This window comes from Coregonus lavaretus (assembly GCF_964263955.1).
Source record: "Coregonus lavaretus genome assembly, chromosome: 39".
NCBI classification, from domain to species: Eukaryota; Metazoa; Chordata; class Actinopteri; order Salmoniformes; family Salmonidae; genus Coregonus; species Coregonus lavaretus.
Window position 1 is genome coordinate 14,293,372 of NC_140026.1, and position 71,032 is coordinate 14,364,403.

At 45.1% G+C, this 71,032-nt stretch overlaps 4 protein-coding genes and 1 pseudogene across 8 annotated transcripts; 3 read left to right on the forward strand and 2 right to left on the reverse strand.

The window, feature by feature from the left end:
* Positions 1-9,605: 9,605 nt before the first annotated feature.
* Positions 9,606-15,955, forward strand: LOC311113184 (RNA-binding protein 4.1-like). Of its 3 annotated transcripts, XR_014610973.1 has the most exons (8): positions 9,606-9,632; positions 10,176-10,603; positions 10,725-11,377; positions 12,877-12,945; positions 13,201-13,233; positions 13,428-13,569; positions 15,050-15,278; positions 15,492-15,955. XR_014610973.1 is itself a non-coding variant. In XM_084156374.1 (4 exons), exons 2-3 carry the CDS (start codon positions 10,195-10,197, stop codon positions 11,351-11,353), a joined length of 1,038 nt encoding a protein of 345 aa, XP_084012500.1. In that variant the 5' UTR covers positions 9,606-9,632; positions 10,176-10,194; the 3' UTR covers positions 11,354-11,377; positions 12,877-12,964. The 3 variants fall into 3 exon arrangements, 2 of the variants coding, with proteins under 2 accessions (XP_084012500.1, XP_084012499.1); XM_084156374.1 differs by lacking the exons at positions 13,201-13,233; positions 13,428-13,569; positions 15,050-15,278; positions 15,492-15,955 and having other exon boundaries at positions 12,877-12,964; XM_084156373.1 differs by lacking the exons at positions 12,877-12,945; positions 13,201-13,233; positions 13,428-13,569; positions 15,050-15,278; positions 15,492-15,955 and adding an exon at positions 11,667-12,473.
* Positions 15,956-16,227: 272 nt separating this feature from the next.
* LOC311112621 (TRAF-interacting protein with FHA domain-containing protein A-like) lies at positions 16,228-19,368 on the reverse strand. Its single transcript, XM_084155769.1, has 3 exons — positions 19,302-19,368; positions 18,446-18,792; positions 16,228-16,844 (listed from the first exon to the last, which is right to left on the reverse strand). The coding sequence occupies exons 2-3, from the start codon at positions 18,725-18,727 to the stop codon at positions 16,500-16,502; spliced, it is 627 nt and encodes a 208-aa protein (XP_084011895.1). The 5' UTR covers positions 18,728-18,792; positions 19,302-19,368; the 3' UTR covers positions 16,228-16,499.
* A 944-nt stretch (positions 19,369-20,312) lies between these two features.
* On the forward strand, positions 20,313-23,209 carry LOC311113182 (RNA-binding protein 4B-like). 2 transcript variants are annotated; one of them, XM_084156370.1, is made up of 4 exons: positions 20,313-20,356; positions 20,873-21,305; positions 21,404-22,071; positions 22,519-23,209. In XM_084156370.1, the coding sequence occupies exons 2-3, from the start codon at positions 20,897-20,899 to the stop codon at positions 22,042-22,044; spliced, it is 1,050 nt and encodes a 349-aa protein (XP_084012496.1). In that variant the 5' UTR covers positions 20,313-20,356; positions 20,873-20,896; the 3' UTR covers positions 22,045-22,071; positions 22,519-23,209. The 2 variants fall into 2 exon arrangements, with proteins under 2 accessions (XP_084012496.1, XP_084012497.1); XM_084156371.1 differs by having other exon boundaries at positions 21,404-21,443.
* A 23,950-nt stretch (positions 23,210-47,159) lies between these two features.
* Positions 47,160-48,956, reverse strand: LOC311112797 (TRAF-interacting protein with FHA domain-containing protein A-like). Its single transcript, XM_084155936.1, has 2 exons — positions 48,845-48,956; positions 47,160-48,127 (listed from the first exon to the last, which is right to left on the reverse strand). The coding sequence occupies exon 2, from the start codon at positions 48,060-48,062 to the stop codon at positions 47,463-47,465; it is 600 nt and encodes a 199-aa protein (XP_084012062.1). The 5' UTR covers positions 48,063-48,127; positions 48,845-48,956; the 3' UTR covers positions 47,160-47,462.
* Positions 48,957-56,473: 7,517 nt separating this feature from the next.
* Positions 56,474-57,758, forward strand: LOC311112886 (RNA-binding protein 4B-like; annotated as a pseudogene). Its single transcript has 2 exons — positions 56,474-56,882; positions 56,981-57,758. The product of its transcript is annotated as an RNA-binding protein 4B-like (transcript).
* Positions 57,759-71,032: the final 13,274 nt, after the last annotated feature.

Sequence of the window (71,032 nt, forward strand, 5' to 3'; positions counted from 1 at the left end):
GGAGGGGGCTGAGCATGCACCCTTGTGGGGCCCCAGTGTTGAGGATCAGTGAAGTAGAGATGTTGTTTCCTACCTTCACCACCTGGGGGTGGCCCGTCAGGAAGTCCAGGACCCAGTTGCACAGAGCGGGGTTCAGACCCAGGGCTTAGAGCTTAATGATGAGCTTGGAGGGTACTATGGTGTTGAATGATGAGCTATAGTCAATGAACAGCATTCTTGCATAGGTATTCCACTGGTCCAGATGGGATAGGGCAGTGTGCAGTGTGATGGCGATTGCATCATCTGTGGATCTATTGGGGCGGTAAGCAAATTGAAGTGGGTCTAGGGTGTCAGGTAAGGTAGAGGTGATATGATCCTTGACTAGTCTCTCAAACCACTTCATGATGACAGAGGTGAGTGCTACGGGGCGATAGTCATTTAGTTCAGTTACCTTTGCTTTCTTGGGTACAGGAACAATGGTGGCTCACTTGATGCATGTGGGAACAGCAGACTGGGAAAGGGAGAGATTGAATATGTCCGTAAACACACCAGCCAGCTGGTCTGCACATGCTCTGCATGCGTGTGTGTGAGTGCATGCATGTGTGTAACTTTGTCTGTCTGTCTGTCTGTCTTCCTGTCTGTCTGTCTCTCCTGTCAGATTGCATTGGGTTCTGGTGCCCCTGCTGTCTCTTGTGTCAGCTCAGTACAGACTTAGGAGAGTGTCTCTGTCTCCCCCTGCTGGACATTTTCTCTGGCTGCATCCCATCTACTTCTCTGGCCCTCAGGAGCAACATGAGTGAGAGGTACCGCATCCAGGTAGAGTGAAACTACCCTGATGTTACTCGTCTGATAACGTAACATCTCCAATAATGAAATTAACCAGTGTATCATACACACAGAGCTGTCAAGTGATGCTAGACAAGATCAATAAACACACAATCATAATGAGGGCCATAATAGGTCCACTGACATTTATCACTGAATAGGACCAAAATAATAAATGTGATGTGATCGTGGGAGTAAAAGCCACTTTATTCAAGTGATCTGACACCCATCTATTTCATATCTTCCCCACCATCACTGCCTGTAGGGAACCATATGCACCGACTGCCTCATGGTCACCTGCTGCCCCATCTGTGCCTGGTGCCAGATGGCAAGCGAGTTGAAGTTACGTCAGCGCCCTCTCCTCCGTGTCAATGTCGCGTCCTCTGTCCAGGTCAACATACATCCCCCTCACCCCTTGTCTCATCCCTCTTACCCCTCTACGCCTCTACAGCCTATGCCTGTTGGACTCTACCCCTTTGCGCCACAGTATAGCCAGCATAAGCAAGATACAAATTTGGGGGGGTTTGGATGTTGAGTGCTATCCTAGAATGTGAGAGTGGCAGCACAGCCAGCCAACAGTGCATTACAAAGATCTCTGTTTTAAATCACCATTGGAAAGCAGCCACTTTTAGAGAAATCATAACATTTTCAGGAAATCATAACAATATCTGAATGACATTGATTGCAATGAATGAATCAAAATAAACAAATCTTCAGTGTTTTGTATAGGCTTGTTAGATACACACGATTAACACAATCATGCACCTACAGTATCTGATTCATGTACAAATGTTGTACTTTAGATCAATGGCAGGGGGACAAACAGTAGACGGGCTGTCCTCCCCCGGATTTGTATTGTTGTTGACATTTTAAAACGCATTTCCTTCAATTCTACAGTTTGATGAGAGAAAAAAAAACTAAATAAAAACACCTCCAACTTCTATCTCAAAGACAACATTTCAATGCTTGCTATTTCCTCATAGAGGATGATGTCATCCTCCTGAGGAGGATGAGCTGGCCAATCAGCTGTCTACTTGCATTAATATTTTGAATGACCGGTATACATCCACACCATTCTGGGTGCGTTCGTAAATTCACTCTGGCTATCTACTCCGATTTCAGAGCACTCTCGCAGAATAACTGATGAATTTACAAACGCTCAACACCCGTTGAATATGGCCGGTGTCAGTAAACGTTGGCAAAAAAAGCGTAATTAAATTGTTGACAGCAGCACAGTTACAGTCACCAACACTCTGGATAACATGAAAACAGCCTAACCAGCTCTGCCAGGGCGAGTAAAATGGTCAGAGTGAGGTTGTTCTCTCATTTGTGTCTGGAAGTAGCTAGCCAACGTTAGCGGGTTAGCTTGGGTGCTTGACTGCCGTTGTGAGGTCAGAACGCTCGGATTAACCCAACTCCTCGGCCAGAGCGTCCAGTGTGCGCTCTGAGAGTGAAACGCTCTGAATTTACGAACAGAAAATCTGACAAAGCTCTGAATTTATGAACGCCCAGAGTGCACTTTGGCACTCCAGATTTAATTTACAAACACACCCGTAGTAAAGAGGTCAATGGAACTCGACCCCAGTGTGCGCACATGCCTTTTGCTCCCCAGCAAAATTAGCCTACATTTAGGCTACTGTTTATATGTGTAGGCCTATTTCACACTATGTTGAGGTAAAAATCGGAGTTTAACGCTTGTATGGATGTCAGCCCCAATACATGTTCATGTCATCATCACCAATCAACTGCATTACATGCTTTCTCTATGCTAGCTATGCTACCAGCTTGTACGAACGGGAGTTAGCATTTAACAGTCACTTCTTCTAAACCTAAAAAAAGGGACTACTTCTAAATGTTATGCAGCGAAAACAACCAAAAATATTTAAATCAGACTTTAGTAACCACATTGTGGGCCTGTTACAATACATAAAATATGACGGATTATACCAAATATCCACTTTGTTAGATCAGATTTGTTGAATGTGTGCCAATCCGGCGTCTTTCTATCCCACACGGTCTGCGTTCCATTAACGTTAACTAGTGGCTGCCTGCAATGTGAAAATCTTTACCAGTGTGTGTGCGCTGTCGTGGAAATTCTAATCAATAATGAGGAGAGACAAGGTCAATCACCAATCAGGATATTACTTTATTCAAAACATATTAATAAGGTAGTAAGTGAGGCTGGTTGACCCAACACTCTTGAGTGTTGGGCCGAGAGCTCTGATATACAGAAAATGTAGAGTTCTTTATATAGTAGATATAAAAATGCTGGTTCCACCCCTCCCATTCAGATCGGGGGCATCATAAGCCACCTTGGGTTCATCTGGTGGTTATCTGCACGGGGTGTTATTTTACTCCTCCAGGCTACATTTCCCAGATGCAAGGATGAGAACAAACAATAATGTTTGTTCTCCTCCTCCAGGCTATCTCTATCTCGAGTCACACATACCACATCTTATCTATGGCATGCAGGCTCAGTCAGACTGGAGACATCTCCCTCACATGCACCACTAATCATACAATGGAATGTGGCTGTTGGTTTTATTACCTAACTTTATCAGTTGCCAGCCCAAGCTATCTCTAATGACCATACGCCGATTAGCTGCAGGGAGTTAGAGTGGAGACCATCCCTTTCAAAAACACAGCATTAGTAGAACAGAAATGTCTTACTATTTGTTAAGTATATAATTTAACTATTAATATCAAACAAATCAGGAAAATATGTTTAGGCTACCTGCCCCACCCCCCATCCAAAGTATAGGCTACGGTACTGATGTTAGAAGCGTGAGAAGATAGGGAGAGAGATTTTTAATTAGCTAGAGAAGAATGGATTAACTTTTTCAATGCTAGTTAAGGATAATATAGGCCTAGTTATCATGTTTCACGTTGGATTTATTAACTACAAAAAGGTAAGACGTGTTTTTAATTCTGGTGATGCTCTGCACACACAAGCTTGTTAGCTTCTTAGTTCAAGCTTGTTAGCTAGCTAAATCAAATCACATTTTATTGGTCACATACACATATTTAGCAGATGTTACTGCGGGTGTAGCGAAATGCTTGTGTTCCTAGCTCCAACAGTGCAGTAGTATCGAACAATTCACAACAATACACAAAAATCTAAAAGTAAAAGAATGGAATTAAGAAATAAATAAATATTAGGACGAGCAATGTCAGAGTGGCATTGACTAAAATACAGTAGAATAGAATACAGTATATACATATGAAATTAGTAAAGCAGTATGTAAACATTATTAAACTGACCAGTGATTCCATGTCTATCTATATAGGGCAGCAGCCTCTAGGTGCAGGGTTGAGTAACCGGGTGGTTGCCAGCTAGTGATGGCTATTTAACAGTCTGATGGTCTCAGCTTTGATGCACCTGTACTGACCTCGCCTTCTGGATGGTAGCAGGTTTAACAGGCAGTGGCTCGGGTGGTTGTTGTCCTTGATGATCTTTTTGGCCTTCCTCTGACATCGGGTGCTTTAGGTGTCCTGGAGGGCAGGCAGTGTGCCGCCGGTGATGCGTTGGGCAGACCGCACCACCCTCTGGAGAGCCCAGCGGTTGTGGGCGGTGCAGTTGCCGTACCAGGCGGTGATTATTATTATTATTATTATTTTTAAATAGTATTTTACCCCCTTTTTCTCGATATCCAATTGCGATCCAATTACGATCTTGTCTCATCGCTACAACTCCCCAACAGGCTTGGGAGAGGCGAAGGTCGAGTCATGCGTCCTCCAAAACATGACCCGCCAAACCGCGCTCCTTAACACCTGCCTTCTTAACCCAGAAGCCAGTATGGTAATATTTTATGTATCATTAAGGGAAATGTTGGGAAATGTCAAAAGTAAAATATAGTAAACATGATTGACATTCTATAATCCAGATGTATGTTTAAATAAGGAATATAGCCAATACAGTGTGTAACCATGCCTTAATGTATGTATGTGTATTATTTTTGAGAAAGGGTCTGCCACCAATATAATGCGATAAGGGGAAGAGGCTTCATATGGAAAAGCGCCCATGGACTTTTGGAGTAAGCCACATGTGACATCTGGACGTTGAAAGATGGGTAGAGTGGCACTAAAATAAGTTAATCATTTGCCCTAAGGGGAGTAATTGTATGCTATGTAAACATGAATGTATGCTATATGCATTTGTGTGTATAAAAGGGAGCTCTAAGCCAAAGAAAGACAGTTGTTCCATGGAGCAAGCTCGGCTTTGCTATGCAAATAATAAAGTCTAATTTTTGGATTCACAAGCTCCAGTCTCTTGAGAGATATTTTTGAGTTGACTACTTTTGAGTCAAATATTTCTACGACACCAGCCCCACCAATGTGTTGGAGGAAACACCATTCAACTGACGACCGAAGTCAGCCTGTAGGCGCCTGGCCCGCAACAAGGTGTCACGCCCTGGCTCTGGAGACTCTAGTATGTTGAGCCAGGGTGTGAGTTTTCATTTGTTTTTCGTTCTAGTTCTGTAGTTCTATGTTGGCCAGTGTGGTTCTCAATCAGAGCCAACGTGTATCAGCTGTTGCTTGTTGTCTCTGATTGGGAACCATACTTAAGCAGTCAGTTTTCCCACAGTGTTTGGGATCTTGTTCCGTGTTGGTTTGTACCTGTGGACGTCACGTATCGATTTGTTGTTTTGTTAGTGTAATCATTATTTAATAAATATGTTCACCTTCCACGCTGCGCCTTGGTCCTCTGTATCCGACGATCGTGACAGAAGATCCCACCAACACTGGACCAAGCAGCGTGTCCAGGAGCCAGCACCAGAGGTATCGCTAAAGGACATCAACCTCGACTGGGCCTGGCCCACGGGGAGGAGAGACCCCCAGAATTTTTTTAGGGGGGGGCTCACGCCGTGGACGACGGGGCAGCAGGAGGCCGCGATAGAGCGGTCCAGCGGGTTTGCAGAGGAGGCCGCCAGGTTAAGGGGGCCACTGGTCACAGAGGAGAGGGAAAGTGTAGAGGCACGGCGAGAGGTACTGGGGTGTGTTACCAGTCCGGTCCGGCCCGTTCCTGATCCCTGCGTAGGGCCAGTGGTGTGTGTCCCCAGTACGGTCCGGCCTGTTCCTGTTCTTCGCATCGAGCCTGTGGTGCGCGTCGTCAGCCCGGCCCGGCCTGTTCCTGCTCCACGCACCAAGCCTATGGTGTGCATCGTCAGCCCGGCCCGGCCTGTTCCTGCTCCACGCACCAAGCCTATGGTGTGCATCGTAAGCCCGGTTCGGCCTGTTCCTGCTCCCCACACCAAGCCAGTGGTGTGCGTCGTCAGTCCGGCACAGCCCGTGCCTGTTCCACCGGTGCCTGGTCTGGCACCGGTCAGCTGCTCCACGCCGGAGCTAGAGCAATCCGCTCCACCGGTGTTCAGTCCAGCTCCGGCCAGCAGGGTCAGACCGGACCAGGGGTACTTTGGGGGGTTGGAGAGGGAGTGTGAATAATGCCCGGAGCCGGATCCGCCGCCAAGGCGGAGTGCCCACCCGGTCCCTCCCCTGTGGTGTTTGGTTGGCGCGGCCGGAGTCCGCGCCTTTGGGGGGGGTACTGTCACGCCCTGGCTCTGGGGACTCTAGTATGTTGAGCCAGGGTGTGAGTTTTCATTAGTTTTTCGTTCTAGTTTTGTAGTTCTATGTTGGCCAGTGTGGTTCTCAATCAGAGGCAACGTGTATCAGCTGTTGCTTGTTGTCTCTGATTGGGAACCATACTTAAGCAGCCAGTTTTCCCACAGTGTTTGTGGGATCTTGTTCCGTGTTGGTTTGTGGTTTGCACCTGTGGACGTCACGTATCGATTTGTTGTTTTGTTCGTGTAATCATTATTTAATAAATATGTTCACCTTCCACGCTGCGCCTTGGTCCTCTGTATCTGACGATCGTGACACAAGGAGTCTCTAGAGCGTGAAGAGCCAAGTAAAGCCCCCCCACAGCAAAACCCTCCCCTAATCCAGACGACGCTGGGCCAATTATGCGCCGCCCTATGAGACTACCCAAACTATTTGCATTGAACCCCCGCTACTCGCTGTTTATTATCTATGCATAGTCAGTTTACCCCTACCTACATGTACATATTACCTCAATTTTCTAAACTCTTATTTTTCTTAACTGCGTTGTTGGTTAAGGGCTTGTAAGTAAGCATTTCACGGTAAGGTCTACACCTGCCCATTTAAGGTTAACACGCTTAAATGTCTTACTCACGTCAGCCACGGAGAAGGAGAGGCCACAGTCCTTGGTGGTGAGCCGTTGAATTGCGACTCCACTTTGTCTCTATACTGATGTTTTGCCAGTTTAATTGCTTTGCGGAGTGAGTAGCTTCACTGTTTGTATTCTGCCATATTCCCAGTCACCTTGCCATGGTTGAATGCAATCGTTCGCGCTTTCAGATTAGTGCGAATGCTGCCATCTATCCACAGTTTCCGGTAAGGAAGGTTTTAATAGTCACAGTGGGCACAACATAACCTATACACTTCCTGATAAACTCACTCACAGTTTCTGTGTATTCGTAAAAATTATTTCCAGAAGCTACCCGGAACATATCCCAGTCCGCGTGATCAAAACAATCTTGAAGCGTGGATTCCGATTGGTCAGACCTGCATTGAATAGTCCTTTGCACGGGTACTTCCTGTTTGAGTTTCTGCCTATAGGAAGGGAGAAGCAAAATGGAGTCGTGGTCAGATTTGCCGAAAGGAGGGCGGGGGATGGCCTTATAACCATCCCGGAAGTTCGAATAGCAATGGTCGAGGATTTTGGCAGTGCGAGTACAACAGTCAATATGTTGATAGAACTTCGGCAGCCTAGTCCTCAAATTTGCTTTGTTAAAATCCCTGGCTACAATAAATGCAGCCTCAGGATATGTGGTTTCCAGTTTGCATAAAGTCCAGTGAAGTTCTTTGAGGGCCGTCGTGGTATCGGCTTGAGGGGGGATATACACGGCCGTGACTATAACCGAAGAAAATTCTCTTGGGAGATAATACGGTCGGCATTTGATTGTGAGAAATTCTAGGTTGGGTGAACAGAAGGACTCGAGTTCCTGTATGTTACTACAATTACACCATGAGTCGTTAATCATGAAACACACACCTCCGCCCTTCTGCTTCCCGGAGAGATATTTATTCCTGTCTGCGCAATGAACTGAGAACCCCTCTGGCTGGACCGATTCCGACAGAATATCCCAAGAGAGCCATGTTTCCGTGAAACAGAGTATGTTACAGGCCTTGATGTCTCTCTGGAAAGAAATCCTTGCTCGTAGTTCATCGACCTTGTTAACCAAAGATTGAACATTAGCGAGTAATATACTCGGAAGCGGTGGGTGGTGTGCGCACCTCCTAAGTCGGACCAGCAGGCCGCTCTGAGTGCCTCTCCGCCACCGGCAATGTTTTGGGTCAGCTGCTGGAATCAGTTCAGTTGCCCTGGGGAGAGCAAACAAAGGATCTGCTTCGGGAAAGTCGTATTCCTGGTCGTAATGCTGGTGAGTTACCGCCGCTCTGATATCCAATAGTTTTTCCCGGCTGTATGTAATGATGCAAAACACTTTCTGAGCATAAAAAAACAAAATTCTGCAAAGTTTCCTAAGAGCTAGTCACAAGGCCACCATCTTCTTCGGTGCCAGGCTATTAGCGGAGATCTTCTATGTATAAAGTGACGCAGGAGGGCAAAAAAACATTAATGACGTACTTAGCTGTTCTATAAGTGGTCTGAGGCAGGTGTTAGATTACGAGCGTTTTCAAGTGTAACATTAATAATGATGATTTTGGGAAACAGCTCAGAGATTTAATGACGCTCCTACATTTTACATTTTAGTCATTTAGCAGACGCTCTTATCCAGAGCGACTTACAGGAGCAATTAGGGTTAAGTACGAAGGCTCTAACGATGAATTTAGCCTTAAGATGCTTTTGGGAAACTGGGCCCAGGTCATTTAATGCTTAACATTTTTTGGGATGAATAAGATATTTCTTACCGATCTCTACAGCTTCCGTCCAAAAGCAAATCCTATGAAATTACGTCAACACATACTGGAGTTACTGACTAGCTACAAGTGGCTACCTAAGCTAACGAACTAGCTACGTCAGTCGCGGTGCGCATGACCAGAATTACACATAAATAAACCACCCAAAAAAGGCAAACCCCATTTCTGCATGAACATTTTCAAAGAGGAGTTGGACCATTTTTCGTGTCCAAAGATTACAGTTAAAGCTAATTTCCTGCAATTCTACACATTTTGCCATGGCTTTTGAGGTGTTCATTAGCTATCTGGGGGGCCAATAAAGAAATGATTGGGGGAGGGGGGAGAATCGTCCTGTTCTGAATGTTGGGGGAGACATGTCCCTCCATCTCCCGTGGCAATGTTGCCTATGCTTTACATAATATGAGTGTAAATAATACAATATTTTAACTTAAATTGTCTGAAAATTAATTATTTGGGTGTACGTATTCTGAGATGTGTGAGCATCTCCAAATAGCACTGAGCAGAACATGAGTTGAAAAAGATGAGCAAAATTCCGTGACTTAACACAGGTGGCACAATTCTGATCTTTTTTTACTAATAGGTCTGTTGAACAATCAGATCAGCTCTGAGAAAAAGAGCTGATGTGAAAAGATCTGATGTGACTGGTCAAAAGACCAATTAGTGTAAAAAAGAACAGAATTGGTCTGTTGTGATTTTGTTAAATTCATTTCGTTTTACCAGTTTCTCCAATCAAACTACTTGTTTACCGGTGAATAACATACGGACAAGGCCATTCACCAATCAAACCTTTCAGTGGGCGGGCCATGTCGCATTAGTTCAGAAAACTGACGTGAGTTGATATCTTGTTTCGTCATCGTTCTAGCGGTAAGGTGAGTTTGTTAGCTAATCAATGTTGCCACGGTAATGTACTCGTTATTTCGAAGTGTTTTATGCCAAAATCACTAGTTGAACTTGCTTTACGATAATTGCGATACATGAATTTGCCATTCGTATTTTTGTCGTTATTGAGCTATCATATAGGTAGCTAATGTTAGCTATCTAGCTAACGTTAGCCACCCTTTGCCAGTGGATGCTGTCATGGAGGAAGTCTTGACTACTTTCGATATTCCATAACTAGCCGGTTAACGTTAGCAAGCTAGCTAACCACTCCACTTTCGTCCGGCTTTATGACGTTGCTTGCTGGACAACAGCTTACCCGGCTTTAGAAATGTGTTGAACTTGGACATTGAACAACGTTTGTTTGCTATGTAGCATTTGGTAACGGTTGGACCAGTATGCATTACATTTCACTAGACTACGTTAGCTTGCTAACGTTAGGTAACGTCAATAATTTAATTTCCTGTCTCTGCCGCCCACTCACCATCACGCATTTGCAGCATAACTGGTATATTGACATGCCTCTCCTCTCACAGGCTCTGCGTTGAAATAAATATGGTGAAGATCTTTATTGGAAACCTCCCTAACGAGGTCGAAAAGGATGAGATCGAGGCGCTGTTTACTCAACATGGCACAGTGACAGAATGTGCAAAGTTCAAAAACTATGCCTTCGTCCACATGGATGACCGTAAGTCTGCCACCAAAGCCATCCGCAGCCTGCACCTCTTAAAGCTTCATGGCAGGCCAATCAATGTGGAGCCAAGCAGGGGAAAGAACCAGGGTCCGGTGAAACTTCACGTGGCCAACGTGGAGAAAGGCAACGATGATGAGCTCCGCACCTTGTTCGAGGAGTATGGCACAGTCACAGAATGTGCTATTGTCAAAAACTTTGCTTTCGTCCACATGTCCAACTCGGATGAGGCCAAGGATGCCATAAAGGGATTAGACAACTCTGACTTCCAAGGTAAGAAACTAAGACCCTCATTTAACATTCACTATTAAACTGCTGGGAAGTCCTGACGTTAAATATGGACTTTTGTTTTGCATGTCACTGTCTGACTGTTAATCATCGTTTTCCTCTTTAGGCAAACGTATTCACGTTCAGATGTCAAAAAGCCGTCCCAGAGGGGAGGAAGAGGATTATGGCCCCCCACCAGATAGGTGTGCATACTGGCCAGCACCTCGTGGCTACCCCGGGGACAGGGGGCAGCCTGAGCCCCCTCATTACAGAGGTCGCATGTCAGGGGGGTACCCTGGCCTCCCTCCACCACCACCTCCCCCTAGACGAGCTCCGTACCCCCCCGAGCGTGCCTATGAGCGCGAGAGGGAAAGCTACGCGGTGGTGGATTACTATGAGAAGTACAGAGCTCGCCCTGCCCCTTATGGTGGCCTCTCAGGCTATGGAGATGAGAGGCGCTTTGGCTCCATACCCCCACCACCACCCCCTTCTGTCATGGTTAGGGAGCGCCTTGCGGCCTCCTCACTCGACCCGTACGAGCGTCGCACCCTCCCACCTCTGTCCTACTACTCCCGTGACCGCAGTCCCATCAGAAGACCCTCTCCTCCCCCCATGCCCCCCGCGGGTAACGGCTACTCATATGAGCGCTCCCGGCTCTCTCCTCTGTCCAGGCCCGCAATGTACAACCTACCACGTACCAGGGACCCCTACGCTGACAGGGTCCCTCCACCGCCTCCTGCCCGCTACTCTTACTGAACACACACTGGTGTTTGACTCAAGGTGAGATATCAGAGACAGGATATTACACTACGCATGTCCACTCCATATCTAGCTCACTTTAAAACAAATTTTTGAATTGGGGGTTAATCCTCACGTTGACGATAAATGTCTCGCTTAAAATACCAGTCTAGAAAAGTTCCTAAGACATTGTTTCACCATCTCCTTAGCCTTTATAAACTCTCCAAATCTTAATATGCCTTTAAAGAATGCTGGACGTTTTTACTGAACCTGAGCGCGTTCCTCCATGAGTAAAATGCGCTTTGACTTGTGTGGTTTGCTCTCTTTCCAGGTTAAAATTATCCGCCAAGATCGTCGTTGTCTCCTGATGCACGTGGCGCTATACCCCCCCTTCGCCTGTGGCGGATTGCGTTGCGTTCACCTGCGACTTACTGGAAGACACTGTATTGCTTGCGGTCACCCCATACTTTAAAAAAAAATAATACGCTTTTATGTCTTCGGTTTCGTCCTCTTGCTTGAACTGTTTAACCTTTTTTTGTTCTGCTTGATTTGATTGTTTGAGATTCATTAACTGTTTGGGGCGTAGACCGAAGGCAGAGTTTTTTTTTTTTCCATTTCTGAGGTGTTAGTCTATTTTGATTTGACGCAGTACAGCTAAGGGCTCCATATAGGCCTAATTATTTCCGTCATAGTGTAATGTGAATGGATGAAAACCCAAAACTGTGACATTCATGAATGGAATATTTTAATATGAATTAAAGAGCAATTTATGTAATTTTGGTAAACCTGAATGTTACAAAGATACTTAGAGCTGTATCTAGCTACAGTTAGAGAAATAAACCACACAATCATTTGCATAATCAGTCCAACAACGTGTTAAGTATAACTTCGCTTTAATTGGTCAGATCTTGGCTGTGGGTGGTACTTACCGTTATTCAAGACGTTTTGCGACGCAACTGTCGGCATAGTGATTTAACTTAACTACCAATGTAAATTTGATTTAGACATTTTTTGTTAAATTATATGCTGATTTCTTTTCTTTTTTTAAAAATACCTAGATACCCCAAAGCTGCGTTTATGTATGATTTTATTTTCTTGACAGATTTTAGAGCATTTTAATAAACTGATTTGAACTATATTGTCACTTTGAACTTTCCCATCTTTCCTCGTTATTATAGACCCTTCATGACCATACTCTTTGTAGTCAGTGGAAGCCAATATACATCAGCACTGTAACTTAATCTATGCCATTTCGGTCCATTCTACTGAACACGTTTTAATGTTATATTCAAAGTAGTGGGGGAAATTACCCACTTTGAACTTTGCGATGGCAAAGTCTCTTGCGATCTCTGAAAGCGCTTAATTGCACAATGACACTCCCCATCTCTCAACCACTGGATACCCTACCATGTTCTTCACGTCACTCTTAAATATATGTAATGTTTTGGCTTTTGCTCTCACTATGCGCTCTCCCATTTTATTTATATATATATATATGATAATATTAGCCCTGGTGTTCTTAGCATCTCTGCTTTTTGTAGGTTGTTAGAACCATGATCTGTGGATAGGTGTTGTGGACACACTGTACTGTAGGAGACTGCTGTTCTGAGGTAAGTAAGCCTGGGTGTCTTAAACTGTCCAATGAGGTTATGTGGAGGTAATGTTAAATTAATTGATGTTCATTTATACAGAAGTATGATTTATCAAATAAAACAGTGGATTATGTGTTTTAAGAACATTCTGCCAATCCCCCACTCCCCCATTTGATGACATACTTTGCCCATGCTTAGTATCTTTTTTGTATCCTTTTCTGTCCAACTGATCCCCATCTTGTTTCTCCCATCTTGTGTGCTTTCCTTGCACAGGAGGTTGGTACAGAAGTGGAATTCTGCTCAAAGGTATTGGGAAATTATTTTTAAGCAGAATCGTAAAACCATGTAGGTGTCGATAATGAAATATTTGATTAAGTGTCATGTTGTTCATACTAAATGTAGAATTTATTTTGAATTGTATGGACACATATTCCCTTGCTTAGTATACCCTTTTTATTATACTTGTCTCCATCCTATTTCTGCCTTCTCTTCCCCTCTAGGCCACTGTCTTCTTTCCAGAGTTTGGTACAGAAGTGGACTTCTGCTCATCTTGATGCCCTGACACTGCTCTTCAGGGTTTTGTATGCTGTGCCTGGGTGCTTCCAGGTCTGTCCTATGCAGGCGTTGCAGTTGCTCATCATGGTCAGTTATCTCTCTCCGTGCCATTTTGTGTCTAAGTTAACTTTTTCCCACTGAAGTATTAAGTTTGTGAGTGAGGGGAAAGAAGTGTACCAACTCTTCTTTCTTCAGGAAGTCTTGGGCATGCCCCGCTCTAAGACTGACTGCTGCATAGTCATCTGCTGAGTAGATGGCTCTTGAGTTGAAGTGGCGTCAGTGACCTGTCGTCAATGCTTTTTTTAAATTATCACTATTGAAAAACATGTTATGTAATGTTAAATGTACTGTCACATCAAAGTGTTGTATGGCCTTGCATGCTCAACGGCAAAAAGATGACTACTTAAAAGCACTGATTTAAAATGTATATTTCATTTACCAGTCCAATTATCAGAAATGAAGTAATTAATTTTTATGAACACGTCTGAAGTGATTTCTTTATTGCCTTCAATGATTGAGTATGGACAAAATATCCTCTGTGTCCTTTAAGGCACTGTATCAGTTCACAGGATGATTGTGATGTCACAGCTGTTTGTGATCACAGAACAGTAAAAGGCTTCAAAATAGAACACTGGGGAACTACAGAGGCATTGAAATAGAACACTCAATGCTAAAGAACTGCTTAGGATGCCTGTGTGGGTACATAACAGACATATAAATACTTGAAGCTAGCCCTGGGGGACCATGGGTTGTGCTATTGTGACCTTATTGGTCATGCTCCTGTCTGGAGTGTGGCATAGTGTCTCTCCTGCTGAAGCCCCATTGGTTGAGTGTGTCACTGGGAAGACCTGTACTGTGGCCCTACTCAGCCTAAACCCTGCCACTCTGGTCTGCCCTGGTGCCTCCCTACACCCTTTGATCAAGTGGACCTTCCAGGGAATCTCAGACATAGGCTACAGCTCATCTCCAATAGTGATCCAGACCAGTAGAGCCCCCACCAGTATGCTGAAAGCTGACACCACCAACTGTGAAAGAGTGAATCTCCCCTCAGTGTTACCTGCTGTGGACTGAGAGCACTCAGAAACCAACAGGCAAAGGTTTGGCATGGGTCTGCAGAGCGCTCCATCAAGCAGGGAAAGAAGGAACATTAATCTATGGAGGGCTCTGGGACTTCACTCCGATGCCCACCACGGGCCATTGCCCAGGGATAACTTAACAGTGAGGCTGGGGAAGGTGCTAGGGGAGGTGTTCACAGTATGGGGTGCCTGGCAGGGTTGCAATCGCTGTGGGGAACTTGGAGAGAGGAAGAGGATTGGTGTAGTTACATTGGAGACAAATCCTTACGTCTATTTAAGCAACATTTGCACTCGGTGTCCCATTGCCATCAATGCATGATAAAGTGAAAGTTTGACCTAAGTGGAAGTTAAGATTTGCCTCAGAGGCAAGAGCAGGAGACTACTACAGGTTTACGTTTCATTACATTTCTCTACATGTAACAGTGAGAGGTGTAGTGTCCTATTATATCCACTGAGAAGTGCTGATTCCTAACTTCCTCTGTTCTACCTAGGTTGTGCTATGCACACACCCTCAATGTGAGCACAAGAGAGGGGATACCCAGTGAGGCCCTTCCCTGTGGGGTGGTTCCGAGACATCTAGAGAGATTACAAGGTTTCTCCATTGTCCGGGGCCCAGAGGTCATCATACAAACATGTCGGCAGGACTGTCCGACCTCTGCCTGTTGACATCACAGCCTCCTTGGACACTGTGCTGCTGTGTCCCTCTGTCTCTGTGTACAGGTGAGCTGATGCCCCTTTCCACTTCAGGGGCTCTTTAGTGAGGTCACAATAAGCAACTGACAACACACCACTCAATCACGACACATTTATAATTGATGATTAATGGATGTTATCAAAGTATAACTGGATATTTCAAATCCCAACTACCAGTCTAACAATGGAGTACTGGGTAAATCTGTCTTTATATTCTTTCTGTCGACTTCCTGCCCACAGCCCTGTATCTTGGGAACGAGATGCACTGCCTCTAACCCAGCTGTACCTTCTCCAGAAGTACAGCTCCCACTCCCTGGATCTCTCACATGGGGGAAAGAGCTATCTCATCCACCAGGCCTCTCTGTCTGACTCTGGAGGCTACTGCTGTTTCCAGGAGGGGCGGCTGAGTGGGGGTTACCTCCTGCAGGTAGATGAGCACGAGAGCTGTCAGGTCCAGGCCCAAGTCCCGCTGGGCCGTACCGGCCTCGGAGCTAGTGGCCATGTCTCTCTTCTCCTTCTCTGCCTTCATAGTTGTTCTGTGGCTGTTGACATTTGCCAGGCAAGAGAGGAAGAGGGGTTGGATAGTCGCCTAGGGATAGGGGACCTCACCAATATGTCTTCACCGACTATAAGTCCTTTCTTTTGAAGTTACTATGGCCTATTTAGATTCAGGTTAGTATACAATGAATAAATATGATTGTGAGAAAAGATACGAGCGACTGAATTTTTACATTGTTTGACTGGCTCACTGTAACTTCAGCTCCAAGATAATAGAGAAAATTGGGGTCATATCTCATCAAACACGTAGGTAGACAAACGTATACAGGTATAGCCGGTTTTTCAGAATGTGCCTTGGTTGAGTTAGTTGTGAAACGTTTTGGCAAGTACATGATAATCAAATAAAACAGTTTTATTATTACAATCAACATTTTACAAAACTGACAAAACAGTATCCTTCCCCACCCTAACCCCATCCTTCATTGAATTCTGATACTTGCTCTTATTTGGGTATCATGAAAAAGGGTCATATTCACAAGCTTTAGTTTCACATTTTATAAAATAACGTAACAGTCTGAATAACACTTGAGGAGTGGTATATAATGGAGAATATAAAACCAACATTTGAGGTACATATGGCTTGATTAAACTTTCAGAATGTTTAACATAAGCAGTTTTCTTGAAAAACGCTTCTAGTTAAAGAAAATAATACAATATAATCAAAACTATATGGCTGTCATTGTAGTAAAACTAATCTATGAAAGAAGCGCAGTACATGATTGTCTCATCCATCTCCATTGGCCCATGGCTCATGAGGGGTGGAATGTCATTGGTTGAAAGGTCTGAGCCTGTGTCCACGACGGGCACCATACTTGGCATGCTCATCTCTCTGGAAGGGGGCACTGCCAGCACCCCAAACTCCACCTCAAAGCTCCCCCTCGCCTCTCCATTCTCACGACGTATCAGCATCTCGTACTCCCCGAACCGGATGAGGGCCTTATCTGGCAGCTCTGCCCTCTCCAAGAACCCCAGCTCAGACCCATTGACCGTCACGCGTACCCAGTGGCGGCTCCTGAAAAAATTCTCAGGGGGGGCAATTTTTCTGATGATTTAGGTGACCTACACACATTAAAAAAAAAAAAGATATGTCCAGCAACAACATGAAGACAGGGGCAGCATATAAGTCAATACTGATATACACATTACTTGCTTCAAAAAGGCCTCATGGTTGAATTGGAAATATGTGCACCTGAGCATAATTCACAACAAGCAAGCAGGAGCTTTTGATAGAGGCTACTGAAAACATTGATGCAAGTTATTGGTAATAAGAAATTTTTATAGACTTCCATATTCTGCCCTCTTGTATAGATTTGTGAAAATGAACAGTGATAGACATTTTGCCTGAAAACAGAATTTGAAAATAATTTCTAGAAAAGGTAAACACAGCTATCTGTATGGCTTTGTAAAAATGAACAACCATATTCTGGCCAATTGTATAGATTTGTAAATATGAACAACCATATTCTGGCCAATTGTATAGATTTGTAAAAATGAACATGAACAGATTATTATTTATTTTTTTACTTTTTTTTAAATGAAAAATAACTATTTTAAACAACATCAACTGTGAACTGATTTGGGCATGTGTGTGTTAAAGAGACAGACAGGGAGGGACAAAGAGAGAGAGGGGCTACATTACTTGTACTGAAACTGTTCTAGCTTGCTGCATGATCAAATTCAGCTGATGCGCATAGCAATGCACGTAATGGACATTCTTGAAATGCTCACGCACCTTTTGCTGCACACCAGCCTTCTCTCCCCTCATCACACTGGCTCCATCGTAAGCTTGCGCAATGAGTTTGACTTTCTCGTCGTCGGCAAAAAGACCGTTCAGTCTCTCCAAAAGCACACTGGCGATTGAGACTGAGGTTGATTCCGAGATGGGAAGGAACTCAAAAAAGCGCTCCTGCACTTTGTGGTTGCTATCTATGTACCTCAGCACAAGCACCAGCTGTGTCTGTGTAGAAACGTCCGTGGTCTCGTCAGCTTGGATAGCTATGAAGTTCGCCGACTTCACCTCCTCCACAATATGTTCCCTCATGACCGCTAGCATACACTCCAGTAGCTCGTTTTGAATGGTCTTTGATGTGCCCTTGAAAACTTTAGCATTTTTAAGATGGTCATCAAACACCTCATCTAATTGTGCCACAAAGTTGACAAGTCCAAGAAAAATACCAGGGTTGGTGGAGCCCTCAGTTTCATCTTTGCCTCGCAAAGCTAGCCATCTTGACAGTTGTACGTGAATTGATTGACGCTGCTACCCGCTCTTTTCTTAGTTATGTTCATGGTTACTTATGTTACGTATGACGAAAGCGCGTAAGTGCAAGCCCTCCCGGAACCCATAGAGATTGTATTGAAAGCTCTGATATTTGAAAAAAAATTTTTTTTACATGATAGTCTATGAGAGACTCCTGGCCGATTTTCAACCTGACTGAAATCGCCCCAAAAGGGGCGGGGCCATTTGAAGCACGACTTTAGCCTGATTGGACATTTAGTGGCAGATCAGACGTCTAGATTAGAACACTGATAACTACTGTTGCCGTGATATAATTGATTAGAAAAAAAATCCCTTCCTTTTCCCGTTTGGCAGTGCGTCGCCCATATCGCCCTAATGAACACACCGCCCCTGCGCGTACCTTCTGGCTCAGGTTCTGCACAGAAAATATAATGTCTGGGCTGTTGGAGGTGCGGTAGGCCTGCAGGGACAGCTGCTTGCGGGAGACCCGGGGGTCGGCCAGAGCGAAGGTGCAGGCCTGGGCATCCCTACCCAGCCTCATTGGGTCCTCAGCCTGGTGCTTGTGTCTGGTGTCCAGAGGCAACATGCAGTACAGAGCCCTGGAGGCCTGCTGGGGGTGGTAGAGCTGGATCTGGAGGCAGGTCATCAGCTCCTCTGTTTCCACGGTTTGAGACACCTCCATGATGGGTCTTATGATGGCTGATGCAATTGAAGGAAAGTTGTCTTTCACTTTCAGGTTCACTTGGTCTAAGAGAAAAACAGAGGAATATTAAATTGATTACTTTTTGTTATTCTGGCACTAAATAAGTCTTATTACTAGACAGAATAACAGCTCAGAGAGGATGTCAGAGGGTGATGGACTTAAAAATACTTAATTATATTGCTCTATTCCATAGGGAGAATGTTCAGAGTATTTCCATTAAGCAGTACAAAATCTCAAGGTGCTTTTGATATTTTTTTTATTTTTTTATGTAGGTCTTATTTAATGAAAGACGTCTCAGAATTGCATCATTCCACACACCCTGCCTCAGTCAGCATTTCCTCTAAAACTTGCACTGGCTGAAAATCATTCCACTGTGCTTTGAATGTTGCCTTTTTCATACAAGCAGAGGAACAGAGAGGTGAACATGTTAAATATCAATCTGCAAATGTAAGGACCAATAACACTAGGCTAGTCTAAGATTATACTGATAAATATGACATTCGTTCAAACAAAACCATTCTGAATGTTCACTTTCAAACTTGCTATATCTTACCTGTAAAGTTGGTTAGGCTGTCGGTATAATTGCCCGCAGCGTCTCAAAAGATCAGGGTACAGTAATAAACTGTCCGACGATTGACTTGCTTTGTCTACTTGAACGGGTACAACTAATTGCCTACTGACACCAAGTTGTGTGCCAACTATAACCGGTGTCGGAGGACACTGGAGTGCAAAAAAAGGGTAAGGGGACGACCATAACGTCAGCCAGCACCAGCAGCACCACACATAGCACCGCTAGTGGAAGTGACTGATGCTTGCCTTGATCCTGTGGTGTGAAATTCTGGAATTTCCCAATCGCGCTAGATGCTTAGGGAACGACTGTTTTGCTTTCACCCTTTCAGGCTCCGTGCAAGTTCCTTACGCTTTTCTGTAACAGGCTGGCCCATACGGCTATTTTATGACCGTGTGAGTACTGTCTATAAATATGCAGTATCAGTTAAACCAAATACTTATCTGTGATTAAACTGCATGCCCAATTAACTGTTTTGGGAAAGGAGGGTTTACTTCAATCATCGACTGCCATCTGTAATCAGCATGCCAAATAAAAATAAAAACGGAGGCAGTGAAACTGACGGTTGTTAGCCCTACAGATAATGGTGATAATAAAGTAAAGAAAAATGTGGCTATATGTGTTCAATCAAATACGGATACCAGGCAAGCTAATTTAAGTTATACCATTCGAATTAATTGGTTCGAATAGTAGCATAATAATATTATGTACCTAGCTAGGGTAATAAATAACCCTGTATAGGCAGTTTCAAGCTATTCAGTTTATTACATCGTAGTTAACTAATTAATGTGACTGACCAGTGGTCCGTATCGCTTGCCTACTCATTGTGTTGGCTACACTGTAACAACTTCAAATCTCATTGGTGGTCTGAATTACTCTAATAAATGTTGAAATTGTTCCATTGGTCCATTCCCAGGCTAATCAATGAACAATGGTTGTCTAACCAATCAGCTGTGACAACGCAGCTCTGTAGGCGCGCTTCTTTAGAACGCCGGTGTAGCCATTTTTTTTCACGACCGTGAAGCAGCTAACTGATTGAGGTAAGCGATCCATTCAATCGTTCTTGGTCGATAAAATAAATAAATAGCTACTACTAAAACATTTTAAATTGACGTAAGGTATATACTGGAATCTCTACCCGTACTGAAGAATGTTCTGTTTTTGCAATAAAAGCTTTTTAGAGTATATTTTCTCGGACGGGTACGCGCATGTTGGGGTGGCTAGCTAGGCTCATTTGCTAAATTAGCTACTTTAGCTAGGTAACGTACCTAGACAACGAGATATACAATATTCGACGCCGTTTTCTAGGTATTGTCGTTTTTGGTTCTATAAAAGTTTTTTTGCCTTGGCATTATCATGTTGCTGAAATAATAAGCTTATCTGTGTTTTCGAAGTTTGAATACAACCGATTTCTGGCAAAAGTGGTTAGCTAGCATCCTAGATGGCTAGCCCCCAAGGCCCCATTCTTGGTGCCCAAAACAAGTGTACAATACTTTGTCATGTAAACTATGTCGCTGGTACTGTCTCATCATTGATATTTCCCCCTCTCACCTCAGGCTTTCTACAACACTGCTTCAAGGATGGTCAAGATCTTCATTGGGAACCTTCCTCGGGAGGCTGACAAGGATGAAATTCAGGCATTGTTCTCCCAGTACGGTGCCGTCACAGAATGCGCCATCGTCAAGAATTTTGCTTTCGTCCACATGGATGACCGTAAGTCTGCCACCAAAGCCATCCGCAGCCTGCACCTCTACAAGCTGCACGGCACGGCGATAAACGTTGAGGCTAGTCGCGGGAAGAACCAGGGAGCCGTCAAACTCCACGTAACAAACGTGGAGAAAGGCAATGATGATGAGCTCCGCACCTTGTTCGAGGAGTATGGCACAGTGTCTGAATGTGCTATTGTCAAAAACTTTGCATTTGTGCACATGGACAACTCCGATGAGGCTTTGGATGCCATCAAGGGATTAGACAACGTTGAATTCCAGGGTAAGATTTATGCTGTTTAAGAAGGTTACACTTTAAAACATTTGGCTACTACCTCTCTTCCACCTAATCATGTTTTTTGGCATTTCTCCCCCTAATAGGGAAACGTATCCATGTCCAGATATCAAAGAGCCGTCCCAGGTATGAGGAGGAAGAAGACTACCCCCCACCCCCACCTGAGAGGGGGGGTTACTGGCCCCCCCGTGGCTACCCCGGGGAGAGGCATGATCCCCCACCCCCTAGCTATCTAAGAGGTCGTCACCCACCCCCTCATCACGGGTACCCTGCCCCCCCTCCACCACCCCCTCCCCCTAGACGAGCCCCTTACCCAGAGCGTGCTTATGAGCGCGAGAGGCAGAGCTATGCTGTGGTGGATTATTATGAGAAATACAGGGCTCGACCTGCCCCTTACGGCATAATGTCCTATGATGAGAGGCGTGTAGGCTCCTTACCCCCTCCTCCCCCGCCCCCCTCTTCCATGGTCAGGGAGCGTTTCATGACCTCTGGCCTCGACCCATATGAGCGTCGCCCCCTCCATCCTCCCCCGTCCGCGTACTACGCCAGGGACCGCAGTCCCATTCGGAGAGCCCCTCCTCCCCCCATGCCCCATGCCGGTAACGGTTACTCCTACGAGCGTTCCCGACTGTCCCCCATCTCTCGGCCCGCGATGTACAACCTACCCCGTACCAGGGACCCCTACGCCGACAGGTTGCCACCGCCGCCAGCGACTCGCTATTACTAAGCGGCGCACACCGGCGTTTGACTCAAGGTGAGAATAGGCCGGCGCTAGAAACATTCTCATGGGAGGCGAAGTATTACCTATCCTCTATATGGAGGTTCCAAGGTCACTTGATGCACTCTTTAGACGGGCTTCGTGTCTCAGTTCTGAGTGAGGAATGGTCTGACAGTCGCTCTTCGCTAAACCTCCAGATTAACTGTGAAATGCTTGAACTGGGAGAAAAGGCATGCGTAAAAGAGTTCTGCGACAAATCGTAATTCTTAATCCTCTCGTCGGCACTGCTGGTGTATGGGCAATGATTGGGCTAAACCTAAATCATGTATTGGTAAAAATGAGGAACTGATATAGTGAAATATTTCACCAAAGCTGCTAATGATGATAATGAAACAATTAATGTAGATCGTCTATAAATGGAAACATGTTCACTGGGGGTGTAACAGGCGCTTGACTTGTGTGTGTGGTTTGCTCTCTTTCCAGGTTTAAATATTTCAACAAGATCTGCGTCCTCGTCACCGCCGTCGTCTCCTGATGCACGCAGCGATTTACCCCCCTCGTCTGTGGCTGAGCGCGTTTCCTTCTCAGGAGGAATTGTAATGCATGACCTCTCGTCATCTAAAACACTTTTATTACATTTGTATGGTTTCCCCTTTTTTGTTTTGCATTGTTTTAGTATTGTGCTTTAGGTACCTTTTTTTAGTCTCAGGCTCCCAGAAGCCTTTTAGTCGTGCGTTTTTATTTTACGTTAACAATATTTTGTCCTCTTGATATACTGTAACGTGTCATGATACAAACTTTTTGCTCTAAAATCTCATTTCTGAAATTTGATGAATGGAAGCTGCAACACGTTATTACGAAAATGATGTTATTAATGTAAAGTAATCGTGACTGTATATCGACTTGAATACGAACACTCGTGTTTCCTTTTAAATTATTGTCAGCACGTTTGTTCAATCTATCGTCTGAAATTAGGGCAAGTTATGGATTATGAAAAGGTAGCGCTCTGCGACAATGTACAAAGACATAATAAACCACTACGATGGACTAGTTGGTTAATTTGTTAGTTGGACAAATATTTGCTGATGGTAGCGAGTTACCCCAAGGTGGGTAATGTTCTTATTTGTAATCAGAGGACATGATTTTAATAAATAAACTGAATTGTATAATCATTTTTAACTTTTTTGATCTCCTTGTTAAATCAAATTATCGCAGGTTCTTATATTACTGTGATTCAATGGCGGATGATCAGTTGCTTCTTAATATACTTTAACCATTTGAAGGGGGATATATGCTTGATAATGATAAATTAAGAATCGTCCTCTACGAATGTCAAATAACGTGAACAACTCTTGTGTATCCCCTCCACTTCAAGCGCTCAATCGCAATTTAACTATACCTATCTGCCCCTTCACTGCCAAATTTATTTAGTTGTCATGGGTTGGATTGATAGGGATTTATTGCCATGTCCCCAGTTCTCACCATATTACGCTCACCCTGGAAGCATCTCCGGAGAGATGCTCTTGGCACAGCCTGCAGGAATCTAACCAGGTAAGATGGGAGTTGGGATCAGTTGTATGAACCTTGGGGTTAAAGATGTGACTAATTTAGGTACACAGGAATCAGGACAATGACACGACTGCCGTGTGCTTGATTTTAGGCCGGGCATGGACAGTTAATACAGATGTTATTCCTTTCCAAACTAAAAATATATATTGCTGTGTTCGGACAGGAAGCCACATTTCGATATTTTCCCACTAATTGGTCATTTGACTTATCAGATCTTTTTCAAAGCTGATCTGAAGACCATTTTAGTGAAGGAAAAAAATATCAGAATTGGGCTGCCTGTATAAACGCAGCCTATGTCAACCTAATGTCTTTTAAAGGGGCAGTCTGGGATTCGTTAATGTTTTGGGAAGTTTAAATTGAGATCTATAGGCGTAACCATTGATTCTTGAAAAATATAACTTGAATGCCTTATGACCTTTAACTGTCCCACCCAAAAACATAAGTTCATCAGAGCTCCAAATATAAGCTTGTGTTACTCCATTGTAAGCAATGTAATTGTAAACCAACTATAGCTTCAAAACATGGTCAAAACAATAATATTGAGCTCATAGATGGTCAATCCATGTATCAATAGCTCAGTCTGAATTTCAGAGTGGTTAGTCTACATTTCTCCAGGCCAATCCATCAGCACTTAACCAAACAAGTGGCTGGGTCTTTGTTGTTTGAATCCCAGATTGCCCTTTAAATATAAACATGATCTTGGTTGTTGAAATGTTGTCTGCTGTCATTTTTATTTTATCTTTATTTAACTAGGCAAGTCAGTTAAGAACAAATTCTTATTTACAATGACGGCCTACACCGGCCAAACCCGGACGACGCTGGGCCAATTGTGCGCTGCCCTATGGGACTCCCAATCACGGCCGGTTGTGATACAGCCTGGAATCAAACCAGGGGGTCTGTAGTGATGTCTCAAGCACTGAGATGCAGTGCCTTAGACCGCTGCGCCACTCATTGTGAGGTTCAGATTTATTTGAGGTATAATTCCATCCATAAGCAAGCAGGGACCAAGTCTTAAGGTCAGCAGGTACATATTGATTTGGGAGTGTATTCATTACTGTACACAAGAAAAACATTTAGCAATGAAAACAAGCGTTTCTTATTGGACAAGTTCAGGTTAGTGAGTCCCTCCCTGTTTCTGCCCATTTCGTTTCTAATGAATGCACCCCTATGTTTGAAGTTCTAGGCCCCTGGTAAGTTATAAAAGTAGAATAAATTACACATTTGTATGTATTGTAACCTATACTGTAAATTGTTGTATTGGTTTGTATAGCGGTATTAGTCTTCCCCTCCCCTTTTCCTAATAAAATGTTTAAAACTGTGATCTTGTTTGTTCACTCTGGGTTGATAGTGTCCTTTCCAAACAAGGGTTCTGTACATATGTTGGAAGGCTGGCCACAGGAGCAGAGCTGGCTCTAGCCTTTTGGGGGTCTAAACTGAGATTTGATTGGGGGGCCACCAAGTGGGTATATCTTTTTGAGGTGGCCCCCGTCTTGATGGTGGAGAGAAATAATGTGGTTTAAAGTTACTTTCCTGCAATGCTACACATTTTGACATGGGGCGTAAAGACAATGTTGCAGTTTTAAAGCAAGTTTTCTGCAGTTTATACATTGCCATGTTAATGATATCTGAGTGAGAGCGACTAACAAAATCAATGAGGGCCCCCTGGAGGTCAGGTCAGTATTTGGCCATGATTACTACAAATTTAGATCACTGGCTAGACGTTAAGGAGACAAACTGCTAATACACAACCACATTTTGAACTTAACTTTGTGCATTCTAGTATTCTAACGCTCAACAGTAAGTTGAGACCCCGACAGTTTCTAGCTGCCGGGGGCCCGAAGTGACCGCTTATGTCTGGAGCCGGCTGGGCACGTGAGACTACAGATGTGGTTACAGATCATGTATAATTTCCAGTATGGGGTTGCCTACAGATAATCTATCCCTTTCTATAAACCCACACATACAGTGGGGAAAAAAGTATTTAGTCAGCCACCAATTGTGCAAGTTCTCCCACTTAAAAAGATGAGAGAGGCCTGTAATTTTCATCATAGGTACACGTCAACTATGACAGACAAATTGAGAGAGAAAAAATTCCAGAAAATCACATTGTAGGATTTTTAATTTATTTATTTGCAAATTGTGGTGGAAAATAAGTATTTGGTCACCTACAAACAAGCAAGATTTCTGGCTCTCACAGACCTGTAACTTCTTCTTTAAGAGGCTCCTCTGTTCTCCACTCGTTACCTGTATTAATGGCACCTGTTTGAACTTGTTATCAGTATAAAAGACACCTGTCCACAACCTCAAACAGTCACACTCCAAACTCCACTATGGCCAAGACCAAAGAGCTGTCAAAGGACACCAGAAACAAAATTGTAGACCTGCACCAGGCTGGGAAGACTGAATCTGCAATAGGTAAGCAGCTTGGTTTGAAGAAATCAACTGTGGGAGCAATCATTAGGAAATGGAAGACATACAAGTCCACTGATAATCTCCCTCGATCTGGGGCTCCACGCAAGATCTCACCCCGTGGGGTCAAAATGATCACAAGAACGGTGAGCAAAAATCCCAGAACCACACGGGGGGACCTAGTGAATGACCTGCAGAGAGCTGGGACCAAAGTAACAAAGCCTACCATCAGTAACACACTACGCCGCCAGGGACTCAAATCCTGCAGTGGCAGACGTGTCCCCCTGCTTAAGCCAGTACATGTCCAGGCCCGTCTGAAGTTTGCTAGAGTGCATTTGGATGATCCAGAAGAGGATTGGGAGAATGTCATATGGTCAGATGAAACCAAAATAGAACTTTTTGGTAAAAACTCAACTTGTCGTGTTTGGAGGACAAAGAATGCCATACCTACTGTGAAGCATGGGGGTGGAAACATCATGCTTTGGGGCTGTTTTTCTGCAAAGGGACCAGGACGACTGATCCGTGTAAAGGAAAGAATGAATGGGGCCATGTATCATGAGATTTTGAGTGAAAACCTCCTTCCATCAGCAAGGGCATTGAAGATGAAACATGGCTGGGTCTTTCAGCATGACAATGATCCCAAACACACCGCCCGGGAAACGAAGGATTGGCTTCGTAAGAAGCATTTCAAGGTCCTGGAGTGGCCTAGCCAGTCTCCAGATCTCAACCCCATAGAAAATCTTTGGAGGGAGTTGAAAGTCCGTGTTGCCCAGTGACAGCCCCAAAACATCACTGCTCTAGAGGAGATCTGCATGGAAGAATGGGCCAAAATACCAGCAACAGTGTGTGAAAACCTTGTGAAGAGTTACAGAAAACGTTTGACCTGTGTCATTGCCAACAAAGGGTATATAACAAAGTATTGAGAAACTTTTGTTATTGACCAAATACTTATTTTCCACCATAATTTGCAAATAAATTCATAAAAAAAGGCCTGTAATTTTTTTCTCATTTTGTCTGTCATAGTTGACGTGTACCTATGATGAAAATTACAGGCCTCTCTCATCTTTTTAAGTGGGAGAACTTGCACAATTGGTGGCTGACTAAATACTTTTTTCCCCCACTGTAACCATCATATGACTGGTGATGAGTTCCTTTGGGTGTGGCTGTTCCCTTTGTGGAAGCCTACTGCCCTCTGCTGGATAGTTGGTGTACATACAGATCAAAGAAGTCTAGGCATACAGTCCCTTAAGAAAGTATTCACACCCCTTGACTTTTTCCACATTTTGATGTTACAAATTGGGATTACAATTAATTTAATTGTTTGTTTTTTGTCAACTATCTACATAAAATACTCTGTCAAATTGGAAGAAAAATTATAACATTTGTAAAAGAAAAAACACAAATATATCTTGATTAGATAAGTATTCATCCCCCTGAGTCAATACATGTTAGAATCACCTTTGGCAGCGATTACAGCTGGGAATCTTTCTGGGTAAGTCTAAGAACTTTCCACACCCATTATTCTTTTCAAAATTCTTCAAGCTCTGTCAATTTGGTTGTTGATTATTTCTAGACAACCATTTTCAGGTCTTGCCATATATTTTCAAGCAGATTTAAGTCAAAACTGTAACTCAGCCACCCTAGTGTAGATTTGGCCTTGTTTTAGGTTATTGACCTGCTGTAAAGTGAATTAATCTCCCAGTGTCTGGTTGAAAGCAGACTGAACCAGGTTTTCAGCTAGGATTTTGCCTGTGCTTAGCTTCTGTTTCTTTTTATCCTGAAAAACTCCCCAGTCCTTAACAATTACAAGCATACCCATAACATGATGCAGCCACCACTATGTTTGAAAATATGGAGAGTGGTACTCAGTAATGTGTTGTATTGGATTTGCCCCAAACATGACTGTATTTAGGAGAAAAAGTTAATTACTTTGCCACATTTTTTGCAGTATTACTTAAGTAATGCACATTTAGGAATATTCTTTATTCTGTACAGGCTTCCTTCTATTCACTCTGTCAATTAGGTTAGTATTGTGGAGTAACTTCAATGTTGTTGATCCATCAACTGTTTTAAAGTCACCATTGTCCTCATGGTGAAATCTCTGATAGGTTTCCTTCCATTCCAGCAACTGAGTTAGGAAGGATGCCTGTATCTTTGAAGTGACTGGGTGTATTGATACACCTTCCAAAGTGTAATTAATAACTTCACCTTGCTCAACGGGATATTCAACGTCTGCTTTTTTAAATGTTTTACCCATCTACCAATAGGTGCCCTTCTTTGCGAGACATATGAAAACCTTCCTGGTCTTTGTGGTTGTATCTGTGTTTGAAATTCACTGCTCGACTGAGGTACCGTACAGATAATTGTATGTGTGCGGTACTGAGATGAGGTAGTCATTCAAAACTCGTGTTAAACACTACTATTGAGTCCATGCAACTTATTGTGACTTACACATTTTATACTCCTGAATTTATTTAGGCTTGCGATAACAAAGGGGTTGAATACTTATTGACTGAAGACATTTCAGCTTTTCATTTGTAATGAATTTGTAAACATTTTGAAAAACATAATCGACTTTGACATTATGGGGTATTGTGTATAGGCCAGTGGAAAAAATATATATATATACATAACCAGTCAAAAGTTTGGACACACCTACTCATTCAAAGGTTTTTCTTTATTTTTACTATTATCTACATTGTAGAATAATAGTGAAGACATCAAAACTATGAAATAACACATATGGAATCATGTAGTAACCAGAAAAGTCAAAATATATTTTATATTTGAGAATCTTCAAATAGCCACCTTTTGCCTTGATGACAGCTTTGCACACTCTTGGCATTCTCTCAACCAGCTTCACCTGGAATGCTTTTTCAACAGTCTTGAAGGAGTTCCCACATATGCTGAGCACTTGTTGGCTGCTTTTCCTTCACTCTGCGGTCCGACTCATCCCAAACCATCTCAACTGGGTTGAGGTCGGGGGATTGTGGAGGCCAGGTCATCTGATGCAGCACTCCATCACTCTCCTTCTTGGTAAAATAGCCCTTACACAAACAAATAATAGTCCCACTAAGCCCAAACCAGTTGGCGTATCGCTGTAGAATGCTGTGGTAGCCATGCTGGTTAAGTGTGCCTTGAATTCTAAATACATCACAGACAGTGTCACCAGCAAAGCACCCCCACGCTATAACACCTCCTCCTCCATACTTTACGGTGGGAAACACACATGCGGAGATCATCCGTTCACCCACACCGCGTCTCACAAAGACACAGCGGTTGGAACCAAAAATCTCCAATTTGGACTCCAGACCAAGGGACAAATTTCCACCGGGCTAATTTCCATTGCTTGTGTTTCTTGGTCCAAGCTGGTCTCCTCTTCTTATTGGTGTCCTTTAGTAGTGGTTTCTTTGCAGCAATTCGACTATGAAGGCCTGATTCACACAGTCCCCTCTGAACAGTTGATGTTGAGATGTGTCTACTTGAACTCTGTAGCATTTATTTGGGCTGCAATTTTTTAGGCTGATAACTCTAATGAACTTATCCTCTGCATGCAGAGTTAACTCTGGGTCTTCCATTCCTGTGGCGGTCCTCATGAGAGCCAGTTTCATCATAGCGCTTGATGGTTTTTGCGACTGCACTTCAAGAAACGTTCAAAGTTCTTGACATTTTCCATATTAACTGACCTTAAAGTGTTGTAGCAAATTGTCTTTGTCCTCAATCTGACTTCTACTCAGTTTGGAAACAATGGTGGTGTGACCAATCAAGCTTTGTCATGCACAAATAACAGCCCTGTCATGTAAAAATAATCATGTTCAGTTTGAACTTTGTTCAACCCTGGCTCACCCTGGCTTAACCTGGAGATGGACTGTGGACAACATGGCAGGCCCACAATCAATCTCTCAAACATACCCAAGCCTAACCCCTCTGTCCCAGCCCATCACGCTATAATTTAATCAGGAAGACGCTCAAGGAGAGACAAAGGGTTCAGCCTGGTTTCAGTCACTGATAAGATAATACAACCGAAGACAGGTCAGATGACCAGAGAACAAACACATAAACCTATTGAGAGAAACCAATTACGTTCTTGCCTATCAACAGAGATGTATCAATGTTTAACCCTAGCTCTGTGTTTGTTGATTAACCATGTCTATCCCATAGTCCACTGAAAAATCCTCATCATATGGTTAAAATCTAACAGAGCCATTACCTGGCTCTGTTTCACAATTCCCTGAGCTATTTCCTTGCTCTGTTTCACACCTCTTCTTGTCATGTCGTGATTAACTATTTAACCATACATTGTTAGCTTGTCATGATGTAATTAACTATGCTTACTATGCTTAAATGGAAAATCCCCATCATATCCCCCCTCTGGGACTTAATAGTCCCATATCAATACATCCAAATACTTCAAATGTATATAGTGACTAATATATGAATACCATGATTCACCAAATTATATTTTGAAGGAGGAAACAAAGTACTTTAAGCATATGTTTTCGTTTCAGTCGCCTCCATCTCCTCTAACTGAAGCTAATTGTAGAGATTTTTTTTCTATTGATAATGTAAAATTAACAGCCATACAAAAAGACTCATGTGAAGGTAAAATTACAGAGGAGGAACTTCTGGATGCAATTAAAGACTTTAAGTCCGGGAAAACTCCAGGGTTGGATGGCATACCAGTCGAGGTATACCAAACCTTTTTTGATATAATAAGAGGACCGTTATTAGCATGTTTTAACCACTCCTATGTAAATGGTAGATTATCAAACACTCAAGAAGAAGGTCTGATTTCATTATTACTGAAACAGGATACAAGTGGAAAATATAAAGATCCAGTCCAGTAAAAAAATTGGAGGCCCCGTACACTTCAGTGTTGTGATGCAAAAATTCTAGCAAAATGTATAGCGCATAGAATTATAAAGGTATTGTCGGTCATTATTCATTCTAATCAGACAGGTTTTTTACATGGAAGATACATTGGAGATAATATAAGGCAAGTACTGGAAACAATAGAACACTATGGAAAATCTGGGAAACCAGGCCTGCTATTCATAGCAGACTTCAAAAAGGCATTTGATAAAGTACGACTGGGGTTTATATATAAATGCCTGGAGCATTTCAATTTTGGAGAATCTCTTATAAAATGGGTCAAAATCATGTATAGTAACCCTAGGTGTAAAATAGTAAATAATGGCTATTTCTCAGAAAGTTTTAAACTGTCAAGAGGAGTGAAACAAGGTTGTCCACTATCGGCATATCTATTTATTACGGCCATCGAGATGTTAGCTATTAAAATCAGATCCAACAATAATATCAAGGGATTAGAAATCCAGGGTTTAAAAACAAAGGTGTCATTGTACGCTGATGATTCATGTTTTCTTTTAAATCCACAACTAGAATCCCTCCACAGCCTCATTGTCACGCTCTGGCTCTGGGACTTTGTATTTTGAGCCAGGGTGTGTTCGTTTTGGTTGTGTTTTGTTTTGGTTGGGTGGTCATTGGTTTTGTGTTTCCCTTATTTGGTCAATGACTCCCAATCGGAGGTAACGAGTGTCAGCTGTCGGCTCGTTATCTCTGATTGGGAGCCATATTTAAACTGTCTGTGTTCACCTTGTGTTTGTGGGATTTTGTTCGTGTGGTTTCTTGTTGTACCATAGACGTCACGTTTTCGTTGTTTTGTTCGTGTGTACGTTTAAATAATAAATATGTTCGCTACCAACGCTGCGCTTTGGTCCTACTTCATAGACGATCGTGACAGAAAATCCCACCAAGACCAGACCAAGCAGCGTGTCCAAGGGCCATCGCCAAATGTTCTCCGTGGCAGCTTCGACTGGGTCAAGCCCATTGAGGAGTTGAGTGAGGAGGGTTGGAGACAGAGGAGCGAGAGGTGGGAGAGAATGTTGGAGGCCTGGAGAGACCCCCAGAAAATTTTTAGGGGGGGGCTCACGACATCGGGGCAGCAGGAGGCCGCTATGGAGCGGTTCAGCGGGGTTGCAGAGCAGGCCGCCAGGTTACGGGGGCCACTGGTAGAAGAGGGGATGGAAGGAGTAGAGGCACGGCGAGAGGTACTGGCGGGTGTTGCCAGTCCGGTCCGGCCCGTTCCAGATCCCGGTGTAGAGCCAGTGGTGTGTGTCCCCAGTACGGTCCGGTCTATTCCTGCTCCCCGCACCAAACCTACGGTGTGCGTCGACAGCCCAGCCCGGCCCGTTCCTGCGCTCCGCACCGAGTCTGTGGTGCGCGTCGCCAGCCCAGCCCGGCCTGTTCCTGCTCCACGCACAAAACCTACGGTGTGCGTCGCCAGCCCGGCCCGGCCTGTTCCTGCTCCACGCACGAAACCTACGGTGTGCGTCGCCGGACCGGCCCGGCATGTTCCTGCTCCACGCGCAGAGCCTACGGTGTGCGTCGCCAGCCCAGCCCGGCCTGTTCCTGCCACTCGCACTAAGCCTGCGGTGTGCGTCGTCGGCCCAGCCCGGCCCGTTCCTGCTACTCGCACTAAGCCAAGGGTGCGAGTCGTCAGCCTGGTCCAGCCCGTTCCTGCTACTCGCACCAAACCAGGGATGCGAGTCGTCGGCCTGGTCCAGCCCGTTCCTGCTACTCGCACCAAGCCAAGGGTGCGAGTCGTCAGCCTGGTCCGGCCTGTTCCTGCTACTCGCACCAAGCCAAGGGTGCGAGTCGTCAGCCCGGTCCAGCCCATTCCTGCTACTCGCACCAAGCCAGGGATGCGAGTCGTCAGCCTGGTGAGGTCCGTTCCGGCTCCACGCACCAAGCCTAGGGTGCGTATCGTCAGCCAGGTCCGGTCCGTTCCTGCCTCACGCGCTAAGCCAGGGGTGCGCGTCGTCAGTCCTGATCCAGCCAGCTGGGTCAGATCGGATCGGGGCCATTATGCGGGGATTGAAGTAGGGTGGTGGTCAAGCCCGGAGCCGGAGCCGCCTCCGAGGAGCAACACCCACCCAGCCCTCTCCTATTTGGGGTTTTGAGGCGCGGTCACAGTCCGCGCCTTTAGGGGGGGGTACTGTCACGCTCTGGCTCTGGGACTTTGTATTTTGAGCCAGGGTGTGTTCGTTTTGGTTGTGTTTTGTTTTGGTTGGGTGGTCATTGGTTTTGTGTTTCCCTTATTTGGTCAATGACTCCCAATCGGAGGTAACGAGTGTCAGCTGTCGGCTCGTTATCTCTGATTGGGAGCCATATTTAAACTGTCTGTGTTCACCTTGTGTTTGTGGGATTTTGTTCGTGTGGTTTCTTGTTGTACCATAGACGTCACGTTTTCGTTGTTTTGTTCGTGTGTACGTTTAAATAATAAATATGTTCGCTACCAACGCTGCGCTTTGGTCCTACTTCATAGACGATCGTGACACTCATAGAGGATCTAGATACATTTTCTAACCTCTCTGGATTACAACCAAATTATGACAAATGTACTATATTAAGTATTGGTCACTAAAAAATAACAATTTTACATTACCATGTAGTTTACCAATAAAATGGTCTGATGGTGATGTGGATATACTCGGAATACATATCCCAAAATAAATAAATGATCTCACTCCAATACATTTTAATAGAAAGTTAGCAAAAATAGATAAGATCTTGCTACCATGGAAAGGTAAATACCTGTCAATTTTTGGAAAAATCACCCTGATTAACTCTTTAGTATTATCCCAGTTTACCTATTTGCTTATGGTCTTGCCTACGCCTAGCAAACAGTTTTTTTGTCACGATCGTTACAGGAAGCGGACCAAGGCGCAGCGTCGAAAGCAAACATATTTATTATACGAATGATCACACGATCAAAACAACGAAACGTGACGTCCTTGGTTACATAAACAAACCAACACGGAACAAGAAACCACAACACAAAGTGAAAAGACAGACAGTTAAATATGGCTCCCAATCAGAGACAACCAGCTGACACTCGTTGCCTCTGATTGGGAGTCACTCAGGCCAACATAGATATACAAACATAGAATCACACACCCTGGCTCAACATAACATAGTCCCCAGAGCCAGGGCGTGACAGTACCCCCCCCCAAAGGCGCGGACTCCGACCGCGCCAAACAACCACCACAGGGGAGGGACCGGGTGGGCACTCCGCCTCGGCGGCGGATCCGGCTCCGGACATGACCCAGCCACGGGTTGTGCTGGACTGACGACGCGCACCCCTGGCTTGGTGCGTGGAGGAGGAACGGGCCTTACCAGGCTGACGACGCACACCGTAGGCTTGGTGCGTGGAGCAGGGACAGGCCGGACTGGGCTGACGAAGCACACCACTGACTTGGTGCGGGGAGCAGGAACGGGCCGAGCCGGGCTGATGAAGCGCACCACTGCCTTGGTGCGGGGTAAAGGAATGGGCCGGACCGGGCTGACGAAGCGCACCACTGCCTTGGCGCGGGGAGCAGGAATGGGCCGGACCGGGCTGACGAAGCGCACCCCTGACTTGGTACGGGGAGCAGGAATGAGCCGGACCGGGCTGACGACGCGCACCACTGACTTGGTGCGGGGAGCTTGGATGGGCCGGACTGGGCTGGCGACGCGCACCACAGACTTGGTGCGGAGAGCAGGAACGGGCCGGACAGGGCTGACGAAACGCACCACAGACTTGGTGCGGGGAGCAGGAATGGGCCGGACTGGGCTGGTGACGCGCACCACAGACTTGGTGCGGGGAGCTTGGATGGGCCGGACTGGGCTGGCGACGCGCACCACCGACTTGGTGGGAGTGGCAGGAACAGGCCGGACCGTACTGGGAACACACACCACTGGCCCTACGTGGGGATCAGGAACAGGCCGGACCGGACTGGCAACACACGCCAGTACCTCTCGCCGTGCCTCTACAACCTCCTTCCCCCTGGTGACCAGTGACTCCCGTAACCTGGCGGCCTCTTCTGCCAACCCGCTGGACCGCTCTATCGCGGCCTCCTGCTGCCCCGACGTCGTGAGCCCCCCCCTAAAAATTTTCTGGGGGTCTCTCCTCCCCGTGGGCCAGGCCTCCATCGTTCTCGCCAGACTCTCACCCCACTGCTCCAAAGTCCAACCTCTCTCCTCTTCTCTTGGCTTGGCCCAGTCGAGACTCCTACTCCACTGCTCCCAAGTCCATCCTCTCTCTTCTTCACGCTGCTTGGTCCCGGTTTGTGGGGCCATTTAAGGTCCTCCGGATAAATAAGGTATCATACTGGCTGCTCCTTCTTTTCATGTGTCTCTCCTCAGACCGGTGGTTCCTGGTCCTCTGGCAGATGCCGTCCCCAGGAGTACGCCTTCTCCGCCCCTGGACATTGACGGGAGTCCGGCGTATGCGGTGAGGGACCTGCTGGACTCCAGGTTCTGTGGGGGATGGCTCCATTACCTGGTGGGGGGGGGGGGGTACTGTCACGTCTCCTCCCGTTGCTCTCCTCCAGCGCTCTGGTCTACCGAGCCACCGGTCTGAGGGCACCACCTCGGCTACACCGAAATGGAAACCCAACGCACCCTAATCACCTCCAGCGCATCTGCACCTCGTCATTTCATCACCACCCCTATTTAGCCCTGGACTGTTCTGTATGACGTTGTTTGTGATTGTTAAGCTTTGTGTCGTTTACTCTATCTGTGTTATTTCTCTTTCTCATTGTTAAGTAAACCTTGACCTTGTTAATTCCTGCGTCTGCGTCCTGCCTCTTCGTATACTCTGTACGCGTCACAAGTTTAAGGAACCCATACTCTCAAAAAGAGAGCAATACAGCTGAAAAGCGCCCAAAGGAAAACATACAACACTATATACAATGCCTTCAGGAAGTATTCACACCCCTTGACTTATTCCACATTTAGTTGTGTTACAGCCTGAATTCAAAATGGATCACACATCTACACACAATGGCCCATAATGAAAAAGAGAAAACATCCTTTGATCATCCTTGAAACACACCTGTTCCCCCTAAAACCAAAGTTGTGCCCCTGTCTGTCTATATAAGGTCCCACAGTTGACAATTAAGTTCTGACCAGAAACTATACCAAGGGATCCAAGGAACTGTCCGTAGATCTCCGAGATATATCTGGGGAAAGGTAAAAAAAACACAGTGGTCTCCATCATTAGGAAATTGAAAAAATATTGAATTGCCTAGAGCTGGCCGTCCGACCAAACTGAGCAACCGGGCAAGAAGGACCTTGGTCAGGGAGGTGACCAAGAACCCAATGACCACTCTGACAGAAAAATACAGAGTTCCTTGGGTGAGATGTGAGATCCTGCCAGAAGGACAAGTCTCTACAGCACTAAACTAATCTGGCCAGACAGAAGCCACTCCTGAGAAAAAGGCACATGACGGCATGCCTGGAGTTTGCAAAAAGGCACGTGAAAGACAGCGCATAACACAAAAGATTATGGTCTGATGAGACTAAAATTGAACTCTATGGCCTGAATGTAAAGCGCTATGTCAGGAGAAGAACAGGCACAGCTCATCACCCGTCTAACACCATCCCTACTGTGAAGCATGGTGGTGGCAGCATCATGCTATGGGGATGCTTTTCAGTGGCAGGGACTGGGAGACTGGTAATGATAGAGGGAACAATTAATGGAGCTAAATACAGGCAAATCCTAAATGAGAACCTGCTTCAGAGTGCCAACGACCATAGACTGGAGGCGAAGATTTACATTTCAACAGGACAATGACCCCAAGCATACAGTAAAGCAACGCTGGAATGGCTTCAGGATAAGAATGTGAAAGTCCTTGAGTGGCCCAGCCAAAGCCCAGACTTAAATCCCATTGACAATCTGTGGAAAGACTTGAAGATTGCTGTTCACTGCTTCCAGTGGCAATTTTAGCATGTAAATGTTGGTGGGACAAACTCCCCGATTTTTTTTTTTTAGATGCATGCCAGCAAATCCACTACACAACACAACACTAATCAATACATTAATTGCACTATAACGGTGACAAACAGTGCCCACAAACTGTTAGGGCCTACGTAAAGCTCTCGCAACAGCAAAGCCCCAACAGCAGTCCCAACACCTTACCACTGCTACACCTGGCTATCAGCGGAGGCTTGTCTGGCAGCGAAACAGTTCACTCAGCCTCCTTTACTGCCTTTTAAAAACATAGCTGATATGGCTGACTTGCTTAAACACATATGGTTTCTGCTGACAATTGAGATGTACAAACTATGACATAAGGGGACGATGAGCGGATGAGAGGCAATCCGTAATTTTGCTTAAGACATTAATGAGCGAGCTAAGACGGATGTAGTTAGTATAACTATTTGTTCAGCACTTTTGAAATGTACAGCGACAGAATTCAGAACATGGGCCGTTCTTACAGTATTCTCCCTGTACACCAAGTCAGAATCGTAGGATAAATAAAGGGGGCATATAAGCAGACAATGAAAGCTCTAAAACAGGCAATTTCTCTAAATCAGGCTATAGGCTACATGTGCACCACCAAGTCAGAACAGTAGGTTAAATTATGAGGGAAAAAGGGACCAAATTATTAGGGTGAGGCACATGGGCTACTATCAGTTTACTACACAACATACACTTAGTATTACTTTTTTAGCTACAGTATACATATCTTCCTGGCATATTACATAATTTTTGCAGCAGCATACAATACATTTTTGGACTCACCTTGTTGTGCTGTGCTCACTTGAACAGGAACGTGGCGCGGCGGTCCTTCTTGTGGGCAAAATTTGTCATCAAACTTTGTCATCAAAGTCTGGCATTCTCTGGATTTATGGTGTTTTCAAGACAACAAGACAACTCTGAAAAAAACAAGGTCGAATCATGACGTCAGTGATCTTCAGGTCGGAGTTGTAGAAAGAGGCCAGAGTTCTCAACTTGGAATTCTGAGTTTGATGACCTTTCAAAACGTCAGTGAAGAGTGTACAAAGCTGTCATCAAGGCAAAGGGTGGCTATTTGAAGAATCTCAAATATAACATATATTTGGATTTGTTTATCACTTTTTTGGTTACTACATGATTCCATATGTGTTATTTCATAGTTTTGATGTCTTCACTATTATTCTACTATGTAGAAAATAGTAAAAATAAAGAAAAACCCTTGAATGAGTAGCTGTGTCCAAACTTTTGACTGGTACTGTTTATATAAATATATACATATATATATATATTTTTTATTGGCTAAACAGGTGGTGCTCAAAACAGGACTACCCCACCTGCACTGAATGACGGGTCGCCACTGGTTGTATAATTGTTTACTCTTCAGAGCGCACTGGTGCACAAGTGATACATTGTATCATTTCGCTTGACATGAGAACTACGAGTTATTTAAAGTTTCGCACTGTGTGTTCTGAAGGTTTGTATAAAAATAATGTATATAGCCTATTTCATATCACTGCAGTAGGCTAGCCTAAAGGCCTACATTTCATTTTTTTTCACGGGATCTAAACTGATGGGTTCCCCCTCACCTACAGAATGAACGCGCTACAGCGCAAAGCCCGTGACATGTTCTCCAGCGCAGACCACCCACTCCACCACTACTTTGATCTCCCATCAGGTCGGAGAAATCAGACAATTAAATGGCGCGCACTGCACGCTTCGGCAAGAGTTTCATCCCAGGGGCTATCACTATTATGAACTCCCCATATGGGAAGGGGTAGGGTGGGAGTGTATGAAAGGTATTTGTCTGACTGTTCCTATTGTTTGTTTCCTGCTGTGTGTTCTATATGTTCACACTGATGTGTGAAACGTGTTAAGATGTCCTCTTGTAGGGTAAACGTGAATCTGAATTGTTTTCTGTTTTCCATTATATGACCATCATGATTCAAATGCATTGATATAGTTTCATTCAATCAATGACTCAAAGTTTAATGCTGGTATTGTTTTTATCCTTCATGGCACGAGGAGTGCAATAGCTGGAGAGAATTTGTACGATAAAATTGATTGGCTTCTTTCTCTAGTTGATAGGTTTCACACCTTCCCAAAACCAGACCCCTAAACACATTTGAGTTCACACACATGGGGGCTCATTAACATAATGGGGAGGTGGTGGGTATATGGTCTTCTCTATTCGCTACAGAAAATTGGAAAGCAATAGGAAACAAGAATCTCAAACTACAGCGGTCAAATTATTTAGCATAACTAAAAGCAAGCACCAACAGCTTGATAAAATGTGTAAAACACACACGTGAAAGCTTAATTACAATATTAGTGGGAATATGTAAATGATAAAAACAAGAGAACGGAATTTAATTTGATAAATTAGAAAAAATATTAGTTGAGATGCAGCCACAACTCTCGTGTGGATTGCTATTTCTAAAATCAATATGGACAGCGCCCGGTGCTGAACGTTGAGTAGGCACATTTACTAACAAGAGGTCTTTGTTGGAGCATTATTTAAGAAATAAGATGTAGGCTTACCGGTTTGACAGACTGAATTATGCTATCCATATATTTGTCGGTAGACCGATAGCGATTTCCTGAAATACTGTCACAATTCACTCCTTAAATAGGCCTGCCTCATGTATGGATTGGAAAATCAACATCTAAAAATGTACAGTGAGGGAAAAAAATATTTGATCCCCTGCTGATTTTGTACGTTTGCCCACTGACAAAGAAATGATCAGTCTATAATTTTAATGGTAGGTTTATTTGAACAGTGAGAGACAGAATAACAACAACAAAAAAACAGAAAAACGCATGTCAAAAATGTTATGAATTGATTTGAATTTTAATGAGGGAAATAAGTATTTGACCCCTCTGCAAAACATGACTTAGTACTTGGTGGCAAAACCCTTGTTGGCAATCACAGAGGTCAGACGTTTCTTGTAGTTGGCCACCAGGTTTGCACACATCTCAGGAGGGATTTTGTCCCCCTCCTCTTTGCAGATCTTCTCCAAGTTATTAAGGTTTCGAGGCTGACACTGACATTTGGCAACTCGAACCTTCAGCTCCCTCCACAGATTTTCTATGGGATTAAGGTCTGGAGACTGGCTAGGCCTATTAAGGTTTCGAGGCTGACATTTGGCAACTCCAACCTTCAGCTCCCTCCACAGATTTTCTATGGGATTAAGGTCTGGAGACTGGCTAGGCCACTCCAGGACCTTAATGTGCTTCTTCTTGAGCCACTTCTTTGTTGCCTTGGCCGTGTGTTTTGGGTCATTGTCATGCTGGAATACCCATCCACGACCCATTTTCAATGCCCTGGCTGAGGGAAGGAGGTTCTCACCCAAGATTTGACGGTACATGGCCCCATCCATTGTCCCTTTGATGCGGTGAAGTTGTCCTGTCCCCTTAGCAGAAAAACACCCCCAAAGCATAATGTTTCCACCTCCATGTTTGACGGTGGGGATGGTGTTCTTGGGGTCATAGGCAGCATTCCTCCTCCTCCAAACACGGCGAGTTGTGTTGATGCCAAAGAGCTCCATTTTGGTCTCTTCTGACCACAACACTTTCACCCAGTTCTCCTCTGAATCATTCAGATGTTCATTGGCAAACTTCAGACGGGCCTGTATATGTGCTTTCTTGAGCAGGGGGACCTTGCGGGCGCTGCAGGATTTCAGTCCTTCACGGCGTAGTGTGTTACCAATTGTTTTCTTGGTGACTATGGTCCCAGCTGCCTTGAGATCATTGACAAGATCCTCCCGTGTAGTTCTGGGATGATTCCTCACCGTTCTCATGATCATTGCAACTCCACGAGGTGAGATCTTGCATGGAGCCCCAGGCCGAGGGAGATTGACAGTTCTTTTGTGTTTCTTCCATTTGCGAATAATTGCACCAACTGTTGTCACCTTCTCACCAAGCTGCTTGGCGATGGTCTTGTAGCCCATTCCAGCCTTGTGTAGGTCTACAATCTTGACCCTGACATCCTTGGAGAGCTCTTTGGTCTTGGCCATGGTGGAGAATTTGGAATATGATTGATTGATTGCTTCTGTGGACAGGTGTCTTTTATACAGTTAACAAGCTGAGATTAGGAGCACTCCCTTTAAGAGTGTGCTCCTGATCTCAGCTCGTTACCTGTATAAAAGACACCTGGGAGCCAGAAATCTTTCTGACTTGAGAGGGGGTCAAATACTTATTTCCCTCATTAAAATGCAAATCAATTCATAACATTTTTGACATGCGTTTTTCTGGATTTGTTTGTTGTTATTCTGTCTCTCACTGTTCAAATAAACCTACCATTACAATTATAGACTGATCATTTCTTTGTCAGTGGGCGAACGTACAAAATCAGCAGGGGATCAAATACTTTTTTCCCTCACTGTACCATGCTTAGATTCATAATACCATCTCAGATTGAATTGTTTGCCAACAGCGACCGTTTCGTTGCGAACAAGAGACAATGGTTTGGCATTGGAGAAATATGGTACGATCAGTGGTGGGAAAAGTACTCAATTGTCATACTTGAGTAAAAGTAAAGATACGTTAATAGAAAATGACTCAAGTCACCCAGTAAAATACTACTTGAGTAAAAGTCTAAAAGTATTTGGTTTGAAATATACTTAAGTATCAAAAGTAAAAGTAAAAGTATAAATAATTTCAAATTCCTTATATTAAGTAAACCAGACAGCAAGATTTTCTTGTTTTTTTAATTTACGGATAGCCAGGGGCACACTCCAACACTCAGACATAATTTACAAACGAAGCATTTGTGTTTAGTGAATCCGCCAGATCAGGTAGTAGGGATGACCAGGGTTGTTCTCTTGATAAGTGCGTGATTACAAACGAAGCACTTGTGTTTAGTGAATCCGCCAGATCAGGTAGTAGGGATGACCAGCGATGTTCTCTTGATAAGTGCGTGAATTGGTCAATTTTCCTGTCCTGCTAAGCATTCAAAATGTAACAAGTACTTTTGGGTCTCAGGGAAAATGTATGGAGTAAAAAGTACATAATTTCCTTAGGAATGTAGTGAAGTAAAAGTAGTCAAAAATAAAAATAGTAAAGTAAAGTACAGATACCATAAAAAATTACTTAAGTAGTACTTTAAAGTATTTTTACTTAAGTACTTTACACTACTGGGTACAATTAATATATTTTAATAGAGTAGGTAGGCCTATTAATATAGACATTGGTGATTTTACCACTGTAATCCGATCAAAATTATTATGTTATTGTCATAGAATTGATTAGCCCACTAACCACATGTGTTAAATGTGTAGTGTAGCCACTGTGTAGGCTATGAATTTGGCAGCTATAGCCTATTTGCTAATAGGCTAAACGTAATGTCTGGCAGACTAGCTACAAGCTCAGGAACAAATTGGCTGGAGGCCAAACCTTGTTGCCAACCACAGTTGTATATTGTAAATTCAATCAAGCCCTTCACCGTCATTATCATCCTCATCATCATTCAGAAAATTCAAATATGTGTGGATATAGTGCTAAACTTGAAGAACTAATTGTCTCTGTGAAGTGAAATTACACTGAACAAAAATAGAAATGCAACATGCAACAATTTAAACAATTTTAATGAGTTACAGATCATTTAAGGAAATCGGTCAATTGAAATAAATAAATTAGGCCCTAATCTATGGATTTCACATGACTGGGAATTCAGACATGCATCTGTTGGTCACAGATACTGTACCTTAAAAAAAGGTAGGGAAGTGGAGCAGAAAACCAGTCAGTATCTGGTGTGACCACCATTTGCCTCATGCAGCGCTACACATCTAATTCGGATAGAGTTGATCAGGCTGTTGATTGTGGCCTGTGGAATGTTGTCCCTCTCCTCTTCAATGGCTGTGCGAAGTTGCTGGATATTGGCGGGAACTGGAACACGCTGTCGTACACGTCGACCCAGAGCATCCCAAACATGCTCAATGGTTGACATGTCTGGTGAGTATGCAGGCCATGGAAGAACTGGGACATTTTCAGCTTCCAGGAATTTTGTACAGATCCTTGCGACATGGGGCTGTGCATTATCATGCTGAAACATGAGGTGATGGCGGCGGATGAATGGCAAGACAATGGGCCTCAGGATCTCCTCACGGTAACTCTGTGCATTCAAATTGCCATTGATAAAATGCAATTGTGTTCGTTGTCCGTAGCTTATGCCTGCCCATAACATAACCCCAGCGCCACCATGGGGCACTCTGTTCACAACGTTGACATCAGCAAACCGCTCGCCCACACACTGTCTGCCATCTGCCCGGTACAGTTGAAACCAGGATTCATCCGTGAAGAGCACACTTCTCCAGTGTGCCAATGGCCATCGAAGGTGAGCATTTGCCCACTGAAGTAGGTTAAGACACCAAACTGCTGTCAGGTCAAGACCCTGTTGAGGACGACGAGCACACAGATGAGGTTCCCTGAGACGGTTTCTGACAGTTTGTGCAGAAATTCTTTGGTTGTGCAAACCCACAGTTTCATCAGCTGTCCGGGTGGCTGATCTCAGACGATCCCGCAGGTGAAGAAGCCGGATGTGGAGGTCCTGGGCTGTGAGTCTGGTTGGATGTGCTGCCAAATTCTTTAAAATGACGTTGGTGGCGGATTATGGTAGAGAAATGAACAGTCAATTCTGGCAACAGCTCTGATGAACATTCCTGCAGTCAGCATGCCAATTGCATGCTCCCTCAACATTTGAGACATCCGTGGCATTGTGTTGTGTGACAAAACTGCACATTTTAGAGTGGTATTTTATTGTCCCCAGCACAAGGTTCACCTGTGTAATGATCAGTGTTGTAGTACTCGAGTCCGGTCTGGAGACCACATTTTGAGTGTCTCGGTCTTGTCTTGGTCTCTGATACATTTGTCCTCGGTCTCCGACAGTAAGGATTCTTAATTTCTTCCCGAGACCAGCAGAGTAAAAAACTCCGAATTATCAGCTTCCATTCAATAAGCGCATAAAACCGCTTCTCCAGGCCAAATATATACAGTCCTTTCTTGAAACATTAACACCTGAACAGTCTTTATATATCTTATAGACATGTTTGCGCAGTGGCGAACCTAGGCCTTTAGTGTGTGACAGGTTCGTGATGCTGAAAGGACAGCAAAGGTAATACCAGCGCACTCATGTAGGAGAGTTCACTTTTTGTAAAATACAAAGGGCCAGTGGTGTAGTGGAGGCTATATGCAGATATACGCCTTTTACGCATTTTCTTTCCAGTGGGCATTTCATATACTCACTTCTTAATCCCCACGGATGCGTATCAAAGTAGTGTAGTGGAGGTATACGATTTACTTAGTACAATAGTGAAATCATGCAGAAAGTAGCCTACACAATCGCAAAGCACGTGAAATATATTCACATGAGCGCCGCACACATGGCCTAGTTTAAACAGAATATCATCTGCAGGCAGCAAGAGCGCGCAGCTCTCAACTGGTTTTGGGATGGAGCAGCTCACAGAAGAATGTAATCTGTAGCTCGTAGGTTGGAAAGATGTTTAAATGTATTATGTCTACCAGTAAATGCTAACCAAGGCAACAATGGGTATGCAAGCCAGGTATTGAAAAGGTTTGGTCTGAAGTCTTTGTTAGTAGGCTATATTTGTGATGTGCAATTCAATCATCATGTGCTGTTTGCATCAGGAGCATAGGTATGAGTGGGCCTGGGTGGACACAGGTCCACCCACTGGGGAGCCAGGCCCTGCCAGGCCCACCCAATCAGATTGAGCAAAAACAAAAATATAATACATTATTATGACAAAAAAGTTCCACTCATCAGATGATGATCATTTGAAACAACCCTTTCCTGCAGTCAATGAACAAAAGCGCCCTCTTTGGCCTCATGGGTGGAATGTTAATATTTTTCATAATTTCATAATTAATAACGATTATTTAAAAAAAAACAGATGAAATTTGAATTCATTTCAACTCTATATCTGACATGGTACAGGTGTATTTTTTTAAGCCCATAACCATGTGTGTGTGGTATATACTTTTGTTTCAAATTAGATTTGTTTGAGACTATCAAGAATCACTCTGTGACCCTGATTTAGCCCACTGCAGTAAAAGGTTAACTTCTTGTTGAAAGTTATTCTTGAAAAGGGAGAAGCTAACAAATTAGCAACAACATCCTTTGGCTACATCCTTTGGCAGATGCCTTCAATCTAGTTTCTCATGGCCTAGCCAATGGCTGATTTAGCTAGCTAGATGTATATCCCCAGAGATGACCAAATAAAAATCCTGATTGGATGTTTTTTCTCTTCAGTGTTAACCCTTTCCTTTCCAACAAAAACTGATGAGATTAAATTAGTACATAATTGAAAATAATAATATAATTTATAATTATAATTATTATTGTTATTATTATTATTATTTTATAAACCCTTAGCCCTTCTCTGAAGGCGTAGAAGGCCCTCATTGTTCCCCACTGTGTTTGGGTTAGTAATAATTTGTAGAGTGGCTCTATTTGCCCTCAGCATGCAATTTGTTCACCATTCTGAATGTCTAAAGAATCCATATGTTCTCCTGACATTTTGAACTCTTATTATGGTAGTGATTTGACAAAATTATAATATTTTCTGGTCTCGGTCTTGACTTCGTCTCGGACCCCTTGTCCCCCTCCCGTTCTCGGTCTTGACATGGAATCGATTTGCTCCGCTTTGGTCTTGAAATGGTCTTGCTTTAGGTCTCGAACACAACACTGGTAATGATCATGCTGTTTAATCAGCTTCTTGATATGCCACACCTGTCAGGTGGAGGGATTATCTCGGCAAAGGAGAAATACTCACTAACAGGGATGTAAACAAATTTGTGCTCAAAATTTGATTCATGACTCTGGACTCTATACCTGTTAGGCAGGGAGTGCAAATATCCCATGCCTCCCACCACGGGCAATTGCCCAGGGAGAACTTGACAGTGAGGCTGGGGAAGGTGCTAGGGGAGGTGTTCACAGTATGGGGTGCCTGGAAGGGACGCAATCGCTCTGGGAAACTTGGAGTGAGGAAGAGGATTGGGTGAGTGTAGTTACATTGGAGACAAATCCTTATTTCTATGAAAGTACCATTTTCATTCACGTCCCATTATCATTAATGCGTTGCTAAGTGAAAGTTTTAACTAAATGGATGTTACAATTTGCCCCATAGAGACCAGAGCAGGAGACTACTACAGGTTTACGTTTCATTACATTTCTCTACATGTAACAGTGAGAGGTGTAGTGTCCTATTATATCCACTGAGAAGTGCTGATTCCTAACTTCCTCTGTTCTACCTAGGTTGTGCTATGCACACACCCTCAATGTGAGCACAAGAGACAGGACGCCCGGTGAGGCCCTTCCCTGTGGGGTGGTTCCGAGACATCTAGAGAGATTACAAGGTTTCTCCATTGTCCGGGGCCCAGAGGTCATCATACAAACATGTCGGCAGGACTGTCCGACCTCTGCCTGTTGACATCACAGCCTCCTTGGACACTGCTGCTGTGTCCCTCTGTCTCTGTGTACAGGTGAGCTGATGCCCCTTTCCACTTCAGGGGCTCTTTAGTGAGGTCACAATAAGCAACTGACAACACACCACTCAATCACGACACATTTATGCATTTATAATGGATGATATCCAAGTATAACTGGATATTTCAGATTCAAATCTCTCTCTTTATATTATTTCTGTCGACTTCCCTGCCCACAGCCCTAGGAATGAGATGCACTGCCTCTAACCCAACTGTACCTTCTCCAGAAGAACAGCTCCCACTCCCTGGATCTCTCACATGGGGGAAAGAGCTATCTCATCCACCAGGCCTCTCTGTCCGACTCTGGAGGCTACCGCTGTTTCCAGGAGGGGCGGCTGAGTGGGGGTTACCTCCTGCAGGTAGATGAGCACAAGAGAGCTGTCAGGTCCAGGCCCAAGTCCCGCTGGGCCATACCGGCCTCGGAGCTAGTGGCCATGTCTCTCTTCTCCTTCTCTGCCTTCATAGTTGTTCTGTGGCTGGTGACATTTGCCAGGCAAGAGTAGAGAGAGGAAGAGGGGTTGGATAGTCGCCTAGGGATAGGGGACCTCACCAATATGTCTTCACCGACTATAAGTCCTTTCTTTTGAAGTTACTATGGCCTATTTAGATTCAGGTTAGTATACAATGAATACATATGATTGTGAGAAAAGATACGAGCGACTGAATTCTTACATTGTTTGACTGGCTCACTGTAACTTCAGCTCCAAGATAATAGAGAAAATAGGGGTCATATCTCATCAAACACGTAGGTAGACAAACGTATACAGGTATAGCCGGTTTTTCAGAATGTGCCTTGATTGAGTAAGTTGTGAAACGTTTTGGCAAGTACACGATGTGTAACACGATAATCAAATAAAACAGTTTTATTATTATAATCAACATTTTACAAAACTGACAAAACAGTATCCTTCCCCACCCTAACCCCATCCTTCATTGAATTCTGATACTTGCTCTTATTTGGGTATCATGAAAAAGGGTCATATTCACAAGCTTTAGTTTCACATTTTATAAAATAACGTAACAGTCTGAATAACACTTGGAGTGGGATATAATGGAGAATATAAAACCAACATTTGAGGTACTAATGGCTTGGCGCCACATACAGTCAACAGTTTGATTAAACTTTCAGAATGTTTGTAGTAAAACTAATCTATGAAAGTGCAGTGCATGATTGGTACATGATTGTCTCATCCATCTCCATTGGCCCATGGCTCATGAGTGGTGGGATGCCATTTGTTGAAAGGTCTGAGCCTGTGTCCACGACTGGCATCATACTTGGCACGCCCATGCCCATCTCTCTGGAAGGGGGCACTGCCAGCACCCCAAACTCCACCTCAAAGCTCCCCTTCGCCTCTCCATTCTCACGGCGTATCAGCATCTCGTACTCCCCGAACCGGATCAGGGCCTTATCTGGCAGCTCTGCCCTCTCCAGGAACCCCAGCTCAGACCCATTGACCTTCATGCGTACCTTCTGGCTCAGGTTCTGCACAGAAAATATCATGTCCGGGCTGTTGGAGGTGCGGTAGGCCTGCAGGGACAGCTGCTTGCGGGAGACCCGGGGGTCGGCCAGAGCGAAGGTGCAGGCCTGGGCATCCCTACCCAGCCTCATTGGGTCCTCAGCCTGGTGCTTGTGTCTGGTGTCCAGAGGCAACATGCAGTACAGAGCCCTGGAGGCCTGCTGGGGGTGGTAGAGCTGGATCTGGAGGCAGGTCATCAGCTCCTCTGTTTCCACGGTTTGAGACACCTCCATGATGGGTCTTATGATGGCTGATGCAATTGAAGGGGGGTTGTCTTTCACTTTCAGGTTCACTTGGTCTAAGAGAAAAACAGAGGAATATTCAATTGATTACTTGTTGTTATTCTGGCACTAAATAAGTCTCATTACTAGACAGAGAATAACAGCTCAGATAGAGGATGTCAGAGGGTGATGGAATGAAAAACACAATTCTATTGCTCTATTCCATAGAGAGAATGTTCAGAGTATTTCCATAAAGCAGTTACATTTGTAGTTCTTAGAATTGTGTCAGAATTGCATCAACATTCCACACACCCAGCCTCAGTCACCATTTCCTCTAAAACTTCACTGGCTTAAAGTAATTCCACTGTGCTATGAAGGTAGCTTAGTGGTTAAGAGCGTTGTGCCAGTAACCGAAAGGTCGCTGGTTCTAATCCCCGAGCCGACTAGGTGAAAAATCTGTCGATGTGCCCTTGAGCAAAGCACTTAACCCTAATTGCTCCTGTAAGTCGCTCTGGATAAAAACGTCTGCTAAATGTAGACTTGTTCATACAAGTATATACAGGGAAACAGCTTTGGATAGACTGCTTTTTCGTCAAAGTCTATATTGTCATAGAGAGGTGAAGAACATGTTAGATATCATATCATCTGCTTTTGTCTTCCACACTTATGTTGTTCTTAAGCACTAATAACAATACTAGGCTAGTCTAACATTTGAATGAGAATTACATATCATGACATTCATTCAAACAACAAAACCATTCTGAATGTTCACTTCCAAACTTGCTATTTCTTACCTGTAAAGTTGGGTAGGCTGTAGGATTATTTATTTTGCTCGCAGCGTCTCGAAAGATCAGGCTACAGGATACAGTAGGCTGTCTCCGACCGTTGATTTGCTTTGTTTACTAGAACGCGTACAACTGTTGCCTACTGGCGCACCAAGTGTTGTGTCAACTATAACGGGTATTGGAGGACACTGCCGAGAGCAAAAAAAAAAAAACAGGACGGGGACGATCATTACGTCAGCCAGCAGCACCACACTTGCTTGCCATGATCCTGTTTTAGCACTAGATGGTTAGGGAACGTCTGGTTATGCTTTCACCTTGGCAGGTTCCATGCAACTTCCTTACGATTTTCAGTAACAGGCAGGATCATAAGGCTATTTTATGACGGTGTGAGTACAGTCTATAAAGAAGCAGTATCAATGAAACCAAATAGCTTCTTATTGCTTGCCAAATGAACTGTTCTGGGAAAGGGGGGCTTATTTCAATCATCGACTGCCATCTGTAATCAGCATGCCAAAACAACCCTGAAGCAGTAAAACTAATCTTGGTTGCATGCAACACAGTTCTACAGATAATGGTGATAATAAAGTGAAGAAAAATGTGGCTATATGTGTTAAAATACGGATACCAGGCAAGCTAATATCATAAGTTATACCATTCGAATTAGTTGGTTCGAATAGTAGCATAATCATAATATTATGTACTTGGCTAATAAATAACCTTAACTTGCCAAGGCAGTTTCAAGCTATTCACTGTTTGTTATATTGTAGCTAACTAATTCATGTGACTGATGGTCTGCATCACTTTCCTACTCATGGTGTTAGCTACGCTGTAACAACTTAAAATGCCATTGGTAAATTCACAGGCTAATCAAATAACAATGGTTGTCTAACCAATCAGCTGTGCTAACGCATCTCAGTAGGCGGGGGTTTTCCGTTTCTTAGAACGCGGTGTACACTTTTTTTTTACTATAGTGAATTAGCTAACTGATTGAGGTGAGTGTTTACATTTACATTTTAGTCATTTAGCAGACGCTCTTATCCAGAGCGATTTACAGTTAGTGAGTGCACACATGTTCATACTGGCCCCCCGTGGGAAACGAACCCACAACCCTGGCGTTGCAAGCGCCATGCTCTACCAACTGAGCTATTCAATCTTTCTGGTCGATAACATTTTTAAATAGCTGCTGTACTAAAACGTTTGACGCGAGGTTTATCCTTGTGGAATGTCTACCCGTACGGAAGAATATTCTCAGGTTTTTGCAGTAACAAGCTTTTGGAGTGCCTCTTCTCGGACGTATACACGCGTGTTGGGGGTGGCTAGTAACTAGCTACGCTAACTCATTTGCCAAGCTAGCTACTTTAGGTAGGTAACGTTAGCTAGACAACAAGATATACAATATTCTACGCCGTTTTCTAGGAATGTGTTGGTGAAACCATAAGGAGAGGAAGTACAAAACCAACGACGCTAGACGGAGAGGAATATGCTTAAGCAAAAGGCAGTTTATTAAACACAGAGATAGCTGGTATCTGCTCAAGCTACATGCATGGACCCATTCCGTTGCCTCTTATGGAGACAGTTGAAAAGGGATCAAAAACAGAGTTTTCAGCATTACTTTATACCATGCAACATAATGAAAGGGGTCCTTCTTCTAGTCCCTTGATTAGTTCCCGAGGCGCGTCTGCTCTGTCCAGAGCAGAAGCCCCATTTGTGCACGGCAGAGTCCTCTGCCCTAGGCACCCGACCAGTAGAAAGAAGTATAGTTTCCACAGAAAATTGTTTGTGTCAAAAGAACTCGTGGGGAGCCACATAGATTGTGGCCTGGAGGCGTGGGTGTTGTCCTTGACAAGAGATGGTCCTCTGTCCATTGTTCTCGCATAGGTAGAGCATTGATTGAAAACAAGCTCCTAACACAGAATGGGTCATGCACAACATTTTAGTCAGACCAAGCTATAACATTTTATATTTACTACGACAAATCCCCCTCTTCACGTCTACTAGACGTGATCCATTAATTATGTTGGCATTAAGCATAGTTGAATCAGTCTTAAAAGGAAAAACAATAATGTAGGAAAGAAAAACAACACATTGATAACGCATAATGCAATTTGTAAAAATTTTAACCATTCCCCCTCTAGTATACTAATTATATGGGCAGTTAATGAAAGAATGTTAGTCCCCCTCTAGTGCACGATGAAATACATCAAAACTGTTGTTCAAATTCTATTTCATCATCATTTTGGTGTCAAATTTTGGTTTTGGCTGCTCAAATCAGCCCTGACTTCTGTCAGTGATCTAGAAGGAGTGGGGGCTGGTGTGCAATGTGTTAGATGGTGCCAGGGTGCGCCTAATTTACCTCTGACCTGGACTGAGTGTGAAGTAACCTCCTTCACTTCGTACGGTCCAGTCCACCTGGGTTCCAGCCACTTTCTCTTGTGGACTTTAACCCTCACCCAGTCTCCCACGTTTACCTTCAGTGTCAGCGTACTTCCCGACAGCTCCCCCTCTTGGGCCTTCTGCACCTGAGAAGAGAGTGCTGCAGAAAATTCCGTCAATTTCTTCACATAATCAGTCATTTCTATCTGTTGTACATCAAGGGAGGGCATATGACCTCCCTCCCTTGGTGGACCTATGTTAATTTTGTTCCTGCACAAACCTTTGTTATTTTAGCTTTAAATGTTTGGTTGGGACTGTGGATGTTACTGAACCGAATCTGTGCATGATTCCGAATCTTACCTCCACCTTTTTCAGGTGTTTGTTGCTAAAAATGTGTGGTTGTCAGATCTTATCTGCCTTGGTATACCATATCTGGGTATTAACTTAGTTTGTAGCCACTTAATGACTGACCTATCATCCTCTAATTCTGTAGTTTTCTGTAGGAATTGCCTCTACCCATTTTGAAAACCTGTCTACAGTTTCTGTCATGTGAGGGTGCCACCAGATGTGTGAAACCTTTTGGAGGGTCTTAAACTTCCCCTCATGTGTGGGCCCGTGGGCCTCACTCAACAGAGTTCTGGGCAGAGTCTAGCTGGTGTATATCTTCAATCATGGCACCTCCAGAGTTTTGTCCTGTCCTCTGCCGCCCCCTCCTGGGCCCAGACTGAATGTTCATAGGGTCCTGCTGAGCTCTGTAACTGTGCTATATCGCCTTGGTTGAGTTCAGTCTGTGATGTCGGTGGTAGTAGTATTGGATGAGGATCACGCCTTCGGGCACCTGGAGTTCAGACAGGTGGGTTTTGTTGATACTTCTACCCCATTCTCTGTCAAATATATGCTACAACCCATTTTACAAAGTAAATTCCTTCCCAAAAGGTTGATGGGGCAGTTTTGGACAGTAAAGGAACTGATGTTTCAGCTTGTATTTTTCTCAGGAGAATGTTAAAGGCAATGTTAGGCTTTGTGCTTGTGGTGATCCCATAACCCCTACCACCGATATGGAATCTTTTGACAGAGGTTGAGGAGACCTGATGGCAGAGTGTGTGCAACCAGTATCAATAAGAAACTTGTGTGATACACCTTCGACTTCACACGTCATGGTAGGTTCAGTGTGTAGTTGAAAATGTTTGCCCCCTCTTTCTGTCGTGGGTGGTGGGCACCTTCATGGCCAGAACATGGGTTCCCCCGCCATACCTTGGAAACCTGCAGTTGGGTATTGGGGGGGTGACATCGAGGGGGTTTGCTGCACCTGACCTTGATGGTGAGCAGGTGGAGGGTGTGATGGGTATGGTGGTCCTCCCCTTCCTCTTCCTCTTCCCCTCCATCGGGGTTGATAGGTAAATTGTGGTGGATCCTTACAATCACGCCTGAAATGTCCAGCTCCTCCACAATTGTAGCACAGGTAGTTCCCTCCTCTTGGAGGACCTAATGGGGTGCCTTGTTGAGGCCAGGGTTGTGGTTGTGGGACGTAATGTTGTGGGGGAAATGGTGGTTGGGGTTGATATGGGGCAGGTGTTCCCTGGGGAGGGGAGGCATGTAACTGTATCATCTGAGAGACAGTCTGGGCTACGATTTGTGAGATGTCAGGCGTCACGTTTTCACCAGACGTTTCTTCTGCTAGCATTTGTTTCTTTGGTTTCTCTCCTTTCTGGGCCTCCTTGAGTTGAAGTTTTAGCAGTTGTACCTGGAGAGATTGGACCTGACTCTCAGCCCCCCCTTTATCCTTGTTGTGTTGAGTAACATGGTGGTGCACATGTGCGTTGAATTGCGTGAAGGGAAGGGTTGTTAAACCCACTGTTGCACGTAGCTTGGTCTTCACATCCCCTGGGCATCCATTGATCACCATCTCCTTCCACATATTGAGGGTTGTATCAGTGTGATCAAATGGTTCTTCATTTACTGTCCTCCATGTTGTTTTGGCTCTGTCTAGATATGCAGCTGGATGTTCACCTGTCTCCATGGTAAAAGAGGAGAGTGCTGCCTGGTTTCTTTCGGTTGGATAAGCCCTCCTTAATGTGTCCCACAGATCTGTTCTGAACTGGTCAAGAGGCAGAGTAGCGGCACATTCATCAAGTCCACCAGCCTTCATTATGGCTGTCATAGTTCCATGATTAGTTGCTCTTGCCACTAATGCTCTCATGTCTCCTAGACAGAGGTTCAGGCCTGATGTAAGGGTCTGTAGTTTGTTCAACCAAGAGGACGCTCCCCCATGCAGGCTGGGCATTTGTTCCATTAGTGTAGTCAAATCAGTCATCTTCCATGGTTCATACTCCACATAGGCCGGATTAGCTGCAGGCCTGAGAGGGCACATTCTTGACCTTTCGGTTTCCCAGTCTGTTCTTTGGGGTCCTCCTGTCCTGTTCCTCTCTGCCACTCTGGCTGACCTCCGATGTTGCTCATGTGTTGTGATATCTCTCAAGGTATCTGTCACGTTTGTCACTGTTCCTCTTATTATTCCCTCCACTAGGTAGTCTCCCCTTTCGTTCTCACCTGGAGCAAGGAGCACCTCAACTTCAGCTCGGGATCTTCCTAATTGGATTTCCAATTTTTGAATTTCACTTTCTATTTCATCTTCAGTGGGTATCCTTCTGTTTATATCCAGTTCGCTAATGTAAGCTCTTCTGTCTTCATCATCCTCCATATCTCTGCTTTGATTGCTCAAATGGCCATGCCTTCCCTCTGTAAGGTCCTGTGAAGAACGTTGTCTGAAAAATTCTGGGTTCAGTTGTTGGTGACACCCACTATTCACTCCGCTCACAGGGTTGTTAAAAGAGAGCAGGGAGCGACCTCCAGGAGAGGTCGGGTCTCCCCCTTCTTCCCGTTTCAGGGTTTCCCGTTCTTTGGGTTGATATGGAGTGCTGGTAGAGGGCATCTGTTCACACAGCAACTGCCCTCCAGTTATGCCAAAAGTCATGGTGCCTTTCAGGCTCCCTTCTCCTACTGTTAGAACAGGGGCCTGTATTGCAGGCTGAGGCATGGAGAGAAATGGATTGGTTTGATGGTGTGTCTGAATGTTGTGCTCCTGTCCTGGGGTGTATGGTGGGGGCCGCAGTGCCTCCTCTGTTAACAATGGGTATAGTGAAGTGGGAACAGGTCTGGTGCTGGTGTCTGGGGCGACTGTAGGAGACCCTTTCACACACATTGTGTCAGATTTTTTTAGGGTGCACCCTCCTACTCTCCTCTATTGCCCATGTCCCTACTCTCAACTCTCCCTGTGCTCTCTCTCTCTCTTTAGTTCCCTCTTTCTTAAACCTATGTGCCTTGTTCTTTCCTTCTTCCTCTCCCTTGGCTTTCTCAACTGCCACTTCTAGACTTTTCTCCATAATCTTGAGTTCTTCCTCCGAGGGAGGTCCCCCTCTGAGGTAACCTGCCTGTGTCCATCTCAACTTCACCTCCTCCCACACTTTCTTAACTTTCTTATACTTTTCTTTTCCCCCTGCTCTGTCTGTCATTCGTTGTTCTAGGTATTCATTAAATTTGGGTATGGTTGGGTTTGGCCCTGCCATCTTGCTTTCTCTATCTTTATACACTTATCCCGTCCCTGGTATATAAAGGGTTAATTTATATAATTTGTAATGCAATCATTATCATAAAAATCAGAATTCCAGTCACATATACCAATGCAGTAATTTCTACACACAGCACACACCACGCTTTAGTTATCTCACGCTTGTTCTAGAATCATGCACAAATTCAATACCAGTTTCCCCAGTCCCTGGTTCCTGAAACCCTAGGTCGAATTCACTCAGTTCAACAGTTTGATTTTCAATGTCATAGGTCTCACTATTACTTCCCATCCTCCATCACACGTTTAAGCTATAACACAGACACGTTAAAATATAAACACATTCCTTATTCCTTTATTCCTTATTCCTTTATTCCTTATTCCTTTATTCCTTATTCCTTTATTCCTTAGTATAAAACACAGTACCAGATATCTCATGTATGCCTTAATTCATTAGGATGGAAAATTATTTAACAAGTATTCATACTCACACTCAGTACTTCTGATCAAAATTTGGTATTGGTCTATAATACAATATGCAAGATTTCGTTTTAACAGGCTCTGCTTACCTTTTTAGATGAGCGCTCTGATCAGGTTCCTGAGTGAGAGGAATAGTTGATGTCTCCTGGATTTTCAGGTCACTCTTCCGTCTGTTTTTAGATCGATGATTTGCCTTTTCCTCTCGCACCAACTCTTTAGATCGAATTAAAAACCATCCTCTGCTACCATTTTTGTTGGTGAAACCATAAGGAGAGGAAGTACAAAACCAACGACGCTAGACGGAGAGGAATATGCTTAAGCAAAAGGCAGTTTATTAAACACAGAGATAGCTGGTATCTGCTCAAGCTACATGCATGGACCCATTCCGTTGCCTCTTATGGAGACAGTTGAAAAGGGATCAAAAACAGAGTTTTCAGCATTACTTTATACCATGCAACATAATGAAAGGGGTCCTTCTTCTAGTCCCTTGATTAGTTCCCGAGGCGTAGGAGGCGCGTCTGCTCTGTCCAGAGCAGAAGCCCCATTTGTGCACGGCAGAGTCCTCTGCCCTAGGCACCCGACCAGTAGAAAGAAGTATAGTTTCCACAGAAAATTGTTTGTGTCAAAAGAACTCGTGGGGAGCCACATAGATTGTGGCCTGGAGGCGTGGGTGTTGTCCTTGACAAGAGATGGTCCTCTGTCCATTGTTCTCGCATAGGTAGAGCATTGATTGAAAACAAGCTCCTAACACAGAATGGGTCATGCACAACATTTTAGTCAGACCAAGCTATAACATTTTATATTTACTACGACAAATGTTTGTTTGTGGTTGCATGAAAGTTGGTTTGCTGAAATAATAAGCTTATCTGCGTTTTCGAAGTTTGAAAACGACCGGTTTCTGGCGAAAGTGGTTAACTAGCATTCTAGATGGCTAGCCGCCTTGATGCCCGATATGTGCACTGCACTTTGTCATGTAAACCTGCTCGCTAGCTAGTCAGATAGCTAGCATCTACAAGTAAGTATTTGATAATATGGTTAGCTAGCTATCTAGTCAAGTTTGAGATACATATCCAGTCAGTAAGTAACTTTAAAGGTTTTGAGTAAATGGGCCAACAACATTGACTGAATAAGTGGCCCTGGGGAGGGGGGTTGTGCCTAATTGTCTCATCATTGATATTTCCCCCCTCTCACCTCAGGATTTCTACAACACTGCTTCAAGGATGGTCAAGATCTTCATTGGGAACCTCCCTCGAGAGGCTGACAAGGATGAAATTCAGGCATTGTTCTCACAGTACGGTGCCGTCACAGAATGCGCCATCGTCAATAATTTCGCTTTCGTCCACATGGATGACCATAAGTCTGCCACCAAAGCCATCCGCAGCCTGCACCTCTACAAGCTGCATGGCACGGCGATAAACGTCGAGGATAATCACGGGAAGAACCAGGGAGCCGTCAAACTCCACGTGACTAACGTGGAGAAAGGCAACAACGATGAGCTCCGCACTTTGTTCGAGGAGTACGGCACAGTGTCTGAATGTGCGATCGTCAAAAACGTTGCGTTTGTGCACATGGACAACTCAAATGAGGCTTTGGATGCCATCAAGGGATTAGACAACGTGGAATTCCAGGGTAAGATTTATGCTGTTTAAGAAAGTTACACATTTAGAAATGTGGCTACTACTGCTCTTCCACCTAATCATGTTTTTTGGCATTTCTCCCCCTAATAGGGAAACGTATCCATGTCCAGATATCAAAGAGCCGTCCCAGGTATGAGGAGGAAGAAGACTACCCCCCACCCCCACCTGAGAGGGGAGGATACTGGCCCCCCCGTGGGTAGCCATGGGGGGGCCAGATCTCCCACCCCCTAGCTATCTAAGAGGTCGTCACCCACGCCCTCATCACGGGTACCCTGCTCCACCACCGAGACAAGCTCCTTACCAGAGCGTGCTTATGAGCGCGAGAGGGAGAGCTATGCTGTGGTGGATTACTATGAGAAATACAGGGCTCGACCTGCCCCTCACGACCCATACGAGCGTCGCCCCTTCCCTCCTCCCCCGTCCGCGTACTACGCCAGGGACCGCAGTCCCATTCGTAGAGCCCCTCCTCCCACCATGCCCCCCTCCGGTAACGGTTACTCCTATGAGCGTTCCCGACTCTCCCCCGTCTCTCGGCCCGCGATGTACAACCTACCCCGTACCAGGGACCCCTACGCCGACAGGTTGCCACCGCCACCACCGGCCCGCTATTACTAAGCAGCGCACACCGGCGCTTGACTCAAGGTGAGAATAGGCCTGCGCTACAAACATTCTAATGGGAAATGGGAGGCGAAGTAGTACCTATCCTCTATATGGAGGGTCCAAGGTCACTCGATGCACTCTTTAGACGGGCTTCATGCCTCAGTTCTGAGTGAGGAATGGTCTGACAGTTGCTCTTCGCTAAACCTCCAGTATAACTGAAATGCTTGAATTGGGAGAAAAAGCATGTGTAAAAGAGTGCTCTGTGACAAATCGTAATTCTTAATCCTCATCTGCACTTCTGGTGTATGGGCAATGATTGAGCTAAACAGAAATCATGTATTGGTAAAGGTGAGGAACTGATATAGAGAATTAATTTCACCATTTAGATTGAAGTATTTCACCAAAGTTGCTGATGAGAATGGAATGATGAATGTAGATCATTCATAAATGAAACACGTGTTCGCTGCGGGTGTAACGGGCGCTTGACTTGTGTGTGGTTTGCTCTCTTTCCAGGTTTATTTATTTCAACAAGATATGCGTCCTCGTCACCGCCGTCGTCTCCTGATGCGCACAGCGATCGTCTGTGGCTGAGCGCGTTTCCTTCTCAGGAGGAATTGTAATGCATGACTTCTCGTAATCTAAAACACTTTTATTACACTCGTATTGTTTTGGCCTTTTTTGTTTTGCATTGTTTTAGTTTTGTGCTTTAGCTACCTTTTTAGTCTCAGGCTCCCAGAAGCCTTTTAGTTGTGCGTTTTTATTTTACGTTCCAATATTTAGTCGCTCTGGGACAATGTAGAAAAGGCATAATAAAACCACTACAACAGACTAGTTGGTTAATTTCTAAATTTTACAAATATTTGCTGATGGTAGCTAGTTACCCCAAGGGTGGATAACATCCTTTTTTGTCATCAGAAGACATGATTTAAATGTAATTTTTTTTCTCCAGAAGATGTTAAATCATCTTATCGCAGATTCTTATATCACAATCAGTGATTCAATGGCGGATGATCAGTTGCTTGTCATTACATTTTAATAATTGAATCGTGATCATGTGAAGGGGGTTATATGCCTGATATAATACATTAAGAATCGTCCTCTACTAATGTCAAATAACGTGGTCATCTCTTGTGTATCGCCTCGACTTCAAGCGCTCAATCGCAATTGAACTATACCTATCTGCCCCTTCACTGACGATTTTATTTATTTAGGTGTCATGGGTTGGATTGATCGGGCTTTATTGTCATGTCCCCAGTTCTCACCATATTACACTTGGCATGATGGTGTTCTGAGCACCCTTACTCTGGAAGCATCTCTGGAGAGATGTTCTTGGCACAACCTGCAGTAACTCAGTTGTGGGTTGTATGAAACTTAGGGTTAAACGTGATGAATTTAGGTACACATGAGTCGAGAGGTATTTTCCAATTTAGTACATGAGAATCGCAAATTACCTCTGTTTGCTTGATTTAGGCCAGGCATGGATGGGTAATAGTTTTTTTATGTACTTCCTTTCCAAAACTAAATTAGCAATATGGCTGCATTTAGACAGGCATCCCAATTTTTATATATTTCCCCCACTAATTGGTCTTTTGACCAATCACATCAGATAATTTTCAGAGCTGAGCTGATTGGTCAAAAGACAAATAGGTGAAAAAAAGATCAGATTTGGGCTGCGTGCATAACCAAACGTCTAAAGGGGCAATCTGGGATTCATCAACATTTTGGGACTTTTACATTAATGAGGTATAGGCCTAGCCATTGATTCTTGAAGAATATAACTTAAATGCCTCATGACCTTCAACTGTCCTACCCAAAAATATAAGTTCATCAGAGCCCCACATATAAGCTTGTCTTACTCAATTGTTTGTAAACAAACTGTAGCTTCAAAACATGGTCAAAACTGCAATTTTGTCCTTGTATCATTTGCGCCGTCTATGAATTTCAAAGTGGTTAGCCTACATTTCTCAAGACTCTGTTAACCAAACAAGTGGTGTTTTTATCCCAGATTGCACTTTAAACATACAGTGCATTCTGAAAGTATTCAGACCCCTTGACTTTTTCCACATCTTGTTACAGTACTGCCTTATTCTAAAATGGATTAAATTATTTTTTGCCCTCAATCAATCTACACACAATACCCCATAATGACAAGGCGAAAACAGGTTTTTAGAACATTTTTCAAATTCATAAAAAACAGAAATATCTTATTTACATAAGTATACAGACCCTTTGCTATGAGACTTGAAGTTGAGCTCAGGTGCATCCTGTTTCTATTGATCATCCTTGAGATGTTTCTACAACTTGATTGGAGTCCACTTGGTAAATTCAATTGATTGGACATGATTTGGAAAGGCAAAAACCTGTCTATATAAGGTCCCACAGTTGCAGTGCATCTCAGAGCAAAAACCAAGCCGTGAGGTAGAAGGAATTGTCCGTAGAGCTCTGAGACAGGATTGTGTCGAGGCACAGATCTGGGGAAGGGTACCAAACAATTTCTGCAGCATTGAAGGGCCACAAGAACACCGTAGCCTCCATTATTCTTAAATGGAAGAAGTTTGGAACCACCAAGACTCTTCCTAGAGCTGGCCGCCCGGCCAAACTGAGCAATCAGGAGAGAAGGGCCTTGGTCAGGGAGGTGACCAAGAACCTGATGGTCACTCTGACAGAGCTCCAGAGTTCCTCTGTGGAGATGGGAGAACCTTCCAGAAGGACAACCATCTCTGCAGCACTCCACCAATCAGGCCTTTGTGGTAGAGTGGCCAGACGGAAGCCACTCTTCAGTAAAGGGCACATAACAGCCCGCTTGGAGTTTGCCGAAAGGCACCTAAAGGACTCTGACCATGAGAAACAACATTCTCTGGTCTGATGAAACCAAGAATGAACTCTTGCCAAGTGTCGCGTTTGGAGGAAACCTGGCACCATCCCTACGGTGAAGCATGGTGGTGGCAGCATCATGCAATGGGGATGTTTTTCAGCGGCAGGGACTGGGAGACTAGTCAGGATCGAGTGAAAGATGAACGGAGCAAAGTACAGAGAGATCCTTGATGAAAACCTGATCCAGAGTGCTCAGGACCTTAAGACTGGGGCAAAGGTTCACCTTCAAACAGGACAATGACCCTAAGCACACAGCCAAGACGGCGCAGGAGTGGCTTCGGGACAAGTCTCTGAATGTCCTTGAGTGGCCCAGCCAGAGCCCGGACTTGAACCCGATCTAACATCTCTGGAGAGACCTGAAATTAGCTGTGCAGCGACTCTCCCCATCCAACCTGACGGAGCTTGAGCGGATCTGCAGAGAAGAATGGGAGAAACTCCCCAAATACAGGTGTGCCAAGCTTGTAGCATCATACCCAAGAAGACTCGAGGCTGTAATCGCTTCCAAAGGTGCATCAACAAAGTACTGAGCAAAGGGTCTGAATACTTTTGTAAATGTCATATATAATTATTTTTTTTGTAGAACATTTGCAAAAATGTCTAAAAACCTGTATTTGCTTTGTAATTATGGGATATTGTGTATAGCTTGATGAGGGGGAAAAACGGTTTAATCCAGTTTGTCAAAGGGTCTGAATACTTTCCGAATGCACTGTAAACATGATGTTGGTTGTGGAGATGTTGGTTGTGGAAATGTTGTTTGGCATCATTGTGAAGGGTTCAGATTTGTTTTAAATATATACAAAGCTTTTTACTGAGTTTAACAATTCATATAAGGAAATCACTCAATTGAAATAAATTCATTAGGCCCTAATCTATGAATTTAACATAACTGGGAATACAGATATGCATCTGTTGTTCACTGATACCTTAAAAAAAAGGTAGGGGCGTGGATCAGAAAACCAGTCTGTATCTGGTGTGACCACCATTTGCCTCATGCAGCGCGACACATCTCCTTTGCTTAGAGTTGATCAGGCTGTTGATTGTGGCCTGTGAAATGTTGTCCCACTCCTCTTCAATGGCTGTGCAAAGTTGCTGGATATTGGCGGGAACTGGAACACGCTGTCGTAAACGTCGATCCAGAGCATCCCAAACATGCTCAATGGTTGACATGTCTGGTGAGTATGCAGGCCATGGAAGAATTGGGACATTTTCAGCTTCCAGGAATTGTGTACAGATCCTTGTGACTTGGAGCCGTGAATTATCATGCTGAAACATGAGGTGATGGCGGTGGATGAATGGAACGACAATGGGCTTCAGGATCTCCTCACGGTATCTCTGTGCATTCAAATTACCATTGATAAAATGCAATTGTGTTCGTTGTCCCTAGCTTATGCCTGCCCATACCATAACCCCACCTCCACCTTGACATCAGCAAACATCTAGCCCACAAGACGTCATACACAAGGTCTGCGGTTGTGAGGCCGGTTGGACGTACTGCCAAATTCTCTAAAACGACGTTGGAGGCAGCTTATGGTAGATAAATGAACATTCAGTTCTCTGGCAACAGCTCTAGTTGATATTCCTGCAGTTAGCATGCCAGTTGCACACTCCCTCAAAACTTGAGACATCTGTGGCATTGTGTTGAATGACAAAACTGCACATTTTAGAGTTGTCTTTTATTGTCCCCAGCACAAGGTGTACCTGTGTAATGATCATGCTGTTTTATTAGCTTCTTGATATGACACACCTGTCATGTGCATGGATTATATTGGTAAAGGAGAAATGATCACTAACAGGGAAGTAAACAAATGTGTTCACAACATTTTAGAGAAATATGTGTTTATGGAAAATGTATTGTTTTTTTATTTCAGCTCATGAAACATGGGACCAGCACTTTACATGTTGTGTTTATATTTTTGCTCAGTGTAATTCCATCCATAAGCAAGCAGAGACAAAGTCTTAAGGTCAGCAGGTTCAAAGTGTTGTGGGGGTGTATTCATTAGTGGACACCAAAGCGAAACATTTTGCAATGAAAACAAGCGTTTCTTATTGGACAAGTTAATGTTACTGAGTCCCTCTCCTTTTCAGACCGTTTGGTTCCTAGTGAATGCACCCCTTCGTTTGATGTTCTAGGGCCCCTGGTAAGTTACAAAAGTATAATTCATTAAGCAATCATATGAATTGTAACCTAAACTGTAAATAGTTGTATTGGTTTGTATTGCTGGACAACTCTCCCCCCATTAAAATATATTCTAATCAAATATTTAAAACCATGATCTTGTTTGTTCACTAAGGGTTGATAGTGCCCTTTCCAAACGAGGGTACTGTACATACAACGTTGGAAGGTTGGCCACGCGAGACTACAGATGTGATTACAGATAATGTGTAATTTCCGTTGCCGGGTAGCCTACACATAATCTATCATTTTCTATGAACCCATATATAGCCATCATCATGACTGGTGACGAGATCCTTTTGGTGTGTCTGTAGTGTGTTCCCTTTGTGGAAGCCTACTGCCCTCTGCTGGATAGTTGGTGTACATACAGCTCAAAGAAGTCAAGACATAGCTGTGGCACAGGATGTTATGTGCTTCTCAAAATCCCCTTACACCACAATGCTCCCACTCTTACCCCAAAAAAAGTAATCTAAACCATCTGTATGTATTTTAAAAGATTATTACAAATGTTAGTATAATTTATTCGATAAAAGCAAGACTCTATTAGTGAAGGTGATGAAGGCAAAACTGGAGAAACAGGAAAAAGTCTCAGCACATTTCCGGTTAGATGCAAATGTATGTAATTGTGGCTGAGCTTTCGCTCAGTCGATCTTCATCAGAGCATGTTTCCACAGACAATAGTGGGACAGATAAGGCCACACAGTGAGCCAGAGATAATGACCACTAATCTAAAGTATCCCAAAGGGCCACTAGATGTTTTCTACTAGAACAAAACACATGTACAAATAAAAAATGTGGTGTTAGTATAAGGAACCCATACTCTCAAAAAGGGAGCAATACAGCTGAAAAGCGCCCATAAAAGAAAGCTAAGGAAAACACCTGTTAACAAACCTCCAAACGAGCTTCAATGCCATACAACACTCCTTCCGTGGCCTCCAACTGCTCTTAAACGCTAGTAAAACTAAATGCATGTTCTTCAATCGAACGCTGCTTGCACCCGCCCGACTAGAATCACTACTCTCGGCGGGTCTGACTTAGAATATGTGGACAACTACAAATACCTAGGTATCTGGTTAGACCGTAAACTCAACTTCCAGACTCACATTAAGCATCTCCAATCCAAAGTTAAATCTAGAATCAGCTTCCTATTTCGCAACAAAGCCTCCTTCACTCATGCTGCTAAACATGCCTTCGTAAAACTGAGTATCCTACCGATCCTTGACTTCGGCGATGTCATTTACAAAATAGCTTCCAACACTCTACTCAGCAAATTGGATGTAGTCTATCACAGTGCCATCCGTTTTGTCACCAAAGCCCCATATACTACCCACCATTGTGACCTGTACGCCCTCGTTGGCTGGCCCTCACTACATATTCATCGCCAAACCCACTGGCTCCAGGTCATCTATAAATCACTTCTAGGCAAATCCCCGCCTTATCTTAGATCATTGGTCACCATAGCAACACCCACCCATAGTATGCATTCCAGCAGGTATATCTCACTGGTCATCCCCAAAGCCAACACCTCCTTTGGCCGCCATTCCTTCCAGTTCTCTGCTGCAAATGACTGGAACGAACTGCAAAAATCTCTGAAGCTGGAGACACTTATCTCCCTCACTAACTTTAAGCATCAGTTGTCAGAGCAGCTTACCGATCACTGCACCTGTACACAGCCCATCTGTAATTAGCCCACCCAACTACCTCATCCCCATATTGTTATTTACATTGTTATTTATTTTGCTCATTTGCACCCCAGTATCTCTATTTGCACATAATCTTCTGCACATCTATCACTCCAGGGTTAATACTAAATTGTAATTATTTTGCACTATGGCCTATTTATTGCCTTACCTCCATCATTTACTACATTTGCACAAACTGTATATATATTTTCTATTGTGTTATTGACTGTACGTTTTGTTTATTCCATATGTAACTCTGTGTTGTTGTTTTTATCGCACTGCTTTGCTTTATCTTGGCCAGGTCGCAGTTGTAAATGAGAACTTGTTCTCAACTGGCTTACCTGGTTAAATAAAGGTGAAAAAAACAAAACAAAAACAAAAAACATATACAACACTATATACAGTGCCTTCAGGAAGTATTCACACACCTTGACATTTCCACATTTTGTTGTGTTACAGCCTGAATTCAAAATGGATTACATGGATATACCCCATAATGATAAAGCGAAAACATGTTTTTAGAAATGTTAGCAAATGTATTGAAAATTAAATATATATAAATCTAATTTACAGAAGTATTCACAGCCCTTTGCTATGACGCTCCAAATTGAGCTCAGGTTCATCCAATTTCCTTTGATTAGCCTTGAGACGTCGCTATAACCTGATTGGAGTCCACTTGTGGCCAATTCAATTGTTTGGGCATGATTAAGAAAGAAACACACCTGTCTATATAAGGTCCCACAATGAGCGTGGTGAAACAGATGAGTCATTGTCAGTCCTTTTGAGTTTTGAGTCAGTCAAAGTCATGTTAGGATATATCAGTTATCTTGTTTGAGCCGAACCCACTGCGGTGTTTCAGGTGCCACATTTATGGTCATGTTGCAGCATTGTGTAGGAGGCAGATTCCAATATGTGGGAAGTGTGCAGTAGGGCATTGGACAGAGGATTGTGTAATTCCATGATCCCTCTACAGCACACCTGTCACGGTTTCGGCCGAGGCGGCCCCTCCTCCTTGTTCGGGCAGGTTTCGGCGGTCATCGTCTCCGGAGTACTAGCTGCCACCGTTCTATGTTTCTTGTTTGATTGGTTTTGTCTGTTTGTTACACCTGTTTTGTGTTATGTCTCATTAAGCACCCTATTTAGTTCCTTGTTGTTAGTTAGGTGTTGTGTGTAATTGTTCCTTGTCGTGTTGCTGCGCTACCTGTATTTTGGTGCGCTATTTTGTAGCTTACCTCCTTGTTTGTTTTTAGGAGAAGATTACGCACTTGTTTAGTGCGCCCGTTTGTGTACGCCTGTGCGCGCTTTTCTCGCCTCCGGGCTGGTTTGTTGGATTATTTTGTGTGATCTACTAAAGTATTTTGTTGGACTTTACTTCTGCGTCCTGCGCCTGATTCCACACCACACCTACCTACAGCAACTCTTGACAGAATTACACACCTCATATGGAATCAGCAGGAGCACCCACCGACATCATGGAGGAGCGTCTTCGTGGTCAAGAGGATCGTATCAACCAGATCGGGCACGCCTTGGACCGCGTCATGAACACCCTCCATCGATGGGAGACCAGCGGGGTACCCACACCCCCACCCATCGCACCATCACCATCGGACAGCCCGCCCGTCCAACTACCGGAACCCAGTGGGATTCGGCTCTCGCTCCCGAGGGCGTACGACGGCACCGCTGCCGGGTGTCAGGGGTTCCTATTACAAGTGGAGCTCTACCTTGCCACCATACACCCGGCGCCCTCGGGATACGAGAGCGTTTCCGCCCTCATCTCCTGTCTCACCGGCAAGGCGTTGGAGTGGGCCAACGCCGAATGGAGGGGAATAGACGGCGCCACAGTCACCTATGCGGAGTTCTCCCGCCGCTTCCGTGCTGTCTTCGACCATCCACCAGAGGGGAAGGCGGCGGGGGAGCGTCTATTCTACCTCCGACAGGGGATGAGGAGCGCTCAAGAGTTTGCGCTGGAGTTCCGGACTCTAGCGGCAGATGCAGGGTGGAATGAGAGGGCCCTCATAGACCACTTTAGATGTAGCCTTCGGGAGGACGTCCGTAGAGAGTTAGCGTGCAGGGATACTACACTAACATTTGACCAGTTGGTGGACATGGCCATTCGGCTGGACACCCTGCTCGCGACCCGCGGACGTCCCAGGTGGGGGCCTCCCATTCCACCCTCCAGCGCCTCCGAGCCGAGCCCGATGGAGCTTGGAGGTGCTGGCGCTAGAGGGAGGAGAGGAAGGAGCCCGAGGGGGGCAATCTCCTGCACCAACTGTGGCCGCGGAGGGCACACCGCGGCTAGGTGCTGGGGAGGGTCCCCTGGTGAGGGAGATGGCAGGTCACACATTGGGGAGTCCTCCCAGGTGAGTAGGCGCCCTACTTACCCAGAGCTTTCTGTCGTACACATTACATTACCTGTTTATTTCCCACAGGTTGCACCTCGTTCCCAGCATAAGGCGCTAGTCGATTCAGGCGCAGCTGGGAATTTTGTAGATCGTAAATTCTGTGTTGAGTTAGGGATTCCCCTCATTCCAGTCGATAAGCCCTTCCCTGTACATGCCTTAGATAGTCGTCCGTTAGGATCTGGGTTGATTAGGGAGGTCACGGCGCCACTTAGGATGATGACGCAGGGGGGTCATGAGGAGACGATTCAACTCTATCTGATCGACTCTCCTGCGTATCCGGTGGTACTGGGGCTTCCCTGGTTGATTACCCATGATCCTACGATTTCGTGGCGAGAGAAGGCTCTTAAAGGGTGGTCTGCTCAGTGTGAGGGGCTATGTCTGGGTGTTTCCGTAGGGGCGACCTCGGTGGAGAGCCCGAACCAGATGCCAGCACTGCACATTCCGCCTGAGTATGAGGATTTGGCACTCGTGTTTAGTAAGACCAGAGCGGCACGGTTGCCGCCTCATAGACAGGGGGATTGTGCGATAGACCTCCAGACAGGAGCTGCGCTCCCGCGGAGCCATGTGTATCCTTTGTCACAGGAGGAGAAAAGGGCAATGGAGACTTACATTGCCGAGTCTCTGAGACAGGGATACATACGGCCCTCCACTTCTCCCGCGTCCTCGAGCTTCTTTTTTGTGAAGAAAAAGGATGGAGGTTTGCGTCCGTGTATTGATTACCGCGGTCTCAATCAGGTGACTGTGAAATATAGTTATCCACTCCCGCTGATTGCGACCATGACGGAGTCATTACACGGGGCACGGTTCTTCACAAAATTGGACCTCAGGAGCGCATATAACTTGGTGCGCATTAGGGAGGGCGATGAGTGGAAGACAGCATTTAGTACTACCTCCGGCCATTACGAGTATCTCGTCATGCCATATGGGTTAATGAATGCTCCATCAGTCTTCCAATCGTTTGTAGATGAGATTTTCCGGGACATGCAGGCGCAGGGAGTAGTGGTGTACATAGATGATATTCTTGTGTACAGTTCTACTCGGGCCGAGCATGTAGCCCTGGTGCGCAGGGTATTGAGAAGACTGTTGGAGCATGACCTGTATGTCAAAGCCGAGAAATGTCTGTTCTTTCAGGAGTCAGTCTCCTTTTTGGGTTACCAGTTGTCTGCGTCAGGGGTGAGAATGGAGGTGGACCGAGTGTCTGCCGTGCGTAATTGGCAAACCCCAACTACGGTTAAAGAGGTGCAGCGGTTCTTGGGTTTTGCGAATTACTACCGGAGGTTTATCCGGGGTTTTGGACAGGTGGCAGCTCCCATAACGTCTCTTCTGAAGGGGGGTCCGGTGCGCTTGCAGTGGTCGGCTGAGGCGGACAGGGCCTTTGGGAGACTGAAGGACCTGTTTACCTCGGCTCCGGTGCTGGCGCACCCGGATCCCGCTTTACCCTTCCAAGTAGAGGTGGACGCGTCTGAGGCCGGTATCGGGGCAGTTCTTTCACAACGGTCCGGCACACCACCTAAGCTCCGCCCCTGTGCTTTTTATTCTAAGAAGCTCAGTCCGGCGGAGCGGAATTATGACGTAGGGGACAGGGAGCTTTTAGCCGTAGTACAGGCCCTAAAGGTGTGGAGGCATTGGCTTGAGGGGGCTCAACACCCTTTCCTCATTCTGACCGACCACCGTAACCTGGAATACATTCGGGCAGCTAGGAGACTGAATCCTCGCCAGGCTCGATGGACTATGTTTCTCGCCCGGTTTGTGTTCAAGATCACTTACATCCCTGGGTCCCAGAACGGGAAGGCAGATGCCCTGTCCCGGAGGTATGACACGGAGGAGAGGTGCGTGGAGCCCATTCCCATACTACCGGAGTCTTGTCTGGTGGCACCGGTGGTGTGGGAGGTCGATGCGGAGATCGAGCGGGCATTACGCACCGACCCTAGCCCTCCACAGTGTCCGGAGGGTCGGACGTACGTCCCGCTCGAGGTCCGGGATCGGCTGATTTATTGGGCTCACACGTCACCCTCCTCTGGACATCCAGGTATTGGCCGGACAGTGCACTGCCTTAGTACGAAGTACTGGTGGCCAACGTTAGCCAGGGATGTGAGGGTTTATGTCTCCTCCTGCTCAGTGTGTGCCCAGTGTAAGGCGCCCAGACACTTGCCCAGGGGTAAATTACAGCCCCTGCCCGTTCCACAACGACCCTGGTCTCACCTCTCGGTGGATTTTGTTACCGACCTTCCCTCCTCACAAGGGAATACCACCATCCTGGTCGTTGTGGATCGGTTCTCGAAGGCCTGTCGTCTCCTTCCCATGCCGGGTCTTCCTACTGCCCTACAGACCGCTGAGGCTCTATTTACTCACGTCTTCCGGCATTACGGGGTACCCGAGGATATAGTGTCCGATCGAGGCCCCCAGTTTACCTCCAGAGTCTGGAGAGCCTTTATGGAACGGTTGGGGGTCTCGGTGAGCCTTACCTCGGGTTACCACCCGGAGAGTAATGGGCAGGTCGAACGAGTCAACCAGGATGTGGGTAGGTTTCTGAGGTCATATTGTCAGGGCCGGCCGGAGGAGTGGGCGAGATATGTGCCCTGGGCCGAGATGGCACAGAACTCTCTCCGCCACTCCTCCACTAGACTAACCCCTTTCCAGTGTGTGTTAGGGTACCAGCCGGTTCTGGCACCTTGGCATGAGAGCCAGATCGAGGCCCCTGCTGTGGATGAGTGGGTGCGGTGCTCGGAGGAGACGTGGAACGCTGCACACGTCCATCTGCAGCGAGCCATCCGTCGACAGAAGACGAGCGCCGACCTACACCGCAGTGAGGGGCCAGTGTACGCACCTGGAGATCGAGTCTGGCTCTCAACCAGAAACCTGCCCCTCCGCCTGCCCTGCCGGAAGCTGGGTCGGCGGTTTGTGGGGCCTTTTAAAGTCCTGAGGAGATTGAACGAGGTGTGTTACAGGTTACAACTGCCCATTGATTACAAGAATATTAACCCCTCGTTCCATGTGTCTCTCCTCAGGCCGGTGGTAGCTGGTCCACTCCAGGACTTTGAGATTGAGGAGACTCCTCCGCCCCCGTTGGACATCGAGGGGGCTCCGGCGTACACTGTTCGGACCATCCTGGATTCGAGACGCCGGATGGGGGGTCTCCAATATCTCGTGGAGTGGGAGGGGTACGGTCCGGAGGAGCGGTGCTGTGTGCCGAGGAGGGACATTCTGGATCCGTCCCTACTGACCGAATTCCATCGTGGTCATCCTGCGCGCCCTGCTCCGCGTCCTCCTGGTCGTCCCCGAGGCCGGGGGCGGCGCACGGCTGGAGCCGCGCGTCAAGGGGGGGGTACTGTCACGGTTTCGGCCGAGGCGGCCCCTCCTCCTTGTTCGGGCAGGTTTTGGCGGTCGTCGTCTCCGGAGTACTAGCTGCCACCGTTCTATGTTTCTTGTTTGATTGGTTTTGTCTGTTTGTCACACCTGTTTTGTGTTATGTCTCATTAAGCACCCTATTTAGTTCCTTGTTGTTAGTTAGGTGTTGTGTGTAATTGTTCCTTGTCGTGTTGCTGCGCTACCTGTATTTTGGTGCGCTATTTTGTAGCTTACCTCCTTGTTTGTTTTTAGGAGAAGATTACGCACTTGTTTAGTGCACCCGTTTGTGTACGCCTGTGCGCGCTTTTCTCGCCTCCGGGCTGGTTTGTTGGATTATTTTGTGTGATCTACTAAAGTATTTTGTTGGACTTTACTTCTGCGTCCTGCGCCTGATTCCACACCACACCTACCTACAGCAACTCTTGACAACACCTGGTCACATGACCCACTCACAGCCAGGAGCCAAGTGAGTGGAGATACTCTTCTCAAATGGGAAGACTTGCTCTTGTCCCACAATGTCCTCTGATTTCTCAGGGTTGGAATTTCTAAGGCATTCCAGCTGTCAAACCAGTTGAATACATGATCGTCTGATCCCACTCTGGTATTCCCACTCTGGTATTCTCCCGAGTGGCGCTGTGCCACTAGAGATCCTGGTTCGAATCCATCCTCTGTCGTAGCTGGCCGTGACCGGGAGACCCATGGGGCGGCGCACAATTGGCCCAGCGTCGTCTAGGGTAGGGGAGGGAATGGCCGGCAGGGATGTAGCTCAGTTGGTAGAGCATGGCGTTTGCAACGCCAGGGTTGTGGGTTCGATTCCCACGGGGGTATGAAAAATAGAAAAATAATGTATGCACTCACTAACTGTAAGTCGCTCTGGATAAGAGCGTCTGCTAAATGACTAAAATGTAAATGTGTAGTGTTGGTGGATAAAGTTGTGTGTGACAATTGTAGGGGTGCTCATGTTGCTGGGGATCGGAAGTGTCCGGTGCGAAAGAGGCAGATTGAAGTGGTCAGAGTAGTGCAGAGGGTGTCGTATGCTTAGGCAATGAAGAAGGTGGAGGAG

What these genes read in the sequence shown, in the direction of transcription:
- LOC311113184 (XM_084156374.1), top strand. Translation starts at nt 10,195, where the DNA reads ATGGTGAAGATCTTTATTGGAAACCTCCCTAACGAGGTCGAAAAGGAT. An exon ending in AGACAACTCTGACTTCCAAG is followed by an intron (nt 10,604 to 10,724) that starts GTAAGAAACTAA and finishes TTTCCTCTTTAG; the next exon opens with GCAAACGTATTCACGTTCAG.
- LOC311112621 (XM_084155769.1), bottom strand. Translation starts at nt 18,727, where the DNA reads ATGGAGGTGTCTCAAACCGTGGAAACAGAGGAGCTGATGACCTGCCTC. An exon ending in TGCAGAACCTGAGCCAGAAG is followed by an intron (nt 16,845 to 18,445) that starts GTACGCGCAGGG and finishes ATCAGAAAAATT; the next exon opens with GCCCCCCCTGAGAATTTTTT.
- LOC311113182 (XM_084156370.1), top strand. Translation starts at nt 20,897, where the DNA reads ATGGTCAAGATCTTCATTGGGAACCTTCCTCGGGAGGCTGACAAGGAT. An exon ending in AGACAACGTTGAATTCCAGG is followed by an intron (nt 21,306 to 21,403) that starts GTAAGATTTATG and finishes TCCCCCTAATAG; the next exon opens with GGAAACGTATCCATGTCCAG.
- LOC311112797 (XM_084155936.1), bottom strand. Translation starts at nt 48,062, where the DNA reads ATGGAGGTGTCTCAAACCGTGGAAACAGAGGAGCTGATGACCTGCCTC.